Genomic DNA, 58,870 nt, shown 5'->3' with positions numbered 1-58,870 from the left:
GGATGGAGAGGGTATATGGGGATGGATGGATGGATGGGTAGGTAGAGGTGGTGTCTGGGGATGGATAGAGGGATGGATGGAGGGGTGTGTGTAGATAGATAGATAGATAGATAGATAGAGGGGATGTGCGGGGATGTCTGGGATGAATAGATGGATGGATGGAGGGGGTGGATGGATGGATGGATGGGTAGGTAGGTAGAGGTGGTGTCTGGGGATGGCTAGATGGATGGATGGAGGGGGTGGATGGATGGATGGATGGATGGAGGGGGTGGATGGATGGATGGATGGGTAGGTAGAGGTGGTGTCTGGGGATGGATGGATGGATGGATAGTTGGAGGGGGTGGATGGATGGGTAGGTAGGTAGAGGTGGTGTCTGGGGATGGATGGATGGATGGATGGAGGGGGTGGATGGATGGATGGGTAGGTAGAGAGGGGGTCTGGGGATGGATGGGTAGTTAGATGTGTGTGGGAATAAATAGATTTCTAATCCATGCAACCTATTACAAGCTCTGGGAGGAGCGTGGGGTGTAGGGGCGAGAGCAGGGGGATGGGAGCCAGGACTCCTGGGTTCTCTCACTGGCTCGGGGAGGGAAGGGAAGGGGCGGGGGTGACAGTGCAGCGAGGGAGCTGCCTGACCTGTCTGGGGGAAGCCCTGTTTCCCCTTTCGTTTGGTCCCAGACTCCATCCCGCAATCCGCGAGTGTCCGGAAATCGGCAGGCGGTGCCGGGACAGCCACTGCCCAGGGCTGGGCACCCCGGCAGCCCGTGCCCGAGACGTGGGTCGCACGGCTCGGCTGGGGAGATGCAGCGGCTCCAACTGTGCATTCTTTGGGGCTCAGACCCACTTGCTCCCTTTGGGGTGTCGGGACCCCCATTGTCACAAGGGGGCCTAGGGATCATTAAACCCCAGCCGGGGCTGGGTCTTGGGGCTCCCTGTATAACTAGCCCCTGTGGCCCACCCCAGAGCCAGCTGCAGCTCAGCACTGGGTGAGGGGTCCCTGGGTAACCAGCCCCCGCGCTCCACCCCAGAGCCAGCCGCAGCTCAGTGCAGGGCCAGGGGTCTCATAGACTCATAGATATTAAGGCCAGAAGGGACCATTATGATCGTCTAGTCCGACCTCCTGCACAATGCAGGCCACAGAATCTCACCCACCCACTCCTGCGATAAACCTCTCACCTCTGTCTGAGCTATTGAAGTCCTCAACTCCTGGTTTAAAGACTTCAAGGAGCAGAGAATCCTCCAGCAAGTGACCCGTGCCCCATGCTGCAGAGGAAGGCGAAAAACCCCCAGGGCCTCGTCCAATCTGCCCTGGGGGAAATTCCTTCCCGACCCCAAATATGGCGATCAGCTGAACCCTGAGCATATGGGCAAGTCTCACCGGCCAGACACCCAGGCACGAATTCTCTGTCGTAACACGGATCCCACCCCATCGAGCATCCCGTCACTGGCCACTGGGCCTATTTACCATGAATAGTTACAGATCAATGAATTGCCAAAATCATGTTAGCCCATCACACCATCTCCTCCATAAACTTATCGCGTTTAATCTTGAAGCCAGACAGGTCTTTTGCCCCCACTGCTCCCCGGGAAGGCTGTTCCAGAACGTCACTCCTCTGATGGTTAGAAACCGTCGCCTAATTTCAAGTCTAAACTCCCCGATGGCCAGTTTATATCCGTTTGTTCTTGTGTCCACTTTGGTACTGAGCTGAAATAATTCCTCTCCCTCTCCGGTATTTATCCCTCTGACATATTTGTAGAGAGCAATCCTATCTCCCCTCAGCCTTCTTTGGGTTAGGCTAAACAAGCCAAGCTCGAGTCTCCATTCATAAGACAGGTTTTCCATGCCCCGGATCATCCTAGTAGCCCTTCTCTGGACCTGGTCCAGGTTGAATTCATCCTTCTCCAACATGGGGGACCAGAACGGCACCCACTATTCCAGGGGAGGTCTCACCAGCGCCTTGTATAACGGTGCTAACCCCTCCTTATCTCGGCTGGAAACACCTCGCCGGATGCCTCCTAAAACCGCATTGGCTTTTTCAAGTGCCACATCACGTTGGCAGCTCACAGTCATCCTGTGGTCAACCAATCCTCCGAGGTCCTTCTCCTCCTCCGTTACTTCCAATTGGTGCCTCCCCAGCTTATGACTAAAGTTCTTGTCATTCATCCCTAAATGCCTGGCCTCGCACTTCTCACTATTCCTATTCCTCCGGTGTACGAGGTCATCCAGATCCTCCGGTAGGATGTCCCGGTCCTTCTCTTCGGCGGCAACACCCCCCGGCTTTGGCATCCACAAACTTTATTAGCACATTCCCGCTTTTTGTGCCGAGGTCAGTAATAAAAAGATTAAATAAGATGGGTCCCAAAACCGATCCCTGAGGAACTCCACTGGTAACCTCCCTCCAGCCTGACAGTTCCCCTTTCAGTGAGACCCGCCGTAGCCTCCCCTTTGACCAGTTCCTTCTCCACCTTTCAGTGTCATATCGATCCCCGTCTTTTCCAATTTGGCTAATAATTCCCCATGTGGCACCGTATCAAACGCCTTCCTGAAATCTAGGTGAATTAGATCCACTGCGTAACCAGCCCCCGCGCCCCGCCCCCAGCTCCGTGCAGGGCCAGGGGTCCCCGGGTAACCAGCCCCCACGCCGGCCCCAGAGCCGGCCCCAGCTCCGTGCAGGGCCAGGGGTCCCCGGGTAACCAGCCCCCGCACCCCGCCCCGGAGCCGTCCGCAGCTCCGTGCAGGGCCAGGGGTCCCCGGGTAACCAGCCCCCGCACCCCGCCCCGGAGCCGGCCGCAGCTCCGTGCAGGGCCAGGGGTCCCCGGGTAACCAGCCCCCACGCCGGCCCCAGCTCCATGCAGGGCCAGGGGTCCCCGGGTAACCAGCCCCCGCGCCCCGCCCCGGAGCCGTCCGCAGCTCCGTGCAGGGCCAGGGGTCCCCGGGTAACCAGCCCCCGCACCCTGCCCCAGAGCCGGCCCCAGCTCCGTGCAGGGCCAGGGGTCCCCGGGTAACCAGCCCCCGCGCCCCGCCCCGGAGCCGTCCGCAGCTCCGTGCAGGGCCAGGGGTCCCCGGGTAACCAGCCCCCGCACCCCGCCCCGGAGCCGGCCGCAGCTCCGTGCAGGGCCAGGGGTCCCCGGGTAACCAGCCCCCGCGCCCCGCCCCGGAGCCGGCCCCAGCTCCGTGCAGGGCCAGGGGTCCCCGGGTAACCAGCCCCCGCACCCCGCCCCGGAGCCGGCCGCAGCTCCGTGCAGGGCCAGGGGTCCCCGGGTAACCAGCCCCCGCGCCCCGCCCCGGAGCCGGCCCCAGCTCCGTGCAGGGCCAGGGGTCCCCGGGTAACCAGCCCCCGCGCCCCGCCCCGGAGCCGGCCGCAGCTCCGTGCAGGGCCAGGGGTCCCCGGGTAACCAGCCCCCGCACCCCGCCCCGGAGCCGGCCCCAGCTCCGTGCAGGGCCAGGGGTCCCCGGGTAACCAGCCCCCGCGCCCCGCCCCAGAGCCGGCCCCAGCTCCGTGCAGGGCCAGGGGTGCCCGGGTAACCAGCCCCCACGCCGGCCCCAGCTCCATGCAGGGCCAGGGGTCCCCGGGTAACCAGCCCCCGCGCCCCGCCCCGGAGCCGGCGGTGGAGGGGAAGTGGAGGCAGCCCGCCAGGGTTTCCTGCCCCCTCTCCCCGGCGGTAACCAGAGCAGATGCTGAATCAAGGTCCAGACCACGTGGCCTTGGCTGGGACCCAGGGTGTGTGTCTGGCGCTGTGTGTGTGTGTTGGGGGGGGGGGGGGGGCAACCCGGCCTCCCAGCCCCCTCCCACCCAGTGAGCCCCCACCCCGCTCCACAGGGACCCTTCTGAGCACACTAAGGTGGGACACACAACAGCCCCCTCCCCATCAACTCAGACACAATCACGCACCCCCCAGGCACACACACACACACACACACACGCAGCTACACAACACACCGCACCACAACACACCCCAAACGGAGCACACACACACAAACGCATACACCACACCACACCACACACAGACACAATACACACACCCCCCCACAAACTCACACACTGAGAACACACCACGCCACACCACACAACATGCATACAAACTCAAACTCATCCACACAGAGTGAACACACCACACAACATCCACCCCCCCGCAGGTAACACACACACACACACACACACGCAGCTGCACAACACAACACACCACACCACAAATGGAGCACACACACACAAACGCATACACCACACCACGCACAGACACAATACACACACACAAACTCACACACACAGAGAACACACCACACCCAGACACAATACACACACACACACACAGAGAACACACCACACCACACACAGACACAATACACACACACACAAACTCACACACACAGAGAAGGCCACACCACACCACACACAGACACAATACACACACACAAACTCACACACACAGAGAAGGCCACACCACACCACGCACAGACACAATACACACACACACACAAACTCACACACACAGAGAACACACCGCACCACACCACACAACGTGCATACAAACTCAAACTCATCCACACAGCGTGAACACGCCACACAACCCCCCCCCGCAGGTAACACACACACACACCAACTCACACACACCCCTCGAGAACACACGCAGACCCCCTCACACCTACCCCTCCATGCGTGTCCCCAGTGACTGTCAGCTTGGGGGGGGGTCCCTGTGTGTGCAGGTGAAGCTGGGCCCACCCCGGCTCCCCGACCCGCAGCCCCCCTCCCCCCCGGGCCTCTCTCCCTCTCTCTCTCCGTCTGGGCCCGTTTCCTTCCCTCCTTCCTCCCTTCCCGTAACTCAGCCGGGCTGGGGCCGGGAGGGGGCAGATTCTGTGTAACCTGCCCCCCCACCCCCCACCCCCGCACCCCGTGAATTCCCCTGGCCGCTGCCTTTCTTTGAAAGGGAAAGCGGTTGAGGTGAAGAAGGGAAGGAAACAGTCACAGCGAAAGGCGGGGGGGGGGCTGTTGGTTAACCGTCGGGGGGGGGTTGGACAGGTGCCCATGGTGCGAGGAGCCCAGAGGCCACGGTGGGCGGGTGGGCAGACCCGCGTGTGCAAGGGGGAGTTACAGGTGTGCAGATGGGGGGGGCACAGGGGTGAGGTTTAACTGGGCAGGGTTCTGTCGCGTGCCATGGTGGCTCGCACACGTGCAAACCTGGAAAAGCGTGCAAGATTTGTTCCTGTGCCACGGTGGATCACACACATGCGAGCACAGGGCAAAGGCACACATGTGCAAAGGGGAAACCGCGGGGGAGGCTTTCGCGTGCTGGGGATCACACCCACGTGAGCACATGGCAAAGACGTGGGTGTGCAAAGGGTAAAGCGTGCCAGAGTCTTTTACGTGCAGCGGTGGCTTGCACACGTGCCAGTGTGGTGCAAAAGCACTTGTGCGCACGTATGCCTGGCTCTGGATCATGCCACTGTGGATTTCTCCAGCCTCGTGCGAGGGCAGAGCGGTGCGAGCTTTATGCTGGGACCGGTCCCTCTGCCGGAGACCCCGAGCGTGTGCAGGCCACCCACGTGCAAACACAGGGGGCTCCGCGTGCCCAGGCAGGCGGGCCTGCTACAGCCCTCGTGCCTGGCCGTTTCCTGCACGCGGCTGGGCATTCGGCACCCGCAGCCAGGGCCTGGGCATCTGTGACGGCTGGGAAGGTGCCCGCATGCGGGTGCTTTACAGGAACACGAGGGGCTGTTTGCTGGTGAATTTTGTGTGTGGAAAGAGGTGCAAAGACAGGGGTGCAGGGCGTGCAAAGAGGATGGGGCCGACGCGCGGAGGGGGGTCTCTGTCTGGGCGAAACCAGGCGTGCAAAAGGCGAGGGTCAGCCATGCCGGCGGGGCTTGGCCGCCCGTGAGACGTGGGGTCACGTGAAGGGCATTTCCGTCGGTGCAAATGGTGCAAAATCGGGTCCCCCCATGTGTATCACACCCCGCTCAGCTGGCCTGTTTTCAGCACGCACTAAGAACACAGATTGTCACGGGGCCGGGGGCAGGGGAGAGCCCCCACCCCAAACTCACCTCCCCCGCCCCCCAGTCCTGCAATCACAACCATCATCGGCTTCCCCCCCTTTCCCGTCCCTTCCCCCTCCGAGGTTCGCCCGCTGCCAGGAGAAGCCAGGCCCCGTCAGCTGCTCCAAGCGGCCCCGGCTTGCCCAAGCATCTTGAGCAAGGCCGGCTCGCCCGACCGTCCCCCGCCGCCAAACCCACATCCTGTCCCTCTCCGAAAATCGGCTGCCAGCCGCACGGCGACCGACCGGCCCCCCCGGCCCCGCTTCGCTGCAGCCAGTGGCTTTTCTCGGGAACTCGCTCGGGCTGCGTTGACCCCGTTGTAGTTCCCCCCAACTCCCCCGCCCGCCCCGAGCCTGGCTCTCGGCTGAGATCAAAGGCCTGCCTGAGCGTGGTCTGGCGAGACGCTCGAGGCTGGGCTGATGTCCCCCCCCCCGGCCCCGCCGTCTCGGCCCCCCACAAGATGGGACACGCTGAAGGGTACGTGACTTACGGGAACCCACCACAAGCTGCATTCGGCCGGCATAGAGCTGACCCCAGATGGGCACCGGAGATAGGGCAGGTCACAGAGCTCGGTCCAGGGAGCGAACGGGGGTCCAGCCGCACACCCCGGTCCAGCCGCAGGCGACCTCGTGGAGAGGAAGTGATCGCAAACCGCACCCGACCTGGATAGCGCCAACCTCAGCTGATCCCTCAATGGGAGAAGGCGGCTTGCAAAATCGCCCCGGGGGGCCTGACGGTAAGGGTGGGGAGAGCGAGTCGGAGCCGTTCGGCCACTGCCCCCTGCCCCGTGCTGGGGACCGCAGTTCGTGCTGGGAAACCGGAGCGGGCGCCCAGAAGGGCCAGGAGAACGATCACAGGGCTGGAAAACAGAAGCTCTGCCCAGCTGAACAGAGACCGACCAGGGGTGACGTGATCCCAGGCTAGAAGTGACCCGGGCTCTGAGATCTGGCGGCCAAAGCTGCAGCCCGCGGCTGGAAGTGGCCACTAGGCAGTTTGTAACAGAGAGGGGGAACGAACAATTCCCCAAGGGCCGCGGTGGATTCTCCATCCTAACCCAAGCCGGGCTGGTTTCCTCAAAGATCTGCTCCCGCTTGAGTAGGCCTGAACTCAGGGAAGTCCTCGGGCCTGCGCTATCCAGGCGGTCAGACCAGACGGTCCCGCCCGGACGTAGAGTCCGTGAATTCTTATTTGCAGGGGCGCTAGGAGCGCCGATCCCAGACCAGGCTGCCGCGTAGTGGTCAGACCAAGGGCCCGTTTGTTAGCAGTAGGAGAAAGTCTCTGCTGTTCCCTCCCGTGGAAGAAATAGGAGACGTTTAATCCCCAATTCGGCCAGCATCTGGTGGTCGGAAGTTGTTTCAGATCAAAACATGACCGACGATGCCCCCCCCATGGTCTCTGGGGCGGGGGATAAGTCTATGGAGTTTATGGAAAGCCACCAGACACCTAAGCTAGGTCCAGCTACCTCCACTGCAGAGACAGCGAGGAGACCGAATCACCTCGAGAGCAACCCGGGTCCGGACAGCCCTGCTTCGGAAATGTTCACCCCAGTCAGGTGATGTGGGGAGCTCAGATGTTTGTACCCTCGGGGGACCCACCACAAACCCAACCTAGCCCTAGGCATCTCTGCTCCAGAGGGGGCCCCCAAGGATCAGCCAGACAAGGCAGTTTGGTCCACAAAGCTTCAGGGAACTGGCCACAAACGCAAGCTAGACCCAACTAAGGGGCAAGTCACGGTTAAGGGCAACGGAGAAGGGCTCTCAGATTTGCTGGGGAGGGGGGAAGGGTCATGATCTCCTGGCAGATCCGGACCAACCACTGTTTCGACTGCTGTTCTAATCGGCACCCGCAGCAGGCGGGAATAAGGAAGGAATTAGGCCTCTCTTAGGGGAACCCAGGTTGCGAGTTGATGTGGGAAGAGGACTCAGCAGGGTGGAGGATGGGAGGGTCGGTGACGTTGTCTGCTGGAACACAGAGATCTTGGCTCATCAGGGAGTCTATAGGGTGAGGTAACCGGGTTGCATAACCTGGGGCATCTCTTCCACTCCCATCTGGTATATTTTTGGCTCTGGGATGCAGCGGGGTCACTTCTGCTTCCGGCTCCAGCGGCCTAGGTGGAAGAGCAAGAAATCTCCCACTGACGTGAGGGGTAGAAACAAACCTATCATGGAATTTACATCCTGACCTGCAACCCCCAGCCCTGCCGGTGCCCCTCACTCGTGACCCGCAGCCCCTGCCAGCCCAGCCCTGGGCCCCCCCAGCCCTGCCGGTGCCCCTCACTCCCGACCCGCAGCCCCTGCCAGCCCAGCCCTGGGCTCCCCCGACTCTGCCAGTGCCCCTCACTCCCAAACCGCAGCCCCCTGCCAGCCAAGCCCTGCCCCCTCGAGCCCTGCCAGTGCCCCTCACTCCCGACCCGCAGCCCCTGCCAGCCCAGCGCTGGGCTCCCCCCAGCTCTGCCAGTGCCCCTCACTCCCGACCCGCAGCCCCCTGCCAGCCAAGCCCTGGGCTCCCCCCAGCTCTGCCAGTGCCCCTCACTCCCGACCCGCAGCCCCTGCCAGCCCGGCCCTGGGCTCCCCCCACTCTGCCGATGCCCCTCACTCCCGACCCGCAGCCCCTGCCAGCCCAGCCCTGGGCTACCCCCAGCCCTGCCGGTGCCCCTCACTCCCGACCCGCAGCCCCTGCCAGCCCAGCCCTGGGCCCCCCCCAGCTCTGCCGGTGCCCCTCACTCCCGACCCCCAGCCCCTGCCAGCCCGGCCCTGGGCTCCCCCCACTCTGCCGATGCCCCTCACTCCCGACCCGCAGCCCCTGCCAGCCCGGCCCTGGGCTCCCCCCAGCTCTGCCGGTGCCCCTCACTCCCGACCCGCAGCCCCTGCCAGCCCAGCGCTGGGCTCCCCCCAGCTCTGCCGGTGCCCCTCACTCCCGACCCCCAGCCCCTGCCAGCCAAGCCCTGCCCCCCCGAGCCCTGCCGGTGCCCCTCACTCCCGACCCACAGCCCCCTGCCAGCCCAGCCCTGAGCTCCCCACCCCCAGGCCAGCTCTGGAACGGTTGAAGACGTTGGCAGGGGATGACTCACGAGCCGGGTCGTGAGAGAAATCGGGAAAGCCCTCGCTGAGGATGCGGTTTGGGGTGAAAGGCCCCAGGCCCCCAGTGAGATTGAAAATAGAAGCAGGCGTTTCACTTTGTGTCTATGCAAAACAGCCTCCAGCCTCCAGGGACAGGACGGGATCTCAGATCCCCCAACTCTGACCTCCCCTGGGTCAGCCCCTGGGCCCATCTACCCTGGCCTCCCGCCTCCTCCCTCCCACCCTGGGTCAGACCCTGGGCCCATCTACCCTGGACTCCCGCCTCCTCCCTCCCACCTGGGTCAGCCCCTGGGCCCATCTACTCTGGTCTCCCGCCTCCTCCCTCCCACCTGGGTCAGACCCTGGGCCCATCTACCCTGGTCTCCCGCCTCTTCCCTCCCACCCCAGGTCAGACCCTGGGCCCATCTACCCTGGTCTCCCACCTCCTCCCTCTCACCTGGGTCAGACCCACAGGCCCATTTACCCTGGTATCCTGCCTCCTCCCTCCCACCCCGGGTCAGTCCCTGGGCCCATCTACCTTGGTATCCTGCCTCCTCTCTCCCACCTGGGTCAGACCCTGGGCCCATCAACCGTGCTCTCCCGCCTCCTCCCTCCCACTCGGGTCAGCCCCTGGGCCCATCTACCCTGGTCTCCCCCCTCTTCCCTCCGACCCCGGGTCAGCCCCTGGGCCCATCTACCCTGGTCTCCCCCCTCTTCCCTCCCACCCAAGGTCAGACCCTGGGCCCATCTACCCTGGTGTCCTGCCTCCTCCCTCCCACCTGGGTCAGACCCACAGGCCCATTTACCCTGGTATCCTGCCTCCTCCCTCCCACCCCGGGTCAGTCCCTGGGCCCATCTACCCTGGTGTCCTGCCTCCTCCCTCCCACCTGGGTCAGACCCACAGGCCCTTTTACCCTGGTATCCTGCCTCCTCCTTCCCACCCCGGGTCAGATCCTGGGCCCATCTACTCTGGTCTCCCACCTCCTCCCTCCCACCTGGGTCAGACCCACAGGCCCATTTACCCTGGTATCCTGCCTCCTCCCTCCCACCCCGGGTCAGTCCCTGGGCCCATCTACCTTGGTATCCCGCCTCCTCCCTCCCACTCAGGTCAGCCCCTGGGCCCATCAACCCTGGTATCCCGCCTCCTCCCTCCCACCCCAGGTCAGCCCCTGGGCCCATCTACCCTGGTATCCTGCCTCCTCTCTCCCACCTGGGTCAGACCCTGGGCCCATCAACCGTGGTATCCCGCCTCCTCCCTCCCACTCAGGTCAGCCCCTGGGCCCATCTACCCTGGTCTCCTGCCTCCTCCCTCCCACCTGGGTCAGACCCTGGGCCCACCTACCCTGGTCTCCCGCCTCCTCCCTCCCACCCGGGTCAGCCCCTGGGCCCATCTACCCTGGTCTCCCCCCTCTTCCCTCCCACCCCGGGTCAGCCCCTGGGCCCATCTACCCTGGTCTCCCCCCTCTTCCCTCCCACCCAAGGTCAGACCCTGGGCCCATCTACCCTGGTGTCCTGCCTCCTCCCTCCCACCTGGGTCAGACCCACAGGCCCTTTTACCCTGGTATCCTGCCTCCTCCTTCCCACCCTGGGTCAGATCCTGGGCCCATCTACCCTGGTCTCCCACCTCCTCCCTCCCACCTGGGTCAGACCCACAGGCCCATTTACCCTGGTATCCTGCCTCCTCCCTCCCACCCCGGGTCAGACCCTGGGCCCATCTACCCTGGTATCCCGCCTCCTCCCTCCCACCCCAGGTCAGCCCCTGGGCCCATCTACCCTGGTATCCTGCCTCCTCTCTCCCACCTGGGTCAGACCCTGGGCCCATCAACCGTGGTATCCCGCCTCCTCCCTCCCACTCAGGTCAGCCCCTGGGCCCATCTACCCTGGTCTCCCGCCTCCTCCCTCCCACCCGGGTCAGACCCTGGGCCCACCTATCCTGGTCTCCCGCCTCCTCCCTCCCACCCGGGTCAGCCCCTGGGCCCATCTACTCTGGTCTCCCGCCTCCTCCCTCCCACCCCGGGTCAGCCCCTGGGCGCATCTACCCTGGTCTCCCGCCTCCTCCCTCCCATCTGGGTCAACCCCTGGGCCCATCTACCCTGGTCTCCCGCCTCCTCCCTCCCACCTGGGTCAACCCCTGGGCCCATCTACCCTGGTCTCCTGCCTCCTCCTTCCCACCCCGGGTCAGACCCTGGGCCCCTCTACCCTGGTCTCCCGCCTCTTCCCTCCCACCTCGGGTCAGACCCACGGGTACCCTGGTCTCCTGCCTCCTCCCTCCCACCCGGGTCAGACCCACGGGCCCATCTACCCTGGTCTCCCACCTCCTCCCTCTCACCTGGGTCAGACCCACAGGCCCATTTACCCTGGTCTCCCCCCTCTTCCCTCCCACCCCGGGTCAGACCCACGGGCCCATCTATCCTGGCCTCCCCCCTCTTCCCTCCCACCCCGGGTCAGACCCACGGGCCCATCTACCCTGGTCTCCCCCCTCTTCCCTCCCACCCCGGGTCAGACCCACGGGCCCATCTATCCTGGCCTCCCCCCTCTTCCCTCCCACCCCGGGTCAGACCCACGGGCCCATCTACCCTGGCCTCCCGCCTCCTCCCCCGGTCCCGTTAACAGCAGAGGTTGATCCGTGTTAATGGCCGGCCTGGAAATCTTGGTCTCTGCTGCCACCGCGTGGCCGTTCCGCAGAACTGCAACTTACACCCCCCGCGCGCGCCTGCAGAGCCCAGCCAGGAGCGTCTGCCCCCGGCCCCATTGCCCCAGGGGGGTGCTAGGGGCCTGGGCTGCGGGGCGGGGGCGGGCAGCTGGGAGCAGTGCCGGGCGCTGGGCTGCAGGAGGCGGGAGGGGTCGGGGGTAGGGGCAGCAGGGGGCATTGAGCTGCAGGGGCAGCAGGGGGCACTGGGCTATGGGGTGGGGGGCAGCAGGGGGAGCCCAGCAGAGGGCGCTGTGCTGCGGGGGGCAGCAAGGGGAGCTCAGCAGGGGGCGCAGGGATGCAGGGTTAGGGGGCAGCAGGGGGAGCCCAGCAGGGGGCAGCAGGGGGCGCTGGGCTGTGGGGGCAGGGGGCAGCAGAGGGAGCCCAGCAGGGGGCGCTGGGCTGCGGGGGGAGCAGGGCTGTGGGGGGCAGGGGGCGGCAGGGGGAGCCCAGCAGGGGGCACTGGGCTGTGGGGGGCAGGGGGCAGCAGGGGGAGCCCAGCAGGGGGTGCTGGGCTGCAGGGGGAGCAGGGCTGCGGGGGGCAGGGGGCGGCAGGGGGAGCCCAGCAGGGGGCACTGGGCTGTGGCAGGGGGCAGCAGGGGGAGCCCAGCAGGGGGCGCTGGGCTGCAGGGGGCGGCAGGGGGAGCCCAGCAGGGGGCACTGGGCTGTGGGGGGCAGGGGGCAGCAGGGGGAGCCCAGCAGGGGGCGCTGGGCTGTGGGGGGAGCAGGGCTGTGGGGGGCAGGGGGCGGCAGGGAGAGCCCAGCAGGGGGCACTGGGCTGCGGGGGGAGCAGGGCTGTGGGGGGCAGGGGGCGGCAGGGAGAGCCCAGCAGGGGGCACTGGGCTGTGGGGGGCAGGGGGCAGCAGGGGGAGCCCAGCAGGGGGTGCTGGGCTGCAGGGGGAGCAGGGCTGCGGGGGGCAGGGGGCGGCAGGGGGAGCCCAGCAGGGGACACTGGGCTGTGGGGGGCAGGGGGCAGCAGGGGGAGCCCAGCAGGGGGCGCTGTGCCCGGGCAGTCCGGGCGCTGAGCTGGGCACTGTGACAAGGGCAGTCACACGAGTGATGCAGAGAGATTTTTATTACAATATCGCACAATAAATAAACCAGACGCTGGCGATCAATACGGGGCGAGGTGGCAGGACGGGTCCTGGGCCAGCGGCTGCGCTAGGGGCCGTAGTGATTGTGCTTCACACGCACAGACAGACAGACAGACAGACACACACACGAAGTGCGCATTACCTCCCATCTCGCAGGGAGCCCCACAACGGCCGCGCGCCCAGAGCCCCTGTCTCGGCTCCAGGAACGGGTTGGGGGGGGTCTCACGGCAGAGCAGCGGAGCTGCCCCCGGTGGAGTGTCCCCGCCCCGGACTCCCCCTTCCCGCGGGAACGGCTCTGCCCAGGGGCACCAGCAGCCGGCCCATAAATACATAAATAGATAAATAGAGAAGTCAGTGCTTCGATAAACCCGCAAACGCCGCCTTCCCGCAGCGCGGATCGTTAGTAACGGTAATAAATTATCATAAATGATCAGAGAAGCACAATGACCGAGCAGCTTATCCTCGCCTCCAGCCACCTGCACAAACAAGACAGGCCCTGCTTCGCAGTGAGGGTCTCCCCTCCAGAGACTCGAACAGACCAGCCCCCTGCTTAGCTCCCCCGTCTCCCCCCACACAGCCCAGTCCCTGCTGAGCACTGGGATCTCAGGTGTGAGGTCGCCCAGCCGGGATCAGAACAAGCCCAGCCCTGCTTAGCTTTCAGAGCCTAACAAGCGCTGAGTGTACTAAGCCACAAGGGCACCTCCTCCTGCAGTCGCCTTTGGCAGCTGGACGGTTTCCAGGCCGCTAACGTGCAAGGCAGGATGTTTCTAAGGCTTCGGCGGGAGAGCTGGAGGGTGATAGGGGGCAGCACCGGGGGGCAGGGCTTTAGGGGGCGCTGAGGGAGGAATAGGAAGAGGCAGGAGGGTATGGAGGCAGAGGAACCCCTCGCCCCCAAAGCTCACACCCCCATCCCGGACGTGTCCACCACCACCTTGACGTAGAGGGTGTCGTCTTTGAGGTAGTTTTGGAGCTGTCCGTGGGGGGCAAAGAGGGGGCTCCCGCTAGCCACGTTGAGCTGGCCCTGGGGCTGCTGGAAGGACGTGCTGCAGGGGTCAGGGGCGAAAGTCTCCCTCAGGGCCGGCCTCTTCCGCCAGGGATCCAGGAGGTAGAAGGTGACCTTGCGGAGGAAAGGCCAAGGCAGGAGATCATCGTAGGGCCCCTTGGCCAAGGCCATGAACAGTGACAGGTGAGTCCCCTGGCCGGCCCCATCCCCGTCCGGGTAGAGCCGGAGGCAGAGCCGGTAGCCGAAGGGGTGGGTGGCGAAGACCGAGGAATAGATGGACGTTCTCCTCCCGGCCTTGGCCTCCCCCAGCAGCTTGGAGAACCCTTGGAGCTTCCACACCAGGGTCCCGTCGGCGCTGGCCAGCTCCGGGGACGTAGCTGCGGCTCCCCGAGCCCCGTGGGAGCAGCCAGACGGCTCCGCGGAGACCCCCGGGGACGGCTGGTCCTGGAGGCCCCGGCGCTGGAGAGCTTGCATGGCACTGGCCTGGCTCCGGAGCTCCTGGCGCAGGGAGGTCACCATAACCTCCAGCTGCTCTATCCTCCGCTGGAGATCCAGGGGCGGGGCGTCCTGGGGGAGGATGGGAGAGGGGTCAGCTCCCATCTGGCTACCGCCCCGCACATCTGGCTGCAAACTACTTCCCCTCAGCCCCCCCAGCCTGCCCGTCTGGCTAGCTCCCCAAACATCTGGCCACTAGCTTACATCTCCCCTTCCCCCTTGCACATCTGGCTGCCCCCCCTCCAAACATCAGCCTACATCATCCTCCCCTCTCCACATCTGGCCACCAGGCCTCCTCCTTTCCCCTGCACATCTGGTGGCTGCCTTGTGACTCACCATCTGGGAGTTCCTGCCCCCCCGGGGGACACCTGTCATCACGTGGACCTCCAGGTCCTTCGGAGCTGACTTCTCCTCCGGGCCGGGACTCACCGCTGGGGGGCAGAGGTGCTCCTGCAGCGGGAGAGAGGAGAGGGTTAGAGGATGGGGGGTGTGGGGAGGGGGCAGCGTAGTGGGATCAGGGGGGTAGAGGGAAAATTGGGGGGGGGGGTTAAGCGGACTGCAGGGAGGGCCGTGGGGGTGGGGCCGTGGGGGTCAGAGGGAGAGGGAATGGAGTCTGGAGGGAGCAGCAGTGGGGGGGTGCCTTGGGAAGGGGGAGAGTCTAGGGGGTGGTGATGGGAGATGGGGCCTGGCCACATCGATGGGGGCCCTGCGGAGAGAGACAAGCAGTGAGGTTAAAAAGGGGAACTGGCCCTTTAAGAGCTCCAGCCTGCCATTCCCAGGGACGGCCACCAGGGGGCACAACTGCACCATCAATACAGTCCCAGAGCAGACGTGGGCCTGGCTGGCTGGGGGGGGGGGGGGGGGGGCGGGGAATGGGGCAGGGGCCTGTCCCCTCTAGGGGGCGCCGGCTCCCACCCAGCCCCAGGGCGGGGACTGGCTGGCTCAGGGGGGCGGGGAATGGGGCATGGGGCCTGTCCCCTCTAGGGGGCGCCGGCTCCCCCCTGCCCCAGGGCGGGGACTGGCTGGCTCAGGGGTGCAGGGAACGGGGCAGGGACCTGTCCCCTCTCGGGGCCGTGGGCCCCGATCTGGGGCTGGGGTGTGTCTGTGTCCCGGGTTCTCACCAGGTAGGACGCCAGGGTCCCCATCCAGCTGCAGCTGGCTCTGGGGCAGGTCACGGCCGTGCTGAGAGCGTCTTTCTCGGCCGCTCGGTCCTTGTGAAACTGAGGAAGGAGAGAAAAGAATCAGTGAATCCACGGCGCTGCCGGAGCCCCCCACTCCCGACCTGCAGCCCCCCGCCCCCCCCCAGCCCTGCCGGAGCCCCTCACTCCCGACCCGCAGCCCCCTGCCCCCCGGCAGCCCTGCCGGTGCCCCTCACTCCCGACCCGCAGCCCCCCGCCCCCCCCAGCCCTGCCGGTGCCCCTCACTCCCGACCCGCAGCCCCCTGCCCCCCCCAGCCCTGCCGGTGCCCCTCACTCCTGCCCCGCAGCCCCCTGCCCCCCCCAGCCCTGCCGGAGCCCCCCACTCCCGACCGGCAGCCCCCTGCGCCCCCCAGCCCTGCCGGAGCCCCCCCCCCCGCAGCCCCCCCCCCCCCGCTGGTGCCCCTCACTCCCGACCCGCAGCCCCTGCCCCCCCCCGCTGGTGCCCCTCACTCCCGACCCGCAGCCCCTGCCCCCCCACCCTCCCGGTGCCCCTCACCCCGACCCGCAGCCCCTGCTAGCCCAGCCCTGCCCCCCCCCCCCCCTGCCGGTGCCCCTCACCCCGACCCGCAGCCCCCTGCCCCCCCCAGCCCTGCCGGAGCCCCCCACTCCCGACCGGCAGCCCCCTGCGCCCCCCAGCCCTGCCGGAGCCCCCCCCCCCGCAGCCCCTCCCCCCCCGCTGGTGCCCCTCACTCCCGACCCGCAGCCCCTGCCCCCCCCCGCTGGTGCCCCTCACTCCCGACCCGCAGCCCCTGCCCCCCCACCCTCCCGGAGCCCCTCACCCCGACCCGCAGCCCCTGCTAGCCCAGCCCTGCCCCCCCAGCCCTGCCGGTGCCCCTCACCCCCACCCGCAGCCCCCAGCCCCCCCCAGCCCTGCCGGAGCCCCTCACCCCCACCCGCAGCCCCCAGCGTTTTCCTGGTGACACTCACCTGGTTGGGGCTCAGTCTCTTGCTACAAACGCAGCAGGTCACCTTGTCTGTGTCCCTGTGAGGAGACAAATCCCGTCACCAGAGTTCAGCGCAGCCCCCCCCCCCCCCCACCCCACGGCGGGGACACGGGTTAGACGGGGCCCGGCTGCTTACAAACGTGTCAGAGACAGACCCCCTCCCGGTGCCCCTCACTCCCGACCCGCAGCCCCTGCTCCCCCCCCCCCCCGCCGGTGCCCCTCACTCCCGACCCGCAGCCCCTGTCCCCCCCCCGCCGGTGCCCCTCACTCCCGACCCGCAGCCCCTGCCCCCCCACCCTGCCGGTGCCCCTCACCCCGACCCGCAGCCCCTGCCAGCCCAGCCCCGCCGGTGCCCCTCACCCCCACCCGCAGCCCCTGCCCCCCCCCACCGGTGCCCCTCACTCCCGACCCGCAGCCCCTGTCCCCCCCCCGCCGGTGCCCCTCACTCCCGACCCGCAGCCCCTGCCCCCCCACCTGCCGGTGCCCCTCACCCCGACCCGCAGCCCCTGCCCCCCCCCTCCCGGTGCCCCTCACCCCCGACCCGCAGCCCCCTGCCCCCCCACCCTGCCGGTGCCCCTCACTCCCGACCCGCAGCCCCTGCCAGCGCCCCTCACTCCCGACCCGCAGCCCCTGCCAGCCCAGCCCCGCCGGTGCCCCTCACCCCCACCCGCAGCCCCCCGCGCTCACCCCAGCAGTCGCGGGACGCAGGCCGTGCAGTACCGGTGGCCGCACTCTGTCTGCTGGGGCCGGATGAGCAGGAAGCCACACGCCGAGCACAGCAAGCCGGAGCCCCGGGCAGGATCCACAGGCCTGAGGCCTGCCCCGAACTTCACCATGGTCCCCCCCGGGATGGGCGGCTGGGCGCTGGCGATGGGAGACATCTGCTCGGGCCGGGCCGGGCGCGGGGTTTATATGGCACCGGGCGGGAATTCCTGCCCGTGAGTCACCCTGTCCCAACCCAGCTGTGATGTGAGCAGAAAGACGCCAGAGCCTTCCTCTTGGGTCATCCTGACGGGGAGCGAGGGGTGTGACGGGGGTGCGTGGAGGAGAGACGGGGTGGGGCAAAGAGAGAAAGAAAACAAACAAAGACAGAAGAAGAAAGAATGAAGAAAAGAAAAGGGAAAAGGAAAGAAAATGGATAGAAGCAAGCAAGCAAGAGGGAAATTAAAGGATAGAAAGAGAAAACTGATAAAAATGGAGGAAAGAAAGAAAAATCCCAAAGACAAATGGATAGAGAGAGAAAGAAAAAATGGATAGAAATAGAAATAAAATGGGTGCAAATAAAAAGGGATAGAAAATAAGGATAGAAAGAAACAAACTGAGAAAGAAAACCATGAGTTAAGGAACAAGGGGAGGAAAGAACAAACGCCGGAACGAGGGAATGAAAGGATGAGAGAAGAAAGGGACAAAGAGTGAATGAAGGAATAAATGAACGAACGGGGCACAAGTGAGGGAACGAAGGGCTGCATGAAAAAAGAAAGAGGGAGGGAAAAAGGCTGGAAAGAAAAAAGGAACCAGAGGATGAAGGTGGGAAAGGAGGAAAGGAAAGGGAAGAAGGAAGGAATGAGTCAGTGAAAAAAGAAAAGAACGAGCAAATGCGCGAAGGAAAGAAATCGGATGAAGAAAACTGAAGGAGGGAGTGAGGGAAAACCCGAGGAACTGAAGGAGGATGAAGAGACGAGGGAAGGAGAGACAGAACGAGGCAAAGGAGGAGAGACCGAAGGGATGGGGAACTGCAGACAGACGGGAAGAGAGGACACGGAGGAGGGGCGGGCGGGGTCGTCTGGTGCCAGCCGGGCAGGGCTGGGAGCCGGGGTTGAGCCCGGGAGCAACCGTCCACGTCGGGCCGCTCCCCAGAGACACTCGCACGGGGACAGTGTCAGTGTGGGGTTCTGAGGGGATGGGGGCTCGGGGCCTCTCACTCCCGACCCGCAGCCCCCTGCCAGGCCGGCCCTGGGCCCCCCCAGCTCTGCCGGTGCCCCTCACTCCCGACCCGCAGCCCCCTGCCAGCCCGGCTCTGCCCCCCCCCCAGCCCTACCGGTGCCCCTCACTCCCGACCCGCAGCCCCCTGCCAGCCCGGCTCTGCCCCCCCGCAGCCCTGCCGGTGCCCCTCACTCCCGACCCGCAGCCCCCTGCCAGCCCGGCTCTGCCCCCCCGCAGCCCTGCCGGTGCCCCTCACTCCCGACCCGCAGCCCCCTGCCAGCCCGGCTCTGCCCCCCCCAGCCCTGCCGGTGCCCCTCACTCCCGACCCGCAGCCCCCTCCCCCCCAGCCCTGGGCCCCCCCAGCTCTGCCGGTGCCCCTCACTCCCAACCCGCAGCCCCTGCTAGCCCAGCCCTGCCCCCCCAGCCCTGCCGGTGCCCCTCACTCCCGACCCGCAGCCCCCTGCCAGCCCGGCTCTGCCCCCCCCGCAGCCCTGCCGGTGCCCCTCACTCCCGACCCGCAGCCCCCTGCCAGCCCGGCTCTGCCCCCCCCAGCCCTGCCGGTGCCCCTCACTCCCGACCCGCAGCCCCCACCCCCCCAGCCCTGGGCCCCCCCAGCTCTGCCGGTGCCCCTCACTCCCGATCCGCAGCCCCTGCTAGCCCAGCCCTGCCCCCCCAGCCCTGCCGGTGCCCCTCACTCCCGACCCGCAGCCCCTGCCAGCCCAGCCCTGCCCCCCCACCCCAGCCCTGCCGGTGCCCCTCGCTCCCGACCCGCAGCACCTGCCAGCCCAGCCCTGGGCTCCCCCCCCCGGGCTCTGTGGGTTTGCTGAGGGCTGCTCCCTTCGTCACCAGCCTGGGAACTGGGGCCCGGCTCTGGCCGCAGGCCCAGCGGCTCCTAGTTACCAAACTCTGAGAACGAGACATTGAGCAAGAGGAGCAGGGAGGCCGATTGCGGGGGGAGGGGAAGGGGATGTTCTGTGCTTGGGGCAAGGAATTGTGGCGCAGGGTGGGGTGAAGTTAGGGGAATAGGCAGCCCCCGCTCCTGTAACCCCCCTCCCGCAGCCGGGGAGAGAACCCAGGAGTCCTGGCTCCCAGCCCCCTCTGCTCTAACCACCAGATCCCCTTCCCCTCCCAGAGCCGGGGAGAGAACCCAGGAGTCCTGGCTCCCAGCCCCCCCTGCTCTAATCACCAGCCCCCACTCCCCTCCCAGAGCCGGGGAGAGAACCCAGGAGTCCTGGCTCCCAGCCCCCCCTGCTCTAACCACCAGATCCCCTTCCCCTCCCAGAGCTGGGGAGAGAACCCAGGCGTCCTGGCTCCCAGCCCCCCCTGCTCTAATCACCAGCCCCCACTCCCCTCCCAGAGCTGGGGAGAGAACCCAGGAGTCCTGGCTCCCAGCCCCCCCTGCTCTAACCACCAGATCCCCTTCCCCTCCCAGAGCTGGGGAGAGAACCCAGGCGTCCTGGCTCCCAGCCCCCCCCACTCTAACCACCAGCGCCCACTCCCCTCCCAGAGCCGGGGAGAGAACCCAGGAGTCCGGGCTCTATACAAGAACCGACCCTTTATTGACACAGCTGCGTGCGTGCGTGTTCGTGTTACTTGGCCGCCTCGGCCAGCCTGTTGAGTTCCTGGGACAGGGCCGTGACCGTGGCCAGGATCCGGCACCGGTCCGGTTCCGCCAGCCGCCCCCCGCAGCGCTGGGCGAATTTATCCGGGTGCCACAGGGCCTGCTGGCGCCGGAGCTGGCGGCGGTAGGCGCCCACGTCCGAGGGATCCGTGCCTAGCATGGCGACAGCGGCCATCTCCGCCACGGTGCCCGTGGGGCAGGGCCACGGGATGTCCCCGTAGCACAGGGGGCGGGTGGCATTGGGGGCGAAGACGCGGGCGCAGCCCTCCTGGTAACGCTGCCGCTTGGCTTCCCGCAGCTCCTCCTTCTTGGTGCGGGCGCGTTCCCGGTACAGACGAGACTCTTCCTCCAGGGGGCGCTGGGAGGTGTGGGGCGGGGGATGCGCGGCGCCATTGTCGGGGACCTGAGGGCCAGGCCCCGCCCTCTGGGGGCCAGGTCCCGCCCACTGGCGGTCTTTCCGCCTGTATTCCCGTGCCATGCGCTCTGCCCACTCCTCGTAGGGTTCTGGGTCCGGGTGGGCCGTGCAGAAATCCTCTGGGGACGGGGGGAGAGACGAGGAGGGTGGTGTTAGGTGAGAATTTCCCCTGTAGGGGGCACCAGGGCTGATCTGACACTGCCTGGCTCGGGGGAGCGGGGAATGGGGCAGGGGCCTGTCCTCTCTAGGGGGTGCCAGCTCCCATCCGGCCCCAGGGCGGGGACTGGCTGGCTCCGGGGGGCGGGGAATGGGGCAGGGGCCTGTCCCCTCTAGGGGGCGCCGGCTCCCACCCGGCCCCAGGGCGGGACTGGCTGGCTCAGGGGGGCGGGGAATGGGGCAGGGGCCTGTCCCCTCTAGGGGGCGCCAGCTCCCACCCGGCCCCAGGGCGGGGACTGGCTGGCTCAGGGGGGCTGGGAATGGGGCACGGGGCCTGTCCCCTCTAGGGGGCGCCAGCTCCCACCCGGCCCCAGGGCGGGGACTGGCTGGCTCAGGGGGGTGGGGAATGGGGCAGGGGCCTGTCCCCTCTAGTGGGCGCCGGCTCCCACCTGGCTCCAGGGTGGGGACTGGCTGGCTCAGGGAGGCGGGGAATGGGCAGGGGCCTGTCCCCTCTAGGGGGCGCCGGCTCCCACCCGGCTCCAGGGTGGGGATAGGCTGGCTCAGGGGGGCGGGGAATGGGGCCTGTCCCGTCTAGGGGGCCATGCAGGGTCCCTACCTTCGTAGCGCCAGATCTCCTGGTATTCATCTTGGCATTCCCCGAGGAGCTTCTGGCGCCACTCCCAGTCCCTGTCCCGCTCCCCGCCGCTCTCCTCAGATTCCTCCGGGGGCTGCTGCGGAGAGTCATCGGGCATCAGAGAACCAGCACGGGCTGGGACGTCGCCGTCACACCCGGCCCCCACGCTGAGGCAGGGCCCAGCCAACCTAGACCAGCCCTGCCAGGGGTTTGGCCAACCTGGTCTTAAACCTCCCGGGACGGGGATCCCGCGACCCGCCCGTGGACACCGATTCCAGAGCTCAATTCCCCTTAGAGTGAGGAAGATTTTCCTGGTACCTAAATGAAAGTGCCTTTGGTGCGGATTAAGCCCGTTACGTCGTGTCCGGCCTTCAGCGAACGTGGGGAACCATCGATCCCCGGTCCTTTTACACCAGCCCTGAACGTATTTGTAGACTGTTCTCAGGTTCCCCCATCGCTCTTCTTTTCTCCAGACTAAACGTGCCCCGTTTTCTAACCTTTCCCCCTAGGTCAGGGCGTCTAACCCTTCACTCATTTTTGTTTCTCTTCTCTGGCCTCTCGCCAATTTGTCCCCCTCTTTCCTAGAGCGTGGCTCCCAGAACTGGACCCAGGACCCCAGTTGGGGCCTCACCCGTGCCAAGCAGAGCCGGACATTTACCTCCCGTGTGTTACACACGACACTCCGGTTAACACACCCCTGAATAAGAACGGCCAGACTGTGTCAGACCAAAGGCCCGTCGAGCCCAGTGTCCTGTCTTCCGACAGGGGCCAGTGCCAGGTGCCCCAGAGGGAATGCACAGAAGAGGGAATCACCAAGTGACCCACCCCCTGTGGCCCCGTTCCCAGCTTCTGGCAAACAGAGTGACGTCAGCCTTTTGATTTCCCTTGTAACCCGTTCTGACGTCGATGCCTTTCTTCTTGAACTCACTTAAAATCGGTCGTTCTGCAGCTAATAAACTTGTTTTACTGTTTTCTGTAAACCAGTGTGGATTCTGATCGCAATTTTGGGGGATCTCTACTTCGGATCACAGGCTGGTGTGAAATCATTACCCAGCTTTGGAACGATGGACTGATTACGGGCTTACCCTGTCCAGGAGCGGGCCTTGCATACTACAGATGTCAAACTAACTGGCCTATAGTTACCCGGATCACTTTTCTTCCCCTTTCTTAAAAATAGGAACTGTGTTAGCAATTCTCCAGTCATACGGTACAACTCCTGAGTTGACAGATTGATTAAAAATTCTTGCTAATGGGCTTGCAATTTCGTGTGCCAATTCCTTTAATATTCTTGGATGAAGATTATCTGGGCCCCCCATTTAGTCCCATTAAGCTGTTTGAGTTTCACTTCTACCTCAGATATGGTAATATTTACCTCCATATCCTCCTTCCCCTTTGTCATGCTACCATTATCCCTAAGATCCTCTTTAGCCTTATTAAAGACTGAGGCAAAGTCTTTGTTTAGATATTGGGCCATGCCTAGATTACCCTTGATCTCCACTCCATCCTCAGAATCATCAAGTGACCCATCCCCTGTCGCCCATTCCCGGCATCTGGCAAACAGAGGCTAGGGACACCATCCCTGCCCATCCTGGCTAACACCCATTGAGGCACATATCCTCCACAAATTTATCTAGTTCTTTTTTGAACCCTGTTATAGCCTTGACCTTCACAACATCCTCTGGCAAGGAGTTCCACAGGTTGACTGTATATTGTGTGAAGAAATACTTCCTGTTGTTTGTTTTAAATCTGCTGCCTATTATTGCATTGGGTGACCCCCAGTTCTTGTGTTATGAGAAGGAGTAAATAATACTTCCTTATCTACTTTCTCCACACCAGTCATGATTTTATAGACCTCTGTCATATGCCCCTTAGTCGTCTCTTTTCCAAGGTGAAAAGCTCCAGGCTTATTAATCTCTCCCGTCAGCTCTGTGTTCTTGGGGAACCAGGGCACAGTATCCAGCCTGTCTGACTCACGAAAAGACCCCCCCACCTCACCAAAGCCAATCAGAAGACAGACTTACAAAAAGCAATAAAAAGGCCGAGGGAGACACACCTAAACCCCTGGGCCAAGAGTGACAGGATTAAGGAAACTCCCTTGGCCTCATTTGCATGGAAGATGGGACAGGGAGGCATCCCCATTAGCATACAGATTGGAGAACAGAGACTCCGAGGAAAGAACCGCACTGAACTCTGGGACCAGAAAAGCAGGGAAGCAGTGCATGATGGGGGATCTCTGCTCCAGATGTTAATGAACCCACACTTGCACACACCCAGCTCAGTAGTTATCAGACCAATTCTAGTCACGAATCCCTTACTAGTATCCAAAACAGTGACGCTCCCTAATTGCATTGTGGGTTCCCTCCAAGGAACACGGCCCACAGCCGGGAATGAACAGCTCCCATGGTCTAGCCTGAACAAAACACCTTTGGGATCCTCCCTTGTTTACACATCAACAAATCTAGTGTCTCCCTTGAACCATGGTTCTTTCCCTACAAAAACCCCGACCCACGCTCAAGGAAGTGCTCTGATGCCTGGATCCAAAAGCTGCATCCGTTCCACCGGGACTTCATCTTCTCCTGAGTGATCGTGCGGGGGGCTCTGCCTGATTCCAGCACCCTGGACCCTCAGCTATCACCGCCACCGGGGACCCCCGATAGATTCAAGCTTCACGGAGTGGTGAGAACCCAGCTCTCTCTCTCTAGGTATCGGCTTCTGACCCTGACTTGTGGGATCAGTTATAGTTTTCTAAACTTGACTTTTATAATCAAATTTAAGTTAGATTTAATATAGTAACTGTTTTGTTTGTTTGGCTCCTCTATGGTTATTACCTGGCAATAAATAACTTTCACGGTTAAGCTGGTTGCTTCTCTCTCTCTATCCCCCCCTCGTGGGTGTTTTTTGGCTTCCTCATTTGCTCTGCGGCAACGCTCCTCGTACCTGAGCTAAAAGATCCCTGCAGCGCCCAAAACTCCTGAGGGGTTTGCTCATCCAGTGGGTTACAACGTGAAAGTGGGGACAGGGACGTGCTGAACCCGGGGCGTGTGAGGGTGGCAGCTTGGAGGCGCTGCTCGACCCAGCCTGCCGGGGCCCGGAGCATCTAAGGGGTCAGCTTGGGAGCGCTGATTAACCCGGCCCTCTCAGACGCGCTCTGTCAACGTGCGTGTGTTCGTCTGATTCTGGGGCTGGAGGAACCCAGCCCTGGGGAACCCCGGTCCTGCAGGGTAGCGCCATTGGGAGGGAACTTGCAGCGGGGAGAAGTAAAACTCCGTATGAACACAAGCGACACATTGATAGAAGTACAGACCCCCCCCCCCCAAAGAATAACCCTAATAAATGAGCCTACCCCAAAGTAATGAGCAAATCTGGTAACAACCCCCTACTGACCCCCCCCGCCCCGCTCCCTGCAGCGCAGACCCCGAGCACTGCCCTAGGGCACTGGGGCCAGCACTGACTTGGCAGGGGAGAGCGCCTCCTGCCGAGCCCCAACCGGCTCCTTCCAGCACAGCACCCCCTGGCGGACCAGATCGGTACCTGCTCCTCCTTCATGGGCCCCAGAAGGTCCCTGGGCGTCTCCCCGGCCCGGTTCCGGATCCCCATGGCCCGAGGGCAGTGGCTCTGCAGGCTGGCAAAGAGGACTTTGTACACTGGAGAGGGAGAAAGGGAGACGTTAATGGTGCCCCCTGGAGGGAGCAAATGCCATCCTGGACGCCTGGGTCCCCAGCCCCCATCGTGGTCTAGGCCCCCCAGACTCCCGTTCCTGGGTTTTCCATTCCATGTCCAGGTCTCTCCTGCTTTCCTGGGGTTGGGAACTCGGTGGCACCCCCTAGTGGCCAGAGACCTGCACTACAGGTTGCATCTGAAAGAAGAGTGGGGTCTAGCGGGTTACAGCAGGGGGGCTGAGAGCCAGGACTCCTGGGTTCTCACCCTGGCTCTGGGAGAGGAGTGGGGTCTAGTGGTTATAGCAGGGGGGCTCTGGGAGCCAGGACTCCTGGGGTCTCCCCGCAGCTCTGGGAGGGGAGTGGGGTCTAGTGGTTAGAGCAGGGGGGCGCTGGGAGCCAGGACTCCTGGGTTCTCTTCCCGGCTCTGGGAGGGGGAGGGGTCTAGTGGTTGAGCAGGGGGGCGCTGGGAGCCAGGACTCCTGGGTTCTCTTCCCGGCTCTGGGAGGGGAGTGAGGTCTAGTGGCTAGACGAGGGGGGGCGGTAGAAGCCAGGACTCCTGGGTTCTATCCCTGGCTCCCATTGCCTCCCCCCCAAAGTGGTATCCTCGAAGCACTGCAGCCCAGAGGTGAGGCCTGGGTTCAAATCCCTTCCCCCCGGCCGGGATTTAAAGGGCCGGTGCTCACCGTTCTTGCCCTTGCGGGCGGCCTGCCGGGCGGCGTGGTGCAGGGCCGTGTCTCCTTGCCGGTCCTGGAGGGCGGGGTTGGCTCCGTGGCCCAGGAGGATCTGGGCAGCCATGGGGTCTCGGTGGGCGCAGGCATAGTGCAGGGGGGGACGGCCCTTGTGCCCCCCTGGCTGGTCCAGGTCCAGCAGCTCCCGGTGGCGGGTGAGGAGCGAGCGCAGCCGGCGGTGCCGGCCAGACTCCACGTAGCGCCAGAGGCGGCGCTGGTGCCGCGAGGCCATGGGGATGGGCCTGTGCGTTGGAGGGGGAGATGGGGTTAGAGACACGAGCTGCTGCTCATCTCCCTGATCACCCCACATCCCCCTTGCTGACCCAAGACTCCCCCATCATCCTTCCTGCCCACCCCCTGCCAAGCCGTAGGCCGCCCATGTCCCCCTTGCCCATCCCTGCCCCCCGATCTCCATGTTCCCCTTGCCCACCCCCTGCTCCCAGATCCCCCTGCCAACCCCTAGAGCCCTCCTGCCCCCCAAATCCCTTCTGAGGGCCCCCAAGTTCTCCTTGCCCATCCCTGCCCCACAGAATCCCCCTGCTGACCCCCCACATCCTCCGTATCCCCCATGCCCACCCCCTGCCCCCAGAACCACCCAGCATCCCTCCTGCCCACCCCTGCCCCACACAACCCCTCTTGCTGACCCCCTGCCGACCCCCAGATCCCCCCTGCCCCCCAAAATCCCTTGAGGGCCCCCAAGTTCTCCTTGCCCATCCCTGCCCCACAGAATTCCCCTGCTACCCCCACATCCTCCGTATCCCCCATGCCCACCCCCTGCCCCCAGAACCACCCAGCATCCCTCCTGCCCACCCCTGCCCCACACAACCCCTCTTGCTGACCCCCTGCCGACCCCCAGATCCCCCCTGCCCCCCAAAATCCCTTCTGAGGACCCCCATGTCCCCCTTGCCCAACCCTGCCCCACTAGATCCCCCCAGCAAACCCCCAGAGTCCCCGGGCACTGCTCCTCCTCCTCCCAGCCCCCCACCCCGTCCTCACACCCCAGACCCTCCCCCCCCGGGCCGCGGTACCCACCCGGAGCCGCTGGCGGGGGGTTCGGCACCACCGGGGGAAGGGGAAAACGCCAGGACCGGAAGTGGGGCAGAGGAAGGGCGGAAGTAGGACGGAAGTGACCTCATACCTGCCACTGTGGAGGGAGAGGGGGTTCGTCCACTGGTGGGGCCGACTCGCCTGGGGGGAAGCGGGGACCCGGAATCGATGGATCGATTAGTCGTTAAGCTGGCGACCAAGGGGGGAGGGTGGGGACTGGGAAACCGGAAGGGGAGGCAAACGAGGGGCGGAAGTGAAGCGGAAGCGGCGTCATGCCGCCTGCCACAATAGGGCGTTTGCCCACAGTCCTGGTGCAAAGCCCGAGAGGGTCCGGGTGGGAAACACGACGCCGAAAGGGAAGGTTCCTGGTGTGTTTGGTTCTGGGTTCTGCAAAGGTTAAAAGCAGGTTGGCGGGGACGGAAGGCAGCACAGAAAGTGGGCCCAAGGCAGGGCGGAAGTGGACCGGATATGGCGTCAGGACTATAGCCATAGACGACTTGCCCACAGTTGGGTGAAGCTCTCTCGATGGTCCGGGTGGGAAAGACGAGTGGGGGGTTTCCGGGGTGGAGGGTCCAGCAGGACTTAGAGGGGGGCAGGTGAAACTGGGATTAACGCTCCAAAGGGAGGGGGAGACAGCGGAAGTGGATCTAAGTGAGGGCGGAAGCAAACCGGAAGTGGTATCAACCCCGCTAACATAAACGAACGACTTGCCCATAGTTCCTTCAGGGGGTCCGGGTAGGAAACAGGAGCCGCGTTGGAAGGTTCCGGGATGTATTGGGGGTATGAGAAAGGGAGTGAGTCCCCTTCCCCAGGGCAGGGAGGATGGGGAGGTGATGGGGGGAAGGGGAGAAAAGTGGGGGAGGGACAAAAATCCCACAAAAATGATAAATACCCAAAAGGAAAAAATCAGAGACCAATTTCTCCCGATGTTTCAATTACTTCTCTACATTGTTGGTTGATTTTCCTCAGTGATTTTTATTTAGTTCCTCCTTATTTCTCTCTTTTCCCTTCTTCCCCCACTCATCATTTACAACAAATAATCTTTGCAGAGGGGACAAAATTCCAGTTTTCAGGGGAGAAAAGATTTTCATGAAAAAAAAATTGGGTTTTTTGGGGGGTGGGGGTGGAGGGAAGTGTCCCCATTTTCAGGGATTAAATGACACATTTTCATGGGGGGGGGGAGATATCATGTTCCAGAACAAAATATCAAACTTTCAGGAAAATATCATTTTTTTTCATAGGGAAAAAAGTTGATTTTCTGAAAAGCAAAATTTCAGAAATGTTTGTAAGATTTTGGATCATGACAAGGGGACTGAAGAGAAGAGGGGAGTGAGGGAGAAAAAGCAAAAGTTTTTACCCAAACACATTTTTTCAAAAAACTCTGAAAACAGACAATTTTTCACACAAAGAAATGATGTCAGACTGGTCACTCAGACCAGTTCCACTGCCCACACGATGCTGAGCTGGGCGAGCGTTTCTCTTCGTGCTCAGTTAGGAAGAGGGACCAGACGCTGCGTTAATTACCCCCAGCTGGTCACGCTCCACAGGGAGGCGTTGCAATCACTCCGAGAGGACAGGGAAATAACACACAGGGACGTGATATAGTTATATCTCAGGAGGCCACGGAGAAGGCATTTCCTGAGGGTAGATCCATGCCCTAGTCGATTATTCCCTGCCGTAGAGAGGGCTAGTTGGGTTTTGTTGTGGTTCACAGGGACCTTCACGCCCATAATTTTCTTCTGCTCTCCCTCAAACCCTGGGAGGGTCTCCTCCTGTGGGGAATTCCCTCGTGGCGGCGTGGCTCTGAGTGTGAGGGACTCAGGTGGTGATGGGTGCGGAGGGACTCAGCGCCGCTGGGCGTGGTTGGAGGTGTGTTCCCTGCGTCCTGGAGTCTGGATTTTAATCTCTGCGTAATGCAGGCTCTTGCTGTCCTCAGCCCCCCGGCTGCCATGGCCCTGTGTTGGACAGACACACTGTGAGGACGGCGTCACCCCAGATCTGGTCTCTTAATTCTGGCCAATTTAGGCAGCTCCCATGGAGCAAATCCCACAGTGTTACCCCAGATTGGAGGGGCTGGGAGCCCGGGCTTCTGGGCTCTATCCCTGGCTCTGGGAGGGGACTGGAGATTAGGGGGTTAGAGCAGGGGGGATGGGAGCAAGGACTCCTGGGTTCTCTCCCCTCACTGTATTGTACCAGTCCTTATTGGCACCCGGAGACCAGACCCAAGCACTGTATGGAACAGGGCCCAGCCTGCATTGTCTCACCTTTGTCTGCTGCTGGTGGGGCTTCGAGGGGGGCGGCGCTGCGGAAGAAGGGAGAAGAAAGGAACGTTAAAACAGAGGAGTGTGAGAGAGAGTCTGGGGTGAAGAGGGAAGCCGCAGAGATCTAGGGACTGGGGAAGAAGGAGGGAGAAGGAAGGATGGGGGGGGAGATGGATAGATGGACAGACAGCACTGTTCCCTCTAAGCTGTGCGCGTGTTTGCACGCACAGAGATCCTAAATCCCGCGTACACGGCAAAACACCACCACACAAAAACTTGCACAGAAGCACAAAAATTTGAACAGAAGAAATTTTTTGCGCACATGGCCTGTCAAAAATTAGAGGAAACATTGACAGACAGCCCAGCATGGACCCAGCGGACAGATGGCTGCTAGGGTGCGTTCACTAGCAGAGGCCCTGGCCCATGGGGACAGGAGGTTAGCGAGGGAAGGCTCTGGTTTGGTACCTCGGCGTCTCTTGAGGAGGAGGGTGGCCACCAAGCCAAGGATGAGAAGGAGCCCCAAGGCGATGGTGACCTGGTACAGGAGCTCCCGGGCGCAGCACCCTACGGGGGCAGGTTCTTTACCTGGGCGATGGAGAGGAGCTTTAGGGGATTCTCAGCCGCTTCAGCCAGCCAGTCCCCTGTCCTTGGGCCGGAGAGGGGGAAGGCCCTGTGCCCCCATTCCCCACCTCACCTGTGTCACTCTGGTTTCTCCCCGTCACCTGCAGCTCGGTGCCCGCTCCTGTCCCGCTCTCTCCCTGGTGGATGCTGATCTGACACTGATAGAGACCAGAGTCCCGCTCCTCCAACTCCGACAGGGTCAGTGTGGCCTCCCCTTTCTGGAGCAGATCCAGGTGGGAGACATTGAGCCGTCCTTTATAGAAGGGATGGTCAGAATCCAGCACGACTCCGGGCGCTCTGTTCCACGTCGCTTTGGCCATGCTGCCCGGAATGTTCTCGAAGGAGCAGCTGAGGTTCACGGTCTCGCCGGGGGACGCTCGGAGGACAGCGGGGCTCTGAAGCACTGTGAGACCTTCGTGAATCAGGGCAATAAACATTACAGCATCAAAGGAAAACGACAACGAGTGGTATCAAGACAGACCCCAGCCGCCTGAAACCTTAGCAGCACGGAGAGAAGAAGCTAAGGGGAAAGAATTGTGCATTCCTGTCCACCTTGCTATTGCTCACAACACTCTCGATAACACACTGCACGGGGCTTTCACTTCCACCCCAACAGAGACCCAACATCAACACTGCTCTGGGCACGGCAGGTGCTCACAGAGACGTTAAAAGTAAAACCACTCAGGACAGCTAAGTCCAAAGCAGACTGCGCAGAGTTGCAAAGGCATCTCACTAGACTGGGTGATGAAATGGCAGATGAAACTCAAAGGTGATAAATGCAAAGTCATGCCCACTGGGAAACATAATCCCAACTACACATATAAAATGTTGGGGTCTAATTTAGCTGTTGCATCTCAAAGAGATCATGGATAGTTCTTTGAAAACATCCGCTCACTGAGCAGCGGCATTCAAAAAAGCGAACAGGACGGTAGGAACCATTAGGAAAGGAACAGATAACAAGATGGAAAATGTCATAATGGCACTAAATAAATCCAGGGGACGCCCACACCTTGAATTGTGCGTGCAGTTCTGGTCTCCCCATCTCAAGAAAAGATACATTAGAATTGGAAAGGGTGCAGAAAAAGGCAACAAAAATGATGAGGGGGATGGAATGGTTTCCGTGTGAGGAGAGATTGAAAACACAGGGACTGTTCAGCTTCGAAAAGAGACGAGTAAGGGGGGGGATATGATAGATATAAAATCAGGATTGGTGTGGAGAAAGTGACTAGGGACGTGTAAATTACCACTTCTCATAACACAAGAACCAGGGGTCACCCGATGAAATTAACAGGCAGCAGGTTTAAAACAAGCAAAAAGAAGTACTTCTTCACACAACACACAGTCAACCTGGGGAACTCACTGCCAGGGGATGTTGTGAAGGCCAAAACTATACCTGAGCTCAAAAAGGAATTAGATAAGTTCCTGGAGGATAGGTCCATCAATGGCCAAGATGGTCAGGGGTGCAACCCCATGCTCTGGGTGTTTCTAAACTTCTGACTGCCAGAAGAAGGGACTGGACGACAGGGATGGATCACTTGATGATTGCCCTGTTCTGTACATTCTCTCTGAAGCATCTGGCACTGGCCACTGTCAGAGACGGGATACTGGGCTAGATGGACTGGGCTAGATGGACCAGTCTGGCCATCTTATGTTCTTCCAGGAGGATTGCAAGTCACACTACTTTATTTCCCTTGGAAATGCCATTTCATTTAAATGATGACAACTTGTTTAGCAACGGGGTGGCTGGCAAGAAAAAGTGTTTTGATAGGGTTGAAAGGGAATGGTTTGATTTTTCAGTTTCCAAACTTATTTGGTGTTATATTATTAAAAAAGAGTCAAAATTGAAATGAAATGCTTCAGTTTTATGGAAACAGAATACGTCTGGGTTGACCTGAAATGACATATCCGTATCTATCGATCCATACATGCACCTATCCTCCACCCCTAGATCCATAGCTATCTATCCACCCCTAGCTCTCTAGCTATAGATAGACAGGATCTTGGCTGGACAATAGCTAGCTAGCTAGATACAGATGCCCTAGGGATGGGGTATGGATGGACAGATATTAATTTAGGGGTGGGGTGGATGGGTACATAGAAAGATAAATAAGAAGGATCTAGGGGGAGGGATGAATGGGTGGATGGACAGATAGAGATGAATCTACGGGTGGAGGATGGATGGATGGACAGATAGAGATGGATCTAGGAATGGGGTAGATAGACAGAAGGACTGATCAGGGTAGATCTAGGGACGGGGTTGATTGTTGCTTGATTTTAGAGGATGGTATATTATTGTCGACTTGCCATTTGATCTGACCAGAAGATGAGGAAGTTCTTGTCCCAGAATCAGACCACCCAGAATTAAATGCCGTGAGTTCAATATCTTGTAAGGACCTTCGAGGTGGATGACAAGGACAGGCAGGCTGAGGAGAAAATGCAGCCTTAGAGACTTATTAAAATAAGTGAAAAAGCTACCAAAGCTCCACAAGGGAATAACACAGCTCTGGGGGTACCTGTCACCTCAGTCTTTACCAAAGCTTCCTAGACTAGCACCCTCACATGGGCACCTGGTGGTAGGAGGCAACGGACCAGCCTTATCCCTGGCCTGCCAAATGGGTCCAACGGTGCTTGAGACTGACGGTGAACAATAGAGCTGAAGGGTCAGATGCCGAGGAGCGAAGTTGACAGCAGACAGTGGAGAAACTCAAAAGCTGAAGAAGACGAAGCTGCCTGCACACGGTGGGTTGCCCTCCTATAGGACATCTGCAATATCTTAAATATTCAAGCTAGTACCCAACCTTCTGTGCCCAAATCTAACTTCCTCACCCACATAATATTGGGGTGCACTTATTCTGTAGGTTAGTGTATTCACACATATTAATGCCAACTGGCTCATGCTCAAACGTGTTATTTCTTGCCCAGACTGGTTTCTGGTCATTACTTCCACATTCCTGCGGTGTCCCATGTGGTCACCATGAAGTCCCGAGTTTCTTAGATAAACATGTTTAGTTCCCCAAAATCTAAAAGGGTATCGGTTAGGCTGTATAAATGAGCCTAAGGTCACGAGCCCACTTAACCATACTGATGCTCACTTGCTGAAGTTAAACATACAGGATACAGGCCTGTAGGTCCTGTTACAGCCAAACATAATTAAGTAATCCAATGCAAATGTATTTAGCAAGGGGAAATTAGTTTTTGTAAAAACAACAAGGAGTACTTGTGGCACCTTACAGACTAACAAATTGATTTTGTTTTCTATAGTGATGAAAGCTTATGCCCAAATAAATTCGTTAGTCTCTAAACTAAACACTCACACCTTCTTGTCCACTGTTTCAAATGGGCCACCTTGTTTACACTGGCCTCATTAACCCTACAAAAGTGATTTCCACTCCTTCTTGTCAACCGTTGAGAATTGCCTACTTCCAACTTAAATTGAATTGGCTCGTTAGCACTGACCCCGCACTTGGTAAGGCAACTCCCATCTTTCCATATGCTGTGTATTTATACCTCCCTACTGTATTTTCCACTCCATGCATCTGATGAAGTGGGTTTTAGCCCACGAAAGCTTATGCCCAAATAAATTTGTTAGTCTCTAAAGTGCCACAAGGACTCGTCATTATTTTTGCTGATACAGACTAACACGGCTACCACCCTGAAACACAATAAAGTAATCCAGTGCAAACGTACAAGGCAAATATACCAAAGCAAACCAATAAATAAAGGCAGAACATAATAAAGCAAGCCAGCAGATTAGTCTTCTGGGCTACAAGGTGGACAGACAGAGATGAATCTAGGAGTGGGGTAGGTGGAAAGAAAGGCAGACAGAAATGGATTTAGGCATGGGGCAGATGGACAGAAGGACAGACAGAGATGGATCTAGACATGGGGTAGATGGACAGAAGGACAGACAGAGATGGATCTAGGCATGGGGTAGATGGACAGAAGGACAGACAGAGATGGATCTCGGTATGCGGCAGATGGACAGAAGGACAGACAGAGATGGATCCAGGCATGGGGCAGATGGACAGAAGGACAGACAGAGAGGGATCTAGGGATGGGGTAGGGGGCTGGATGAACACGTTAAATTCGTACCTGCTTCCCAGGTGGGGATGAGGAGGAGAATGCAGAAGACAGGGCTCAGGGCTGGTGGTGGCTCCATGGTCCCCGCTCTCTGGGCGGCTCCGTGGGGCCAGCTCAGCTCAGCCTCAGCATCCTCCGGAAGCATCAGCCCCAGGGGTGGTGGAAAGTTTTGTGGTCAGTGCCTCTGAGATGGCTGCAGCGAGAAGCCAGGGACAAGGGCCGGATGTGTGTGTGTGTTTGAGCATGTGCTATTCACTGTGTGAGGGACTGGCTGGTGTGTGTGTGTGCGTATGTGTGTGCGTGCACACATCCCACTGCCCCCTAGAATCAGCCGCATTCATCTGTGTCTCCTAGCCCCTGTACTGCATATGACTGAGGAGGATTCCCCTTACTTGGACTGGGGCAGTTGGGGTGTTTAGAGCTGGGGCATCTGGTCTGATGCCCCGCCCGGCTGCCCTGGTGGAGGGGGCAGCAAGCAGCAGCTGGCATCTCCGGGAGCATCCTGGCTTGCTGGTGGTCCCCAGGAACAGCTCCCCTGCCAGGGCTGCATCCTACACTGGACCACAAATCCCTGCTCTGCTCTCAGACCAGGGGGGCCAGTGGGTTTGAATTCCCACCCTGGGTTGGCGATCTGGCCCAATTTTCCACGTCCTGTTCATCGGCTCTGTCACAAGACATTTCTAACCAGACATTGTCCTTAGTGGCACGACCTTGAATGGTTGGCCGATAGCTACACCACACCACTGGCTAGCGATATTCAGAGGAGCTGTCAGGTTGTGGGTAGTTGTGATGGGGATTTGGGGTAATGTGGAGCCATTATCTGTCCAAAACGACCCTGCCAAATTGTACGTGTGGCTGGAGGTGGGTAAAATCTTCTCCGTCAACAGCTGCATTTCGGGGTTGCCCCTCGTTTCCCTTTACCTCCAGGAAGTCCTATTTTCTTGGATGAACTTATCTCCGCTGACTGAGACATGCCAATGTGCCATCGCTCCCACCCACCGCCGCTCCAATCAGCCCCAGCTCGGGTGGCCAGTTTTGGCTGGAGTATTCCTGGAGGTTCCATCCCACGATGTAAATCTTAATTAATGATTAACCCTGAATTGTTGGAGTCTCCAGGACAATGGTGGAAGATTGGCAACCCAAGGCCTCAGATGACAGCGTGGTTGTGGACAGGGGTGGGTGGAGAAGGGATGGTGCCTAGCGACTCAGAGTGGAGGTGTCGGGTGGTAGGTGGGCTCATGGGAAGGGGTCTGAGAGTGGAAGGGCAGATGGGGTGGTTGTGTTGAGGGGCTGTAGTTCCTTGTTTTCGTGGGGTGTTGTTTTGTCCACTGACCCCGGTTGTTTCATGACCTGCTTTGGGTGTTAAATTTGACAAGGGGTGCTTGTGATTTTCTACAGATGGGGAAAGCTATGGGATCTATCTGTCAGGACTCCTGGGTTCTATCGTAGGTTCTGGTTAAGTGTGGTGAGCAGAAAAGGATTCCCAGGCTCTCCTGACTCTAACCTACTAGTCCCCACTCCTCTCCCAGAGCTGGGAGAGAACCCAGGAGTCCAGACCCTTTGTCATCCTTCAGTTCAGGTCTGTGCAGAGCCTGGCGCGACAGGGACCCCGATGTTTCTCAGAGGGGAGGGGGTCTGGGCAGCACTCAGCACCATGGGGTGGGGTCCCTTTGCTACTACGGTACTTTCTGCAGTTTCTGTGGTGGGCTGAAACGTGCCGAGTTGCTCGGGACTTTGTCTTCACTTTCACCCCTGCGCATCGTGGTAAGAAACAGGAAATTCAGCATCTTGCACGACTGCAGCTTTTGCAAAGGTGGCAGCAGGTGGGGCTGGGGGGAGGGGGGACCAGGGGTAAGTTACAATTAGCTACAGAAATGTCGGAGTCGGGGGCATGTGAGACACACAAATAACTGACCACGGTTTCCGTCCCGTCAGCTGGAGTCGATCTCTAGGCTCTCAGCTTGCAGTGCCAAAAATGCTTCTAGCCCTCACAGGTGCAAAGAAATCTCTCTAACCAGGGGCGAGTGGGACCCATGCCTGAGTCTGCAGCGAGCCTGAGCTGATCGCTCTGAGAGGGGGGAGCTGCCCCGAATGTGATCCAGGCAGTGATGGGAGTGGGCTGGCTCGGGGGGGGCCTATTGTGCTAGAATTTTACTTTCCACCCAAATTTCCAATATCTCACCTCTTTGTCCCAATTCAGGAGAAAAACAAGAGTTAAAATATAGATAGAAAATCTGTTTTCTGATCATCTGACCTGGGAGTGCTTGAAATTCCACCCAACACCCCTTCCTCATGTAGTCTGAGACGGGGTGAACAGCCTTATTTTCGAGCCTTCTATCACCTCCTCTTCTCTGTTTCAATCTCTCCTCCTATACCGAGTCTGGACCTAGGGTGTTTTCAAACAAACAGCTGCACTGGGGAAAAGTCAGAAGCCTGAAGAAACTCACCCCTTTCGTTCTGCTAGAACTTTCCTCGCAGCCAGGTGTGTCGTCCATTCACAAGACAGATATATTTCCAAGTGCAAACGTGTTTGTTTCAATAACGTTGATATTTACGTAAGGAGAAGCAAATATGTTCCATAAATGCAACTACTGGGGTGAAGCTTGACAGATATTATTATATATAGAACATTATTTTTCTCAAAAAAAATCATTATTTCCCATAAATGCAGCTAGCACTGGGGTGGAGCATATTGTGTCAGCAATTATATATAGATATAAACACACACACATATATACATACACACACACACACACACTTTTTGTCCATGAGAAAACACATCCTTTTCCATAATTATTTTTTTTTAAAAATATCTTGGCTAAAGAGAAACATTTTCCCCCAAAGTATTTTCCTTTTTAAAGTGATATCGTTTTTGTCAAGGAGAACAGTTCACAAAGATATTTTTCTGTAGAAAGCAATTTCTGCATGGAAGAACATTTTCCAGGAGAGAGTTTTCATTAAAAATGCTTCATTTAAAAGCTCTTCTGTTCTAGAAACGTTTGACTTGATAGAACTGTTTTTAAATAAGCGAACTTATGACTTATGAGGAGAGGCTGAGGGAACTGGGATTGTTTAGTCTGCGGAAGAGAAGAATGAGGGGGGATTTGATCGCTGCTTTCAACTACCTGAGAGGTGGTTCCAGAGAGGATGGTTCTAGACTATTCTCTGTGGTAGAAGAGGACAGGACAAGGAGTTATGGTCTCACGTTGCAGTGGGGGAGGTTTAGGTTGGATATTAGGAAAAACTTTTTCACTAGGAGGGTGGTGAAACACTGGAATGCGTTACCTAGGGAGGTGGTAGAATCTCCTTCCTTGGAAGTTTTTAAGGTCAGGCTTGACAAAGCCTTGGCTGGGATGATTTGATTAGGGATTGGTCCTGCTTTGAGCAGGGGGTTGGACTAGATGACCTCCTGAGGTCCCTTCCAACCCTGATATTCTATGATTCTATGAAGGGAAAACCTCTGGGCCAGATCCCAGCTGATGTCAAGCGGCCGCGCCTCCACTGAGCTCAGTGGGGCCAGGTACTGAGCGTCTGGAAATCCGTTCCACTGAAGACAAAAGCGCTACGGCCGACGGATCCCAGCAGGGATCTGGCCCCATCGACTTTGATGGAGCTACGGCCAATTGACACCCTGGCTGATCGTTTCTCCTGTGCTCTCTCTCTCCACTGCTGTGTTCTCCTTGGGTTTCTGGGTCTTCTCTCTCTGCTGCTGGACAGGACGGGACAGTGTCCTGCTGCTCCGTCGGCTCTCCATTCAGCTGTCGGACAGATGGACGGCTCAGCAAGCTTCTCTCTGCTTTTCTCTCCTTCTCCTCACTGTCCACTCGCTTTCCACCTACCCCTTGGCTGTCTGCTGACTCACCGACTTTTATACCGCCCTGTCAGGGCTGTCTTGCGCATGACAACTGCCCACATTGCAAACGGTCCGTTCTATTTTTAGCCCACAGCCGTTGTTTACCTCAACGTTCGGATCGGCTGAGTCTTCCCCTACTTCGGTTTTCCCGCCAGTTCTACTTTTTAGTGCTATGGGATCTGCAGCTTCGAACGTGAGCCTGACTCTTGCTTAATTCAGATGGAAGTCAGGGATACACCATGGAGTCTGGGGAATTCCTCTGGTATCAGCAACATCCACTCAGGTGTTCGACCTGAAAGTTATTGCATGTTGTTTCCCACGTTTAGGCAAAAAGGAAAGCAGCTCAGGGGGTAGCATAAGTAAATCTCAAAATTCAGGGTCAAGAGTTCGTCAGTTTCTTGTGTGTTTCTCAGGTGAGTTTGGTCTCCGTATTTTTCAAAGGAGAGTGTATTTGCTTCGTAAGTAGAGAGGAACTGACTGATTTGCGAACACTGCAACTGTGTCTGTAACAACCTGATGTTCCAGGAGAGGAGAAGTGGAGGGGAGGCCAGGAGGCCACAACTGTTGCTCAGAATCTGAAAGGTCTGACTCAGATGATGGGAAGCCAGAGGCTGGAATTAGCTCTGCACTTCCTGGATGTGGGCTGAGGATGGGCAGGAAGTTCCTCGGTCAGCAGAAAACCGGATTCGAGCCTGAAGGGGAAGCTAAAGTAAATTGTGGTGAATCAAAATTCTAGTCAAATCCTCCAGTGCCTCTGGGTTATGGCCCCACTGGGGACTCATTTCCTGGGGCTGCCTGCCCCATCCCTGAGCCAGTCACCTTTCTTATTCCTCAGGTACACGAGCAATCCCAGGACCATGAAGACCAACCCGAGCACGGAGCCCACGACCCCAGCCAGCCTCTTGCCCCTGGCAGAGTCAGTCTGTGCTTCTGTGAAAACAAGAGCAGAGATGGTTTGGCCTCAGCCCAGCTTCTCCTTCCCTTTGTCACGTCCCCGCTCTCTGCCCCCGTGGTGGGGATGATGACCTGACACAGGCCCATCGCCTGAGGGGGCTCCATAGAGCTAGGGGTGCCCCTGCGGGCTCAGGGGTGGCCCCACACTCAGAGGCTCTTACCCCAGTGCACGGTGAGGGGGCCCCACAGGCTCATGGGCTCCACCTGGCAAGTGTAGACGTCCCTGCACCGGGGGGTCATCTCCAGCATCAGCAGGATCTGGAAAGTCCAGTCTCCATTGTGGAGCAGCTCCGCGGACACCATCCCAGCCGTCTGCTCCTGCCCATTCTTCAACCACTTCATTTCAATCCCCAAGAGGTAAAACCCCGTCACGGGGTCCCTCACACCCAGCTCTGGAGGGGCCCTGCCCCCAGGAGCTCTCAGCCCAGCCCAGCCAGCGACCTTGGAGCGGCCTCCCCGGCGCCCCGCGGGCTGTAGTCTTGTCAGGGCTCCATGTGGGTAGCTGGGCCAATGTCCCACGGGCAACCCACTTGCTACCCGGGCACCCTAGCTCAGCCTGAACGCTGTGCCAGGACCCACTCCTGGTTCCCATGAACCCATCCGCGCCCACCGCCTTTGTGTATGTAGCTGTGTCTGACCCCTGCACCCAGGCCCTGGCTCCTACAGGCCCCAGTGGGACCCGCTGGGCAGCCCCTCCCTGAAAGGTTTATTGAATGGCACAGGCCAGCGCCGGCTCCCTGCGGATCCTGGATCCCAGCGATCCCATGGCACCCCTAAGTGTCCAACGTGCCCCCAACGATCTAGAGGGAGAAGAATCCCACCCCCCACCCAGGGCCCTGATCTCCCTGGGCCCCGATCCAGTCCTGCCCTTGGGGCCCTCAGCTCTGGAGCCGAGCATGGATCTAGCCTGAAGGTCCATATCCCCAGGAGACCAATGCCCACGCATGGGCCGGTGCCGCCCTCAGGCCCTGGACTCCCCTGGTCTAACGCCCTGGTAGCCCCTGGAAGGAGAGAGCAGGGGGAGGGTTATGGGGTGTAACGGCCCCACCCCCACCCCAGAGAGGGAGAGGACTCACCTGCGTCTGCTCCTCCACAGCACCACGGCCACGGCGGCTACGGCCACAACCCCCAGGGCGATGCCCACGGCCAGGCCGGGGCCCCAGCCCCTGTTGTGCTCTGTAAAACAGGGGGGGGGCCGTGCTGGGAACCGGGACAGGAGTATGGGCCCTGGTCCCTCCGCCTGCCCCGCAGTGCTCCCTGTACCCCCAACCCCACCCCACTGCCCTCAGCCCCCCATCCTGTTCCATCAGCCTCCCCCGTAGTCTGCCCTGTACCCCCCACCCCCAACCCACTGCCCTTGGCCCCCCCCACCTGGTTCCATCAGCCTCCCCCGCAGTCCCCCTTGATCTCCCCCACCCCCGACCCACTGCCTGCAGCCCCCCCACCCTGTTCCATCAGCCTCTCCCACGGTCCCCCCTGCTCCCCCGCAACCCCAATCCAGTGCCCTCAGCCCCCTCACCGTGTTCCCTCAGTCTCCCCCACAGTCCCCCTTGATCCCCCGACCCACTGCCCGCAGCCCCCCGACCCTGTTCCATCAGCCTCTCCCACGGTCCCCGCTGCTCCCCCGCAACCCCAATCCAGTGCCCTCAGCCCTCCCACCCTGTTCCCTCAGTCTCCCCCACAGTCCCCCTTGATCCCCCGACCCACTGCCCGCAGCCCCCCCACCCTGACCCTGTTCCCTCAACATCCCCTGCAGTCCCTGTTGCTTGCCCCACCCCGACCCACTGCCCTCAGCCCCCCCACCCTGACCCTCTTTCCTCAGCCTCCCGCGCAGTCTGCCCCTGCTCACCCCACCCAGACCCACTGCCCTCAGCCTTGCCCTACCCCAAATCTCTTCCTTCAACCTCCCCCGTCATCCCACCCCCATCGCTCCCCCTGCTGTCCCACCCCCTCAACTTCCCCCATTCCAGTCCTGCTCCCCTATGTCTCATCCCCTCCAGACCCCTGCCCCTCTCCCCAACCCCCCTGACCCTCCCCAGCCCTGCCCCATTGTCTCCCCCTGCCCCACTGCACACAACTCTCTCTACGCTGTCCCATTCATGCTTCCCTCACCCACACCCTGCTCCCCCCATCCCAGTCCTGTCCTATCCCCCTCAGCCCCCACCCTGCTCCCCCCATCCCACTCCTGTCCCATCCCCCTCAGCCCCCACCCTGCTCCCCCGGTCCCAGTCCTGTCCCACTCAGTTCCTCCACCCTGCTTCCGCTGGTCCATCACCACACACCCGCTGACACCCTCGACCTCCCTCCAGCCGAATCCCGCTGCCTGGACCCACCCCCGTCCCACTCAGGACATGCAGGAAAAGCCCCCAGGGACCATGACCGCACCCCCACCCCAGGGACGTGCCCCTACCCCAGGGGATCAGCAGGCTCTGGCCCCCCAGGCTGCTGTGCTCCACCCGGCAGGCGTAGCTGTGCCCGTCGCCCGGCCCCACGGCCAGGGAGCTGCGCAGCTGGTAGGTGAGGTCCGCGTTGGGCAGGATCCCGCTGGAGTTCAGCCGCCCGCCCGGCGCCACCTCCTCCCCGTCCTGCAGCCAGGCCACGCGGACGGGCCGGGGGTAGAAACCGGTGACCCGGCAAACCAGCAGTAACGGCGCGGGGGTCCCGGCTGGGGGAGGCGCTTGGGCAAACACCACGGCGACCGGCCGCTCTGAGACAGGGGGAGAGAGACGGGGCGGGGGAGAGGGACGATTCAGTCTGAGCCTCAGGGACTCACTCGCCAAGCCCAGCTCCATCCCCCGGGGTCAGGCATTGGCCCCGCTGTCCTGGCCAGACCCTGCAGTTACCAGTGGTGAGAAAATCCCCCTTCACTTCCTGTCCTAAACTGCTGTTCAGTGCGGCTATGAACGGCTACTGTGCTCCACCCCAGCTGCATTTGTACACCAGGCAAGGGGTCCCTGGATAAGCAGCCCCCTGCCCCACCCCAGAGCGGGCTGCATCTCACAGCTGGGCGAGGGATCCCCATGTAAATAGCTCCCATGCCCCACCCCAGAGGTGGCTGCATCTCAGCGAGCAGGGAGTGGTGTCCAGCCTCACCTTGCCTCTCCAGAGACTCTTTCCCATGCTGGACAAAGCTCTTGAGCTCATTGACACACGTCGTTTTCAGGAGAAACGGAAGCGTGATGGTCACCGCTCTGTTGCAGTTAAGAATCTCCAGGGCTTTGAGCGTCAGCTTATCCCCCCGCCGAGTGACCCATTTGCCGGTGTCCATGTCAAGGCTGACGAAGTCCTCGCCGTCCATCCCAGCATCACAGAATTGCCTCGAGGTGCCGTTGGGGTGGAGCTCGCAGCCCTCCGTGAACTGGCTAACAAAGGGGTCTGGAACAGGAAGGGCAGGGGGGACAAGGACAGGCCGTCCAGAGGTCACCGGGACGGGGGAGGGGGCAGAAATAGAGAGATGGGGGGGGGAAATAAAGACATAATGTCAGGTGCAATGAGGATGTTTGGCCACAAGATGGGGGCCGGATTGTGGGGGGCCCTGGTTCCAGTTCAGGGTACGTTGCAGTTTCTGTTTCAAGCTGTTTTTTTCAAAGTGTTCTAACGTCCACATGCATTGTCGGATTGGCTCGAAAATTGCTATGAGACATCAGGGCCTGAGGCAGAGTTTGTGGTGCTAATTTGGAGTGACTTCATCAGGGGGATCCTGAGATACAGACCCCGTCCCAAATAAATGCTTAATTATTTAGAAGGTTATTTGTGATGCTCGAGAGAAAACTGTGGCCCTGAGCCTCAATACACTCACATCCCCGGGCTCCCCTCAGCTCAGAGCCGCCCCGGTGGCAAGGACACGTTTGGCTTCCCGAGGTTACACAAGTCACTGGGCCTTGGTTGTGTGTGTGGAGCGGTACGCCGGGCGGTGGCGCACCTCTGCCCACAGACGGTTCACGCCTCTGCCAGGTGTTCTTTCCTCAGCAGCGACTCAGGGCATGACGCACCGAGCTCGCTCAGTGGGAGAGGCTGTAACCTCTGAGCCCCGGGAGGACCCCTCGGAGCCCTGTCACCGAGAGGGTCCTGCGGCTGTGAGCTGTGATCACAGGGCCGGCTGTCACGCTGTCGTGAAACGCACATGCCCCGGCAGATTGCCGTGAAATTAGCTCTGCCCCACCAAGGTGCAGGGGAGACTTTGGGGTGCAAATCTGGGGCAGGTGGTTAAGAGGTTCCTGAGAGGAAGTCTTGCCCGAGGACCTGCTTTTAGTGCTCCAGCATCGGACACCCGGCGCAGGCCCTGGGCTGAGCGGCTGGGAAGAGGCGTGCTGGGCTCTGCCCCATGCCCCGGGGCAGCGCTGGCTGTGAGGGGGGAGGCATTAGCTTAGCTCTGCATTTCCTGCCCATGTGTCCGTTTTCAAGGTTGAGGCAGGACAGGTGGCCCGTTGAGCAGCCTTCCCCTTCCCTTCCACTTCCCCCTCCTTCGACAGAGGCCTTTGGTAGGGCACATGGTCGCGAAAGACCATGAGCCGAGGGTCGGGGCTGGGACATGGGGCCTTTCCCCTCTAGGGCGCACAGGCTACAATCCTGGGGACTGGCTCAATGGGGTGGAGAATGGGACACGGGGCCTTTCCCCTCTAGGGGACGCTGGCTCCATTCAGCCTAAAGGCCAGGGCCTGACTGTCTTGCCCTCGACCCACCCTGTCAGGACACAGTTGCTGCTGTGAGCGTGTCAGTTCTCAGCTCCCTGGTGAGTGCGGGAAGGGACCCCCTCAGACTGCACCATACTCACAGCCCTCTCCTTCTTCCTTAGCCAGATCGTTCATCATACGGATGAAGTTGGACAGATAGGTATAGATCAACGTCTCCAGGTCCTGCCACACCTTCGGGGTGAGGCCCAGCCGGGCCCAGGGCTGCCGGAAGCGGATCTTGCAGGGGCTGCAGTCTAGGGAGTGGGTCTCCAGGTCGCCAACCAGGGCTGTCCCCACGATGTCCGTGGAGCTGGCGTTGTGGAAGATGATGGTTTGGAACAGCCGGAGGGTGAGAGACCCTGGGGGGACAGGAGGGGAGGCTGTGGGGAGGGGAGAGGAAACAAGTGGAGGATAAAGCAGGTGGGGAGAGGGATTAATGAATCTCCATCTTCTTAATGCTCCCTGCTGACCCCTAACCCGCCTCCCGCCTCCTCCTACACCCCCAGCAAGGGTCACTAGCCCAGCATGGTGCTGCCCCACCCTGGCATTACACCACCCGCACCCCCTCAGTAGCAAAAAGGGCAGGGGGGGGTCCCCGCTTACCGGCCAGAGCCCCCCATGCCCAGGGGAGGAGCAGCAGAGGGAGCAGCATCCCAGCAAGGGAATTCGGGCTCAGGCAGGTGTCCGGGCCGCGGGACGAGGGGCCCAGGGTTGCACACTTGTGCTCTCGGTTCCTCCCAGGTCGCGAATCTCTCTGCCAACTTCTCTCTTTGTCTGTCTCTGCTCAGCGCCGTGCCCGCAGCTGCCAGCCCCGAGCCAATCAGGGCAGAGGGAGTCGGGGAGCGGAGGCAGCGCGGGAAGGGGATCCCTGGCAGGAAGAGCAGAACCAGGCCCTGCGCCAGGGTCAGTGTGTGTGAGACGCCCCCTCCATCTCCTCTGCCCTGGGGCAATGGGGCCAGTCCTGCCTGCCAGGGGACAGCGCCCCCACTTAGGGCTTGATTCACCCGCAGACAAACCAGCCACGCACTTAGACCTCGAATTGGTGGGGGGTGGCCCCAAAATTACAGGCCAGCGTCCTCCTCCTCACCCCACCCAGGGGCTCTGCCTGCCCACAGCTGCACCCTCCGACCGGGCACCGCACCCCGAACCTGGCCTGCCGCAGGGGGGAGACTTGGGGTGGTGGTGGTGGAAAGCAACCCCGCCCCCACTCACCCCGCAGTGGGGGTCCTGTCCCATGGGGCTGGGCCTGGCTCCCCCCGCAGGGGCTGCACCTGAGTGATGGGGGGAGATGGGGTGGGGGCAGGGGAGAAGGGTCAGAGCAGAATCGAGGGCAGAGCCCCCCAACTGTCCCCTCATCCCAATGGCCCCTCCCCCAACCTGGGTCTCCCAATAGCCCCTCCCCTTCCCCTCCTGATAGCCCCACCCCCTCCATCCCGATGGCCCCTCCCCTTCCCTCTCCCCATAGCCCCTCCCCTTCCCCTCCTGATAGCCCCTCCCCCTCCATCCCGATGGCCCCTCCCCTTCCCTCTCCCAATAGCCCCTTCCTCTCCCTGCCCCCTTTCCTATTAGCCACACTCCTGCTCCCTGCCCCTCCCTCCTGCTCATTAGCCCCTCCCACTCCTTGCCCCCGCCTCCTTATTCTCCTCCCAGGCCCCTCCCTTTCCCTCACTGGCTTGGCGGGACAGCCTATTAGAAGGCGCCATCCTGTTTAAATGTCACTAGTTGCCGGGCAGAGTCAGCCGGGGCGGCGTGAGGGAGAACCGGCGGAGATGAAAAAGGGCGGGAAATGGGCGGGGAAGCTCCGCGAGGCGCCAACGGCCGCTGAGAGCGCGAGGAGGGCGGGGCCAACTGCCACCTGAGGGGGAAGGGGAAGGGCCAACTGTCACTTGGAGTCCTGGCTCCCAGCCCCCCGGCTCTAATCACTAGACCCCACTCCCTTCCCCGAGCTGGGGAGAGAACCCAGGCGTCCGGGCTCCCAGCCCCAGCCCCCGCACTCAAACCTGCTCAACCCCGCTCTTCCCCTAGATGTGGGACAGAGAACCCAGGAGTCCGGAGCCCTTTGTCATGGTTCAGCTGGGGACTGTGCAGAGCCTGGCATACCAAGGGCGCTGAGCTTGTTTTGGGGTGTGTGTGGGGGTGTCTGTGCTGCACCTGGCACGACAGGGGCCCCGATCTCTGTCAGGGGGATCTGTGTGGCGCCCGGGGGCCCCTCCGTTGGCTACGGCTGCCGTCTCTGTGGCAGGCCGGAGTGCGCCGAGCGGCTCGGGGCTCTGTCTGCACTTGAGCTCCGGGTGAGAAACAGGAAATTCAGCCGCGTTCACGGCCGCAGCTTGTGCAGAGGCAGCTGCAGGCAGGGCGGGGGGTGATTTACAGTCAGCGACAGACGTGTCGGAGTCGGGGCCGTGTGCGACGCACAAACAACTGACCACGGTTTCCGTCCCGCGAGCCGGAGTCGACCTCCAGGCGCTCAGCTTGCAGAGCCAAAAATGTTTCTAGCCCTCACGAGTGCAAAGAAATCTCTCCAGCCAGGGGCGAGTGGGACCCATGCCTGAGTCTGCAGAGACCCTGAGCTGGTCGCCCTGGGCGGGGGGCGCTTCCCTGACTGTGATCCCGGCAGTGGTGGGGGTGGGCTGGCTCTGGGGGGCAATAAGCTGCTAGAACTAGGGAAAGCACACAGGAGTCCGAGCTTCCACCCTCCTCTGCTCTAACCACTAGACCTCACCCCCCTCTCCGCGTACGTGCAGCGCGAAGCAAATGGGTGTCACCCTCCAGCGAGGTGTTATTGGCAGCAAAAAGGGCCGATTCCGTTTAGATTTTCTGGGCTTCCTTCTGCAAATGTAACTCTCCCCAGCTCGAGGTGCAACCCTAAGACCTGGGAAAGTCTCAATGCCCTCGCGTGGGCACCCTCATTCTGCCCCCTTCCACTCCACTGAGCCAGTCCCCCAGCTCTGGGGCCGGATTGTAGCCTGTGCGCCCAAGAGGGGAAAGGCCCCATGTGCCAGCCCCTGACCCTCGGCTCAAGGTCTTTCATGTCCCCTGTCAAAGGCCTTTGTCGAAGGAGGGGGAAGGCTGCTCATGGTGCCCTATCTGAACGTTGAAAACTGACCCCTCTAGGAAGGGGTCACCCCACAAAGAATGGGATACGCAGGAAATGCAGAGCTAAGATAATGCCTCCCCCACTGTGAGAGGAAAGGACAGAAAGGCAAAGGAATATATGTGGGATAAGGCAAGAGATTCCCGGGCTTCCTGTTTCCTTAGAGGCGACCCTCCCTATCCAGCACCTGTCATCTGGTGGGTTGGATCTTCCCACAAAGGGTCCCTCCCATCTCGAATAACGAGGAGTCAGTCCCGATAAGGTGGAAAACAAATGAAGTGTAGTGAGCGATCGGTGTACAATGAATGGGGCAAAGCAAAGGAGGGAGTAAACAGGCAAATGTTGCAATACAGTGATTTCCCCCAAATAAACCCTATAAACAGGACAGCAGCTGAAGGTGGCTGGTGGTAAGTGGGATGTGGCTGTCTGGCCTTCTCTTCCCCTTGCAGGGGACGGCAACGTAGGCGCAGAGCTGGGGACGGAAAACCCGAGCCCCCTCTACCACGGGGATGGGGAGGTGAGCGCAAGTCGGACCCTCGCTGTCACTCAGCGGGACAGCCGCTGGGCAGGGCTCGGGGCACGCTTATATACTCTGGCCCGGGAAACCCCGTAGAAGGAGCCGAAAACCCCTCCTGGGAAACCCTGTGGAAAAGGCGGTAAAAACCAGTTCTATCCAGAAGTTGTTTACCCCTTCTGAGGAGAAATAAAAGGCGGGAACACTGTGATCAGCCGGATCACATGGGCACAAACTCCATTTTGAAAATCCATATGGGATCCTGAAATTATACACAACACACAAAATGGACAAAACGCAACAATCACCCTCACAGCCAGCGCTGCCCCAGGGGGTGGGGCAGAGCCCAGCACGCCTCTTCTCAGCGGCTCAGCCCAGGGCCGGCGCTGGGTGTCTGATGCTGGAGCACTAAAAGCAGGTCCTCGGGCGAGTCTTTCTCTCAGGAACCCCTTCACCACCTGCCCCCAAATTTGCACCACAAACTCTCCCCTGCACCTTGCTAGTTTCACGGCAATCTGCCGGGGCATGTGTGTTTCACGACAGCGTGACAGCTGGCCCGGTGATCACAGCTCACAGCCGCAGGACCCTCTCGGTGACAGGGCTCGGACGGGTCCTCCCGGGGCTCAGAGACGTGGCAGCCTCTCCCATGTTACTCCATGTGTCACGCCCTGAGCACTGTTCCCTCTAAGCTGTGCGCGTGTGCACGCACACACAGATCCTAAACCCCGTGCACACGGCGAAACACCGCACGCACGAACATTTGCACAGAAGCACAATTTGCACAGAAGAAATGTTTTGCTCACGCGGCCTGTCAAAAATGAGAGGGAACATCGGCCCTGAGCCCGGCGTACCGCTCCACACACAGAACCAAGGCCCAGTGACTTGTGTAACCTCGGGAAGCCGAACATGTCCTTGGTACCAGGGCGGCTCTGAGCTGAGGGGAGCCCGGGGATGTGAGTGTATTGAGGCTCAGGGCCACAGTTTTCTCTCGAGCATCACAAATAACCTTCTAAATAATTAAGCATTTATTTGGGACGGGGTCTGTATCTCAGGATCCCCCTGACGAAGTGACCCCAAATTAGCACCACAAACTCTGTCTCACAGTGATTTTCGAGCCAATCTGATGTTGCACGTGGATCTTAGAGCACAAATCAGCTTTAAACAGTAACTGCAACCTGTCCTGCCCCACAATCCCACTGCCATCTGGTGACCGAACGTCCTCATTGCACCTAACATCTCTCTGTTTCCACCCCGGTGACCTCCGGACCATCCTCCTGCCCTTCCTCTTCCAGACCCCTTTGTTGCTCCTGAAAACAACTTGTGTCAATAAGACTAAGAGCTTTGTCTGCTACGGGAAAGGGTCCCGGGAGAGGCAACGCTACTCCCCACTCGCTGATATGTAGCCCCTGCTGGGATTGGTAGAGGGCTATTTATACAGGGATCTCTTGCCTGGTGTACACATGCAGTCATATCTGCGGTGGAGCGATTTCATGGCCGCACTGCACAGCCGTTTAGGACAGGAAGTGAAGGGGGATTTTCTCACCACTGGGAACTGCAGGGTCTGGCCAGGACAGCGGCCAACGCCTGACCCCGGGGGATGGAGCTGGGCTTGGCGAGTGAGTCCCTGAGGCTCAGACTGAATCGTCCCTCTCCCCCGCCCCGTCTCTCTCCCCCTGTCTCAGAGCGGCCGGTCGCCGTGGTGTTTGCCCGAGCGCCTCCCCCAGCCGGGACCCCCGCGCCGTTACTGCTGGTTTGCCGGGTCACCGGTTTCTACCCCCGGCCCGTCCGCGTGGCCTGGCTGCAGGACGGGGAGGAGGTGGCGCCGAGCGGGCGGCTGAGCTCCAGCGGGATCCTGCCCAACGCGGACCTCACCTACCAGCTGCGCAGCTCCCTGGCCGTGGAGCCGGGCGACGGGCACAGCTACGCCTGCCGGGTGGAGCACAGCAGCCTGGGGGGCCAGAGCCTGCTGATCCCCTGGGGGGCGGGGGTGCGGTCGTGGTCTCTGGGGGCTTTTCCTGCACGTTCTGAGTGGGACAGGGGTGGGTCCAGGCAGCGGGATTGGGGTGCAGCGAAGCAGAGGGAGTGGGTGGGGGCTGTGGAGATGGACCAGAGGGAGCCGGATGGAGGAGCTGAGATCAAACACCTGCGTGGATGATGCTGATGCCAGAGAAATTCCCCAGGCTCCATGGTGTATCCCGGACTTTCATTTTAAATAAGCAAGAGTCAGGCCCACGTTCGAAGCTGCAGATCCCACAGCACTAAAAAGTAGAACTGGCGGGAAAACCGAAGTAGGGGAAAGGTCAGCCGATCCGAACGCTGAGGTAAACAACGGCTGTGGGCTAAAAATAGAATGGACCGTTTGCAATGTGGGCAGTTGTCATGCGCAAGACAGCCCTGACAGGGCGGTATAAAAGTCGGTGAGTCAGCAGACAGCCAAGGGGTAGGTGGAGAGCGAGTGGACAGTGAGGAGAAGGAGAGAAAAGCAGAGAGAAGCTTGCTGAGCCGTCCACCTGTCCGACAGCCGAATGGGGAGCTGACGGAGCTGCAGGACACTGTCCTGTCCTGTCCAGCAGCAGAGGGAGGAGACGCAGAAACCCAAGGAGAACACAGCAGGGGAGAGAGAGAGAGCGCAGGAGAAACGATCAGCCAGGGAGTCAATTGGCCGTAGCTCCATCTAAGTCAATGGGGCCAGATCCCTGCTGGGATCCGTCGGCCGTAGCGCTTCTGACTTCAATGGAACGGATTTCCAGACGCTCAGTACCTGGCCCCACTGAGCTCAGTGGATGCGCGGCCGCTTGACACCAGCTGGGATCTGGGCAGAGGTTTTCCCTTCGCTTATTTAAAAACAGTTCTATCAAGTCAAACGTTTCTGGACCACAAGAGCTTTTAAATGAAGCATTTTTAATGAAAACTCTCTCCTGGAAAATGTTCTTCCATGCAGAAATTGCTTTCTACAGAAAAATATCTTTGTGAACTGTTCTCCTTGACAAAAACGATATCACTTTAAAAAGGAAAATACTTTGGGGGAAAATGTTTCTCTTTAGCGAAGATATTTTGTGACAGAAATTATTATGGAAAATGATGTGTTTTCTCATGGACAAAAAGTGTGTGTGTGTGTATATGTATATATGTGTGTGTGTTTACATCTATATATAAGAGCTGACACAATATGCTCCACCCGAGTGCTCGCTGCATTTATGGGAATTCATGATTTTTTTTGAGAAAAATAATGTTCTATATATAATAATATCTGTCAAGCTTCATCCCAGTGGTAGCTGCATTTTTGAAACATATTTGCTTCTCCTCATTTGCACTCGGAAATATATCTGTCTTGTGAATGGACGACACACTTTGCTGAGAGGAAAGTTCTAGCAGAACGAAAGGGGTGAGTTTCTTCAGGCTTCTGACTTTTCCCCAGTGCAAATGTTTGTTTTGAAAACACCCTAGGTCCCGACTCGGTGTAGGAGGAGAGATTGAAACAGAGAAGAGGAGGTGATAGAAGGCTAGAAAATAAGGCTGTTCACCCCGTCTCAGACTACATGAGGAAGGGGTGTCGGGTGGAATTTCAAGCACTCCCAGGTCAGATGTTCAGAAAACGGATTTTCCATCTATATTTTAACGCTTGTTTTTCTCCTGAATTGAGACAAAATGGTGAGATATTGGAAATTTGGGTGGAAAGTAAAATTCTAGCAGGTTAGACCCCCCCCCGAGCCAGCCCACTCCCATCACTTCCTGGATCACATTCGGGGCAGCTCCCCCCTCTCAGAGCGATCAGCTCAGGCTCTCTGCAGACTCAGGCATGGGTCCCACCTGCCCCTGGTTAGAGAGATTTCTTTGCACCTGTGAGGGCTAGAAGCATTTTTGGCACTGCAAGCTGAGAGCCTAGAGATCGACTCCAGCTGACGGGACGGAAACCGTGGTCAGTTATTTGTGTGTCGCACCTGGCCCTGACTCCGACACTTCTGTAGCTGATTGTAGCTCACCCCTGGTCCCCGCTACCCTCCCAGCTACCACCTTTGCAGAAGCTGCAGCCGTGAAAGAGGCTGAATTTCCTGTTTCTCATCACAATGCGCAGGGGTGAAAGTGAAGACAGAGCCCCGAGCAACTCGGCACGTTTCAGCCCACCACAGAAACTGCAGAAAGTCCCAGTAGCAAATGGACCCTCCCTCATGGTGCTGAGTGCTGCCCAGACCCCCTCCCCTCTGAGAAGGATCGGGACCCCTGTCGTGCCAGGCTCTGCACAGACCTGAACTGAAGGATGACAAAGGGTCTGGACTCAATGGTAGCAGATGACAGAACGAGGAGTAATGGTCTCAAGTTGCAATGGGGGAGGTTTAGATTGGATATTAGGAAAAACTTTTTCACTAAGAGGGTGGTGAAACACTGGAATGCGTTACCTAGGGAGGTGGTAGAATCTCCTTCCTTACAGGTTTTTAAGGTCAGGCTTGACAAAGCCCTGGCTGGGATGATATAACTGGGACTTGGTCCTGCTTTGAGCAGGGGGTTGGACTAGATGACCTTCTGGGGTCCCTTCCAACCCTGATATTCTATGATTCTATGATTCTATGACTCCTGGGTTCTCTCCCAGCTCTGCGATGGGAGTGGGGACTAGTGGGTTAGAGTCAGAGGGGCATGGGAGTCTTTTTCTGCTAGACCACACTTAACCAGAACTTAGGATAGAACCCAGGAGTCCTGACTCCCAGCCCTCCCCCCGGCTCCACCTCTCCTCACTCTCTCCCCACAGCTCCAGTGTGAGGATGGTGCCCGTGGGAGCCAGCTGAGGTCACTCAATCAGGGTGAACTGCAAACAGAACGAGGAAGACAAACCCCAACAGCTGGTGGATATTCCAAAACTGAGATTTACCCAGCCAGCCCCAAACAGCCTCTGTACGACCTCCCTGGTTCCTCAGAAGTCCAATTAACGGAGTTCCCTTAAACTGCCCAGCCTCGTTGCATTTCAAAGCTCTATTCATTTACAGATCTTTCGAACCAGCCTCTAAAGTTCGGCCATGGATCAGGTCAGTCTGGGAGTTCATTGACTCTTTCTGGCCCTGTCACCTTTCAGTGAGATATATGACACTCCTAACGTCACACCCCCAACGCAAATTTGATGCAGGAAGGGATGACACAAACATCGCTGAGTGCATCCCAAGAGCTCCCCACCCTTGGTTCTGATTTACTACAGCAAGGATTGGGTTAGAGGCCGTACCAGTGTAGAACAGAAATGGTTTATCCAAGTCATGGTCCATAACATGATTGAATCTCTTTACAAACTCAAGGTAAAACTTGGTTATGGATCTGCTGTTGCAGCAGGGTTCCCGTATGTCTCACGTGATCTTGCCAAGAGCTAAAGAAAAGAGCTACTGGATCCATACAAGCTCCGGCAAACGTTTGGAACCCAATTAACATCAACTTAATGTAGATATCACTGTTGTTTATAGTACAGGAATCTTGGCATTTAGCCATGAAAGCAATATGGTCGTGTTCCTGTTTCCCTCCTCATACAAAAAGAACAGGAAGACTTGTGGCACCTGAGAGACTAACAAATTTATTTGAGCATAAGCTTTCATGAGCTATAGCTCACTTCATCGGAAAACATTTCTGTACAAAACATTTCTGTATAAAGCAGATATAGAATGTCTGGAGCATGTTTGGTTTTTTAGAAGGAATATGCCGATTGCAGGAGTTATGTGTTGCAAAAAATAAATATACCTCAGGGTGTGAAAATAAAAGATATTAAGCAAAAATTCCTTTCTGTAAAATAATGTTATTCCTCATGACAAAATATCCCAGAGAGGGTAAGGAGCATGACCCAAGATGAGAGAACGAACTGAGGACTGAACCCGCTCCCCATCTCCCCTTGCTCTAACCACTAGACCCCACTCCCCTCCCAGCACGGGCCAGAGGAATGCACCCCCCCCCCCCCGCATTCAGCCCTCGTCCCCAGCCTCTTGCTGCAGCCATCTCAGAAGCTCAGGCAACAAAACTTTCCACCGGCCCCCCCGAGGTGACATTTCCGGAGGATGCTGAGGCTGAGCTGAGCTGGGCTGCGGAGCTCCCCAGAGAGCAGGGACCATGGAGCAGCTGCCAGCCCTGAGCACCGTCCTCTGCACCGTCCTCCTCATCCCCACCTGGGGAGCAGGTACTAATTTTAAGTGTCCATCCATCCACTTACCCCAACCCTAGATCCATCTCTGTGTGTCCATCCATCCACCTACCCCACCCCTAGATCCATCTCTGTGTGTCCATCCATCCATCCACCCCATCCCTAGATCCATCTCTGTGTGTCCATCCATCAACCTACCCCATCCCTAGACCCATCTCTGTCTGTCCATCTGTCCTTCTACCCCACTCCACTATATTCAGCCCTATCTGTCCATATACCCTATCCCTAGATCCATCTCTGTCTACCCATTCAGCCCTACCCCTACATCTCATCTATCTTTTTATCTATGTACCCATTCATCCCACCCCAAAAAGAATATTTATCTATCTATCTATCTATCTAGATCTAGGGGTGGAGGATGCGTGCATGGATGCATAGATAGATATGGATATGTCACATCAGGTCAATGAGAAGTATTCTGTTTCCATAAAACAAATATTTCATTTCACTATTGACTCTTCTTAATAATATCAAATCAAATCAGTCTGGAAATGCAAAATCAAATCATTCCCTTTTGACCCTATCAAAAACGCTTTCTCTGCCCCATTTTTAAACCAATTGTCACCCTTTCGATGAGACGGCATTTCCCAAGAGGAAAATGTTCCGTCAGGACAAATTCTGACTCCCTTTAGTTTGAAGCACAAATTGTATAAAGTGGAGGCATGTGTTTGTGGTGTATTTAAATAAGGTTAAAATGACAAGCTGCCAATATAATTTGTAAGGGGGTTTCCTAGTCCTTGTAAGGGGGAAGCCGTTCCATACCCCTCATTGTTTTGGTTGCCCTTCTCTGTACCTTTTGCAATTCTAATGTATCTTTTTTGATTTGAGGCGACCAAAACTGCACTCAGGGTCCAAGATGCGGGCGTACCATGGATTTATATAGAGGCAATAGGCTATTTTCTGTCTTTTTCTCTCTCCCTTTCCTAATGGATGCTCACAGTCTGGTGACTTTTTTCACTGACGCTGCAGATGGAGTGGATGTTTGCAGAGAACTATCCACAACGACTCCAAGATCTCTCTTGAGTGGTAACAGCTAATTTAGACCCCATCAGTTTGTATGTATTCTGTTTTCCAATGTGCATGACTTTGCCTTTACCACCATTGAGTTTCATCGGCCATTTTATTGCCCCGTCACCCAGTTTAGTGAGATCCCTTTGTAATTCCTCGCAGTCTGCTTTGGACTTAGCTGTCCTGAGTGATTTGACGTCTAACGTCTCTGTGAGCATCTGCCGTGCACAGAGCAGTGTTGATGTTGGGTCTCTGTTGGGGTGGAAGTGAAAGCCCTGTGCAGTGTGTTATCGACAGTGTTGTGAGCAATGGCAAGGTGGACAGGAACGCAAAATTCTTTCCCCTTAGCTTCTTCTCTCCGTGCTGCTAAGGTTTTGGGCGGCTGGGGCGTGTCTTGATACCAGTCGTCGTCATTTTCCTTTTCTGCTCTAATGTTTATTGCCCTGGTTCACGAAGGTCTCACAGTGCTTCAGAGCCCCGCTGTCCTCCGAGCGTCCCCCGGCGAGACCGTGAACCTCAGCTGCTCCTTCGAGAACAGACAGGGCAGCGTGGTCAAAGCGACGTGGACCATATCACCCGGGGTTGTGCTGGAATCTGACCATCCCTTCTACCGCGGACGGCTCAATATGTCCGACCTGAATCTGCTCCGGAAAGGGGAGGTCACGCTGACCCTGTCGGAGCTGGAGAAGCGGGACTCTGGTCTCTATCAGTGTCACATCAGCATCCGCCAGGGAGAGAGCGGGACAGGAGCGGGCACCGAGCTGCAGGTGATGGGGAGGAACCAGAGTGACACAGGTGAGGTGGGGAATGGGGGCATGGGGCCTTCTCCCTCTCCGGCCCCAGGGCAGGGGACTGGCTGGCTTAAGGGGCTGAGAATCCCCTAACGCTCCTCTCCATTGCCCAGGTAAAGAACCTGCCCCCGTAGGGTGCTGCGCCCGGGAGCTCCTGTACCAGGTCGCCATCGCCTTGGGGCTCCTTCTGATCCTTGGCCTGGTGGCCACCCTCCTCCTGAAGAGACACCGAGGTACCAAACCGGAGCCTTCCCCCCGCTAAACTCCTGGCCTCCATGGGCCAAGGCCTCTGCTAGTGAATACACCCAAGTGGCCATCTGTCTGTAATGGTCCATGCCGGGTTGTCTGTCCATATAACTAACCCCCCATGTCCTTCCTTCTCCTCCCGTCCCTAGATCTCTGCAGCTTCCCTCTTCACCCGAGACTCTCTCTCACACTCCTCCGTTTTAACGTTTCTTTCTTCTCCCTTCTTCCGCAGCGCCGCCCCCCTTGCAACCCCGCCAGCGGCAGCCGAAGGTGAGACAATGCAGGCTGGGCCCTGTTCCATACAGTGCTTGGGTCTGGTCTCCGGGTGCCAATAAGGACTGGTACAATACAGTGAGGGGAGAGAACCCAGGAGTCCTTGCTCCCATCCCCCCTGCTCTAACCCCCCAGTCCCCTCCCTGAGCCAGGGATAGAACCCAGGAGCCCTGGCTCCCATCCCCCCTGCTCTAACCCCGTAATCTCCAGTCCCCTCCCAGAGCTGGGGATAGAACCCAGGAGTCCTGACTCCCAACCCCTCCAATCTGGGATAACACTGTGGGATTTGCTCCCTGGGAGCTGCCTAAGTTGGCCTGAATTAAGAGACCAGATCTGGGGTGACGCCGTCCTCACAGTGTGTCTGTCCAACACAGGGCCACGGCAGCCGGGGGGCCGAGGAGAGCAAGAGCCTGCACTACTCAGAGTTTAAAATCCAGACTCCAGGACGCAGGGAACACACCTCCAACCACGCCCAGCGGCGCTGAGTCCCTCCGCACCCAGCACCACCTGAGTCCCTCACACTCACAGCCACGCCGCCACGAGGGAATTCCCCACAGGAGGAGACCCTCACAGGGTTTGAGGGAGAGCAGAAGAAAGTTATGGTCGTGAAAGTCCATGTGAACCCCAACAAAACCGAACTAGCCCTGTCTACGGCAGGGAATAATCTACTAGGGCATGGATCTACCCTCAGGAAATGCCTTCTCCGGGGCCTCCTGGATATTACTATATCACATCCCTGTGTGTTATTTCCCTGTCCTCTCCGGAGTGATTGCAACGCCTCCCTGTGGAGCGTGACCAGCTGGGGGTAATTAACGCAGCGTCTGGTCCCTCTTCCTAACTGAGCACGAAGAGAAACGCTCGCCCAGCTCAGCATCCTGTGGGCGGTGGAACTGGTCTGAGTGACCAGCGTGACTGCTCCAGCCGGCTGGAATTGCTCAAAGAAAGTGATTTTTTTTGGTCTAAAAATTAAATAATTTCTTTGTGTGAAAAATTGTCTGTTTTCAGAGTTTTTTGAAAAAATGTGTTTGGGTAAAATCTTTTGCTTTTTCTCCCTCACTTCCCTCTTCTCTTCAGTCCCCTTGTCGTGGTCCAAAATCTTACAATCATTTCCGAAAATTTGCTTTTCAGAAAATCAACTTTTTTCCCTATGAAAAAAATGATATTTTCCTGAAAATTTGATATTTTGTTCTGGAACATCATTCCCCCACACCCGAGTGAAAATGTTTCATTTTATCCTTGAAAATGGGGACACTTCCCTCCCCCCTCCCCCCAAAAACAATATTTTTTTTCATGAAAATCTTTTGTCCCCTGGAAATTGGAATTTTGCCCCCCCTGCAAATGTTATTTGTTTTAAATGATGAGTTGGGGAAGAAGGAAAAAAGAGTGAAAAAAAAGGAATTTAATACAAATCACTGGGAAAAAGCAACCAGCAATGTCGAGAAGTAATTGAAACACCAGGGGGGAAATTGGTCTCTGATTTGTTCCCCTTTGGGTATTTACCATTTTTGTGGGACTTTTGTCCCTCGCGCACTTTTCTCCCCTCCCCACCTATCACCTCCCTATCGTCCCTGACCTGGGGAAGGGGACTCACTCCCTTTCTGATACCCCGCCCCTAATACATCCCAGAACCTTCCAACGCGGGTCCTGTTTCCCACCCGGACCCCATGAGGAACTATGGGCAAGTCCTTCGTTGAGGTTAGAGGGGTTGATGCCACTTCCGGTTTCTTTCCGCCCTCACTGAGATCCACTTCCACTGTCTCCCCCTCCATTTGAAGCGTTAACCCCAATTTCACCCGCCCCCCCCGCTTTAAATCCTGTGGGACCCACCCCGGAACCCTCCCCCTCGTCTTTCCCACCCGGATCATCGAGAGCGTGGCACCCAACGGTGGGCAAGCCGTCTATGGCTATAGTCCTGACGCCACATCCGGTCCACTCCCGCCCTGCCTTGGGCCCACTTCTTGGACGGTCTTCTGTCCCCCTCCCTCACCACCTGCTCTCCTTGGAGCCATTTAACCGCTGCAGAACCAAACACACCCCGAAACTTTCCCTTGAGGCCTCCTGTTTCCCACCCGGACCCTGTAGGGCAAAGGTCAGCCGATCCGAACGCTGAGGGAAACAACGGCTGCGGGCTAAAAACAGAACGGCCCATCTGGGATGGGGGCAGTTGGGCAGCAGAGGCGCCAACCGCGGCTGGCGGGTGCTCGACCCCCGTCTGCCCCGGCCCCGCCCTGACTCCGCCCTTGCCCCGCCCCCATTCCAACCCCTTTCCCAAAGTCCCCGCCCCAACTCCGCCCCCTCCCTGCCCCCATTCCAACCCCCTTCCCCAAATCCCCGCCCCTGCCCCGCCTCCTCCCCTGAGCGCGCCGAGTCCCTGCTCCTCCCCCCTCCCTCCCGGAGCTTGTTCCGCCACGAAACAGCTGTTTTGCAGCAGCAAGCGCCGGGAGGTGGGCAGAGAAGCAGGGACGCGGCGCGCTCAGGGGATGAGGTGGAGGTTCGGTGACGTGAGGTGAATTGGGAGGGGAGCTTGGTTGCTGGTGTGTGGAGAGCACCCACTAATTTTACCCCATGGGTGCTACAGCTCCAGAGCACCCACGGAACGGCGCCTGTGCCTGACAGGGCGGTATAAAAGTCGGTGTGTCAGCAGACAGCCAAGGGGTAGGTGGAGAGCGAGTGGACGGTGAGGAGAAGGAGAGAAAAGCAGAGAGAAGCTTGCTGAGCCGTCCATCTGTCCGACAGCCGAATGGAGAGCTGACGGAGCAGCAGGACACTGTCCCGTCCTGTCCAGCAGCAGAGGGAGGAGACGCAGAAACCCAAAAAGTGTGTGTGTGTGTATTTGCATATATGTGTGTGTGTTTACATCTATATATAATAGCTGACACAATATGCTCCACCCCAGTGCTCCCTGCGTTTATGGGAATTAATGATTTTTCTTGATAAAATTAATGTTCTCTATATAATAATACCTGTCAAGCTTCACCCCACTGGTAGTTGCATTTATGTAACATATTTGCTTCTCCTTACATAAATATCAACGTTATTGAAACAAACACGTTTACACTCGGAAATATATCTGTCTTGTGAATGGACGACACACCTTGCTGAGAGGAAAGTTCTAGCAGAACGAAAGGGGTGAGTTTCTTCAGGCTTCTGACTTTTCCCCAGTGCAAATGTTTGTTTTGAAATCACCCTAGGTCCAGACTCGATGTAGGAGGAGAGATTGAAACAGAGAAGAGGAGGTGACAGAAGGCTCATAATTAAGGCTGTTCACCCCGTCTCAGACTACATGAGGAAGGGGTGTTGGGTGGAATTTCAAGCACTCCCAGGTCAGATGTTCAGAAAAGAGATTTTCCATCTATATTTTAACGCATGTTTTTCTCCTGAATTGGGACAAAAAGGTGAGATATTGGAAATTTGGGTGTGTAACCCTTCTGCCCGTCAGAGTTGGCAGCAACAAGGGCCGGGTTCAATATCTAGGGGATCCATTCCAATAACACAATGCAAACCGGCTCGAGCCCCCACCCATTGACCTGGGACAAATATAAGCCACCCCTGCTGGGCTCCTCCAAGAGGCAATACTTCCCCTCTCGCAAGCACTGAGTGTAGCAAAAAGCCTTTTAATAACAGAGAGAAACAATGTGGCAT

General features: G+C 59.1%; 6 protein-coding genes across 13 annotated transcripts; 2 read left to right on the top strand and 4 right to left on the bottom strand.

Annotated features, from left to right (window-relative positions):
- Positions 1–12,833: 12,833 nt before the first annotated feature.
- On the bottom strand, positions 12,834–18,457 carry LOC119567695 (TNF receptor-associated factor 3). Of its 2 annotated transcripts, XM_037914546.2 has the most exons (6): positions 17,199–18,457; positions 16,495–16,549; positions 15,490–15,588; positions 14,705–14,818; positions 14,293–14,440; positions 12,834–14,241 (listed from the first exon to the last, which is right to left on the bottom strand). In XM_037914546.2, exons 1-6 carry the CDS (start codon positions 17,390–17,392, stop codon positions 13,769–13,771), a joined length of 1,083 nt encoding a protein of 360 aa, XP_037770474.1. In that variant the 5' UTR covers positions 17,393–18,457; the 3' UTR covers positions 12,834–13,768. The 2 variants fall into 2 exon arrangements, with proteins under 2 accessions (XP_037770474.1, XP_037770473.1); XM_037914545.2 differs by having other exon boundaries at positions 12,834–14,440; positions 17,199–18,456.
- Positions 18,458–19,969: 1,512 nt separating this feature from the next.
- On the bottom strand, positions 19,970–26,938 carry NFKBIL1 (NFKB inhibitor like 1). Of its 2 annotated transcripts, none has more exons than XM_037914570.2 (5): positions 26,786–26,938; positions 25,603–25,889; positions 24,792–24,904; positions 21,243–21,357; positions 19,970–20,589 (listed from the first exon to the last, which is right to left on the bottom strand). In XM_037914570.2, the coding sequence occupies exons 2-5, from the start codon at positions 25,877–25,879 to the stop codon at positions 20,024–20,026; spliced, it is 1,071 nt and encodes a 356-aa protein (XP_037770498.1). In that variant the 5' UTR covers positions 25,880–25,889; positions 26,786–26,938; the 3' UTR covers positions 19,970–20,023. The 2 variants fall into 2 exon arrangements, with proteins under 2 accessions (XP_037770498.1, XP_037770497.2); XM_037914569.2 differs by having other exon boundaries at positions 26,680–26,792.
- Positions 26,939–27,649: 711 nt separating this feature from the next.
- Positions 27,650–35,250, bottom strand: LOC114019319 (natural cytotoxicity triggering receptor 3-like). Of its 2 annotated transcripts, XM_037914187.2 has the most exons (5): positions 33,669–35,250; positions 29,650–29,988; positions 29,421–29,540; positions 28,959–28,996; positions 27,650–28,649 (listed from the first exon to the last, which is right to left on the bottom strand). In XM_037914187.2, the coding sequence occupies exons 1-5, from the start codon at positions 33,799–33,801 to the stop codon at positions 28,539–28,541; spliced, it is 741 nt and encodes a 246-aa protein (XP_037770115.2). In that variant the 5' UTR covers positions 33,802–35,250; the 3' UTR covers positions 27,650–28,538. The 2 variants fall into 2 exon arrangements, with proteins under 2 accessions (XP_037770115.2, XP_043383859.1); XM_043527924.1 differs by lacking the exon at positions 29,421–29,540.
- Positions 35,251–36,540: 1,290 nt separating this feature from the next.
- LOC102935654 (T-cell surface glycoprotein CD1b-3) lies at positions 36,541–44,212 on the bottom strand. Of its 2 annotated transcripts, XR_006285677.1 has the most exons (7): positions 43,740–44,212; positions 43,238–43,516; positions 41,557–41,838; positions 40,874–41,170; positions 39,540–39,639; positions 38,329–38,439; positions 36,541–38,201 (listed from the first exon to the last, which is right to left on the bottom strand). XR_006285677.1 is itself a non-coding variant. In XM_037914151.2 (6 exons), the coding sequence occupies exons 1-6, from the start codon at positions 43,786–43,788 to the stop codon at positions 38,427–38,429; spliced, it is 1,020 nt and encodes a 339-aa protein (XP_037770079.1). In that variant the 5' UTR covers positions 43,789–44,212; the 3' UTR covers positions 36,541–38,426. The 2 variants fall into 2 exon arrangements, 1 of the variants encoding a protein (XP_037770079.1); XM_037914151.2 differs by having other exon boundaries at positions 36,541–38,439.
- A 4,106-nt stretch (positions 44,213–48,318) lies between these two features.
- Positions 48,319–48,899, top strand: LOC119567481 (antigen-presenting glycoprotein CD1d-like). The gene has a single exon (XM_037913435.2). The coding sequence runs from the start codon at positions 48,342–48,344 to the stop codon at positions 48,897–48,899; it is 558 nt and encodes a 185-aa protein (XP_037769363.1). The 5' UTR covers positions 48,319–48,341.
- Positions 48,900–52,557: 3,658 nt separating this feature from the next.
- LOC119567619 (natural cytotoxicity triggering receptor 3-like) lies at positions 52,558–56,219 on the top strand. Of its 4 annotated transcripts, none has more exons than XM_037914248.2 (5): positions 52,665–52,886; positions 54,375–54,713; positions 54,823–54,942; positions 55,188–55,225; positions 55,603–56,219. In XM_037914248.2, exons 1-5 carry the CDS (start codon positions 52,820–52,822, stop codon positions 55,711–55,713), a joined length of 675 nt encoding a protein of 224 aa, XP_037770176.1. In that variant the 5' UTR covers positions 52,665–52,819; the 3' UTR covers positions 55,714–56,219. The 4 variants fall into 4 exon arrangements, with proteins under 4 accessions (XP_043383864.1, XP_043383863.1, XP_037770176.1 ...); XM_043527927.1 differs by having other exon boundaries at positions 52,871–52,886; positions 53,851–54,713; XM_043527929.1 differs by lacking the exon at positions 54,823–54,942 and having other exon boundaries at positions 52,558–52,886.
- Positions 56,220–58,870: the final 2,651 nt, after the last annotated feature.

The sequence above is a fragment of the Chelonia mydas genome, chromosome 14, assembly GCF_015237465.2.
Source record: "Chelonia mydas isolate rCheMyd1 chromosome 14, rCheMyd1.pri.v2, whole genome shotgun sequence".
Classification (NCBI taxonomy): Eukaryota; Metazoa; Chordata; order Testudines; family Cheloniidae; genus Chelonia; species Chelonia mydas.
The sequence above is the reverse complement of the archived record's forward strand: the minus strand, read 5'-3'. Positions and strand labels throughout refer to the sequence as shown.

Coding starts and splice junctions, on each gene's coding strand:
- LOC119567619 (XM_037914248.2), top strand. CDS start 52,820: ATGGAGCAGCTGCCAGCCCTGAGCACCGTCCTCTGCACCGTCCTCCTC. Junction 54,714..54,822: donor GAGGAACCAGAGTGACACAG/GTGAGGTGGGGA, acceptor TCCATTGCCCAG/GTAAAGAACCTGCCCCCGTA. Junction 55,226..55,602: donor CCCGCCAGCGGCAGCCGAAG/GTGAGACAATGC, acceptor TGTCCAACACAG/GGCCACGGCAGCCGGGGGGC.
- LOC119567481 (XM_037913435.2), top strand. CDS start 48,342: ATGGAGCTGGGCTTGGCGAGTGAGTCCCTGAGGCTCAGACTGAATCGT.
- LOC102935654 (XM_037914151.2), bottom strand. CDS start 43,788: ATGCTGCTCCCTCTGCTGCTCCTCCCCTGGGCATGGGGGGCTCTGGCC. Junction 41,839..43,237: donor TAAGGAAGAAGGAGAGGGCT/GTGAGTATGGTG, acceptor TTCCTGTTCCAG/ACCCCTTTGTTAGCCAGTTC. Junction 39,640..40,873: donor GAGCCTGCTGATCCCCTGGG/GTAGGGGCACGT, acceptor CCTGTTTTACAG/AGCACAACAGGGGCTGGGGC.
- NFKBIL1 (XM_037914569.2), bottom strand. CDS start 26,783: ATGAGGTCACTTCCGTCCTACTTCCGCCCTTCCTCTGCCCCACTTCCG. Junction 21,358..24,791: donor GGCCCATGAAGGAGGAGCAG/GTACCGATCTGG, acceptor GACTCTCCGCAG/CAGCCCCCGGAGGAATCTGA. Junction 20,590..21,242: donor GGAGATCTGGCGCTACGAAG/GTAGGGACCCTG, acceptor CCCCGTCCCCAG/AGGATTTCTGCACGGCCCAC.
- LOC114019319 (XM_037914187.2), bottom strand. CDS start 33,801: ATGCTTCCGGAGGATGCTGAGGCTGAGCTGAGCTGGCCCCACGGAGCC. Junction 28,997..29,420: donor CCTCCTCAAGAGACGCCGAG/GTACCAAACCAG, acceptor CTTCTTCCGCAG/CGCCGCCCCCCTCGAAGCCC. Junction 28,650..28,958: donor CCCACCAGCAGCAGACAAAG/GTGAGACAATGC, acceptor TGTCCAACACAG/GGCCATGGCAGCCGGGGGGC.
- LOC119567695 (XM_037914545.2), bottom strand. CDS start 17,392: ATGTCTCCCATCGCCAGCGCCCAGCCGCCCATCCCGGGGGGGACCATG. Junction 16,550..17,198: donor TGCGTCCCGCGACTGCTGGG/GTGAGCGCGGGG, acceptor GTCTCCTCACAG/GGACACAGACAAGGTGACCT. Junction 15,589..16,494: donor AGAGACTGAGCCCCAACCAG/GTGAGTGTCACC, acceptor CTCCTTCCTCAG/TTTCACAAGGACCGAGCGGC.